This window comes from Pteronotus mesoamericanus, unplaced genomic scaffold (assembly GCF_021234165.1).
Source record: "Pteronotus mesoamericanus isolate MK-2021 breed Mesoamerican mustached bat unplaced genomic scaffold, CSHL_Meso_final contig_22, whole genome shotgun sequence".
NCBI classification, from domain to species: Eukaryota; Metazoa; Chordata; class Mammalia; order Chiroptera; family Mormoopidae; genus Pteronotus; species Pteronotus mesoamericanus.
In genome coordinates, this window is record NW_026555090.1 from 5,903,668 (window position 1) to 5,975,756 (window position 72,089).

Sequence of the window (72,089 nt, forward strand, 5' to 3'; positions counted from 1 at the left end):
TGATGGATCTTAACTAGACTTACTTTGGTGATCATTTTGATGTATATATATATATATATATAGTCATTGTATTGTACATCTGAAACTAATATATGTTATATAGTAATTATACCTCACAACAAATTTAAATAAAATGAAAAATATCCTGAAAAAATGATTCAGACAATTGATTCAAGAAGTAGAGCACCCATTAAAAATTAAATCTCAGTTAAATAGACTTGTGAGAAAACATGCGTAATGAAAATTGACTCAAGAAAATGTCGAAAACTTAGCCAGACCACAAACACAGATATAGAACATATATGTGGGTGTTGTGTGCGACTGGGTCGGCTCCACTTCCTGGCAGCTCTGTGGATGAGTGACGTCCACAGTGTCCTGGCCTCCCCAGCCCTGCTGAGCTCCTGCAGACTCATGCCTAAGGCGTCTTTATGGAGTCAACACCTCTCATGTTTGGTCTTTCTCTTTTCCAGCTGCCTCCTGTTTCCCTACCATTACTGTCTTTTCCAAAGAACCCTACCTTCTCCTGATGGGCCAGAAGTAGGACAGCTTCAGTTTTGCCATTTTTGCCTCCAGTGATGTTTCCGGCTTAATTCTCTTTATGGCCTACTCATTGGTCTTACTGACTGGCAGAATGTATACACGCCACAGGAATATATACATGTATGTATTCATCAGGAGGGAAGGGGAGAGATTTTTTGTATCATTGAAATTTTGTATCATTTCTCATTTTACCAGTGCATTTCTGATTACTAATGGATATGAAAACTATTGAGATGACCACGCAGCTTTTCTTTCTGGACATTAAGCCAATGCATTCCCAAGTTGTTACAGTGTTTTTGTCTTTAAAATTCTTTCATGTTGTTCCATGTATCAGCAGTTCATTTATTTTTGATGGCTAAGTGATATTAAATTCTATGAGTACAATTTAATTCCATTACAATTCAATTCTATTGTAGAAAATTCAGTTCTAGAGTTTGTTTATCCATTCCACAGTAAATAGACATTGGTGGAACCCCTCTCCCAGTTTTTAGTTTATACAAATAAAGCTACTATAAACACTCTGTACAAGGACTTCTCAGAGTTGTCACCCCTTATCCCAGGTTAGGTTCCCTAGAAGCAGAGCCTGATATGTGGATTCTGGTGGAGGTAATTTATTTCAGGAGCGCTCTCAGGAGAAACCTGTAAAGAGAGGGAGGAAGTAGAGCAAGGATAAGGTCTCAGGTCAAGTCTTGGATTACACTTGATGCAAGGGAGCTGGTCTTCTGTACTTTGTACTAGTCATCGGTAGTGTTGATCCCTTCTGAGGGTGGAGGTATAACTTATTGAATGAGGTGACACCTATAAGCTGAGGACCATGCTCATGAAAGGGAACAGCTGGGACCCATCAGCCTCCAACAATAACAGCAGGTGAAGGAAGAGTTCCTTGACCTGGTAAAGACTTTGCGGATGTGTGTTTTGACATCTCTTGGGTAAATATCTTGGAGTCAAATTGTGGGGTCACAGGGTAAATGTGTGATTACCTTGAAAAGGAACTTCAAATGTATTTTCTGAATTAATTTTTCTATTTTACACCCCAGCCAGTAGGTATCAGAGCTTCAGCTGCTTCACATCTTTACAATCATCTGAATGATGCTAGACTCCTACTATAACTTGTGCAGTAATCTCTATATTTTTTAAAGAGTTTATGTAAGATTGCTAGTAGCTTTTTCCTAAACGTTGGATACATTGAAATTTCTTTTTGGGAGTGTATTTGGTTATGAATTAAATATCTTTAATAGAATTAAAAACTATCTAGACTTTCTGTTTGTTCCCGGATTGGTCTTGGTGAGTCGTATGTTTAAAGGAATATGTCTCTTTTAATTGTCATCCTATTAATCATCATAAAGTTGTTTATGATTTCCATATATTATCCTAATAACTGTAGGATCCCTAACTCTATCGCCTCCATTATTCCTGATATTGATTGTGTCTTTTGTCCTTTTTTCTAATTAGTCTTCCTAGGGGCTGTATCAATTTTATTTAATCTTTTCTCTTTTTCTAGTTTAAAAAAAAATCTTTTCTAAGAACTAAGTAGTATTAACTTTGTTGATTTTATCTATTTCTTTCTATTTTATTGACTTCAGTTTTATCTTTATTATTTTATTCTTACTGCTTTTGTAGGGTGTAATTTGTCTTCTTTTTCATAAATCCTTACTATGGAACTAAATACATGTTTTTAAACATGACTTTTCTTCTATTATAAGCATTTCAGCCTATAAATTTCCCTTGGATACTACTTTAGCTGTATCCCACAAACTTTAATGTTACTTGTAATACAATTTACTTTGAAAAAGTTTCTAATTTCTCTTGATATTTCTTCTTTAACCCGTGGATTACCTGAAAGTACATGTGTAATTTCTAAATATTTTGAAAATTTTCTTGGTACCTAATTATTGCTGATTCCAATTTAATTCTACTTGAATCATAAAATTTTATTGGAAATATTATAATCTTCTATACTTTACTGAGATTTATTTCATGGCTTATCTTCATAATCACCCCTATACCTTTGAAAAGAGTGCGTTTTCAACCGTTGTTGCATATAGTGCTTTTAAATTGTCAATTAGAACAAGTTTGTTAACAATACTCTTCCAATTTTCTTCATATTTGCTAATTTTTTGTCAAATTATTCTATTTATTGCTGATAGAGGAGATATTAAAATTTCTAACTTTAATTGCGTATTTGTCTATTTTTCTTTTAATTTTATTAGTTTCTTTTTCATATATTTTAACATTTTTACTGAGCTATAATCCACATTAAAACTCTGTTATTAGACTTATGTGCCCTTGAAATTAGAAAGTCAACCTGATTATCATCATGATAAAATGTCCCTACGTATCTCTAGTAGAACTCCTTATCTGAAGTCCACGAAGTCCACTTTGATATTAATATGGCCACTCCAGCTCTCCTGTGCTTTACATTTGCATTATATATGTATATAATACATGGGTACATATATATTATATGTACATGTAATAAATATATATAAATATATTTCCATCCTTTCATTTACTCTATCTGTACCTTGATAGTTAAAATGCATCTCTTGCCATCAGAACTTAATTGAGTCTCACTTTTCATCTAGACTGATGATTTCTATTAGTCGGACTGCTTTGGCCATTTGCATTTATTGTTGGCATTGATATGATTGGGTGTAACCTGAATCTCATCACTAAATCTTTTTCTTTCTGTTTTTTCCATCTGGTTTGTTGTTTTTGTTTGTTTGCTTGCTTCTATGTTCCTTTTATCCTTATTTAGTCTTATTTAGGGGTCAAGTGAATATTTTAATTATTTCTCTTTATTTTTTAGCTATACTTCTTTATTGTTGCTAGCATTATTTTGTAAGTATTCTTAATTGATCACAATCTATTTAAAATTAATTTTATACCACTTTACAAACTGTAAAAACCTTAAGAAAGTATAATTCCATTTTCTCCCTTCTCCTTTGTTCTGTTGACATATATTTTAATTCAATGTACTTATAATCAGTTTTCTTTTATTTTCCTACATACTTACTATTTCTGTAAATTCAATTTTTACCATCCTGTAAATTCAATTTAGCATCTGCTATCATTTCCCTTCAGCCAGAAGAGTATACATAATTTATTATGCCTTCTAGTTTAGGTAACAAATTCCCTTAGTTTTTATTTACCTGAAACATCTTTCTTTTACCCTCATGTTTAAAAGATATTTTTTTAACACATATAGAATTCTGAGGAGATTTTTCTTTAGCCCTTTAAAGATGTCAATTACCTCGTGACATTAACAAAATAATAATACACAGTTCTTCTTGATGAGCAGTCACTTATCATCGGTTTTATTTTAACCTGTTGTTTTTTATAGATACAGTTTTAGCAGGAAGTCAGCATCTTTTTGTCTGTTCAGTGTCCCTACCTGGAGATTGTCCTCACTCCACCTTTGTCTGTCCACCTTTGTGGCCACCAGGCACTGCTCTGCTTGTCTGCAAAGTAGGTGTCACATCCTCTGCGAATTCTGGCCGCGATACAGAACTTTCTTTAAGACACTGGTTTGGTCATTTTCATTGGGAACTAAGCCCAATGGGAAGTTCTCACTGAAAAACAAATTTTTTTCTTTGCCTACAATTCTTTTCATGTACTTAAACTTTTAATATTTTTCTGAAGTCTCTGTTTCTAAATATTAATACTGTGATTCCTGGTTTCTTTTAGCCTGCATTTTCCAAATAGGGGTTCATATCCTTTGTATGTAAACTTTTCTATGTCCCTTTGTTTTCAACATGCCCTTGTACACAGAATACAGTTAAGTTCTGTTTTCTACACAAGCACACACTCTGTCTTTTTATGTTTAGCAGTTTCCAGTTCACATTTATTGTCCACATTGTCACCTCGCTTCGTTCTTTCTTTCATATGCTTGCACATTGGTTTTCTTTTCCTATCTTTTGTTATTATGGGCTATGTATATTTCTTTATTTTCTCTAGGGAATTATAAGATTTAAATCCTATTTTCAATTCAGTTAAAATTTAATTTTAATTTTTTTAAAAACTATATCCTTTAGCTCTTTAATTATCCACCTCCAGTAAGAAATAGTATCTACGGTTTTCTTCAGTTTGAAGAAGAAAATTTATTCTCTTTCCACTTTCTAGTTTTTATATAATATGAGATTTTAGAAGCTATTTATTATTATTTTTTATCAGGAGGACTTTTAATCTTTAAAAGTTAATATGGAATTTTTATAGTGCTTTATGACTTTAAATTCATTAACTTAATGATATATCTAAACAATTTCAAGTTTTATTTTTAGCCCTATATCTTACTTTCTCATTACTGAACTTGAGTTTTAAAAATTGTTGCAGTTGCTTATTACATTTGAGTTTGGCTTTGGGAAACATTTTTCTGGACAGCAATGTGGGTTGCATACTTTGAGTATTTGCATATCTGGAAACTCTTTCCATTATCTTCACACATGAATAAGATTTTGTCTAGGAATTTGGAGGTTACTAAATTTTCCTCTCAAAACTTGATGGATGTCTCCTGTGTCTTCAAGCATTTAATTTATAAAAGAGAGGTCTCAGCTCTGCCTGGTCCTTGTTAGCTCTGTAAAAGAATTTACCAGAATCGGTCGCTTTATATAATGGGTCTTCCCACCTTCCTTATGAACTTTAAAATATAAATTTTAATTGTAAAAGCTTAACCTAGATATTAGGTTGGTCCTGATAACTTACAAAAATTGTGACAAACCTGTGTAGGGAGCATTTCCCAAGGTATAGAGTAAGACTGTGATGGAAATTGTAGCATATTTTTGGAGAGCAAGCTTTCTGCCGTCGCTGAGAGTAAACAGGGGAGTGCAGGGGAAGGCGGGGGCAGCTGGGATAAAGGCGGAGGACATACGGTGGCGCTGACAGGCTGCAGTTGGTTGACCTGTGCTGCATCGGTTTCATGAGTTTAATTTTATTTAGAGTGCTGAAATTAAGATCACAATACAATTTCAAAACATTTTTTTTCCTATGGTCTAGCTATGTTTCTGAATATGTAATATGTGTGTTTTTCTGTTTGGTGAAATTTACCCCTCATATTACAATCTATGTCTATAGACTTCATGTGTTTTAGAATAACACCTGTATGCTATTTAAACTGTATTTGTTTATTGGATTAATAATATCACATGCCAAGTATGTTGTTATGCTAGTGAATATCAGGTATATTTATGTTAAGTAAATATATTATTATATATCTACAGATCCAGAATAATACTATTATCATGGCCCAAAGCATATTGTATGCTATAGAACTAAACCTTTAAAGATAAATATAAATGATGCTCTTTTATGAACTCATCCACCCTCTCCCCACCAAAAACAAAACACAGAGTGGAAGAAATAATCTTTCTATATGGTATGACTTCTGTACAATTTCTAGAATTCCACTGAGTTGAATTCCCACTGGGATATTTCCTCTGAGCTGACTGATTTCAGAAAGACATAAAATGGAAGAGTTCCTGATAAGCCTGCATGTTGTGTGCTGAAGGTCTCCAAACCACCCTTGCTCAAGTCTGTTCTCGCCACATTCTGCGGGGAGAAAAGGAGTGAAGAGAAGCGAAGTGTCACAATCTGTGCCCAGCTGGTCTGGATTATCCAACCTCTGAGGTGTATCCGCCGGCTGCCTCTGCATCCCATTATAAATCATCCCCTTATTGAACATCGGGCCAGACTGGGGTCTGATTCATTGGCTGAAGGCTGCTACCTGGCTCCAGGAGAAGCCTGTGTCTCAGTCCTGTAATAGTCATCATGCTTTCAGAAGCCTTCACATTTTTGAACAGTTACATAGTGTCCTCAGCTGAAGAAAGAGGAAGTCTGGAGTCCATTTCCGGCAACTCGCAGGGAGCTGTTTTCCTCTCCTTGACATTAGCAAGGTTTGTCAGCTTGTTAATCTTTAAGGGGATTTGGGGTTGAAATTTGGGGGGGTGGGGTTTGGGGTGGATAATATAGTCAAAGCTCTTCAAAATGGTTTGAGGGAATAAAATAGATGCTCGTGTTTTTTATGGCTATAATTCCCACTTGGCCTTGGGTTTCAACTCCCAAGTTTATGTGAAAGGAAAACCACAAACTATTGGATACTGTAAGCACCATAATAATAGGCTCTACCTTTTTTCTTGATGATTTCCAAGTCTGTTTCCATAATTCTGAGGTAGCAGAAGCAATCAATAACTGTAATTTAAATTACATGTGGATTGCGTATTCAAGCATTTCGGAGTCTGGGTCTCCAGAAGGCCAATGCTAACTGACAAGTTTGGCCAGGACACATTTTCCTTCTTTTTCATTATTTCTCTGCCTGATACCCAATAGCCAACTGAGACAGTTTGGTGAGAAAGACAGAATTAGGGCATAACTGAACGAACCCCCTTTCCTGAGATGGCTTTATTCTGATAAACTCCCCTAACTCACAAATACCACATTTGAGATGAGATAAAACAGAGGGGAGGGAAATTCTCTCCCACAGAGACCTGACTCGAACAGTCATACTTATTAATTATTCTCTGACAAATATATATTTGCTTTAGACAAAATGGTAGAGATGTGCTACATCTGGCAAACATCACACGAGGCTTCTGTATGACTGGAACAATAATACCATTGTTTCTAGTATAGAAGGAGGCAATCGAGTCAGAATGATGTCAGAATGATGTCTGCCTCTATAGATATTGTGTTCAACTTCCCTCCTCCTCAGGAGAAAGAGAGAAATCTTCTAGGAACTATCCTCCATGGATTTCTCTAGATAAATTCTTTGCTCCAAACACCATGCCCTTTCCATAACAGTGGTATTTAAATTGTCCTCCGTAAACCATTACGGGTGTTGCAATGTTTTAAGGTCCCCAGTAGAAGAGAGGAGAGGAAAAATTTAGATTTCTAACTTGCATTAAGCTAGAGCCATGCTGCATAAGATGTAGTGCAAAGAAACAGGTCTACTGCTTTAAAGGGCAGGGGGCAGGGGATGGATTTGAAAATAAGATCTGTGAGGTGACATTTTGCTTTGCAGGTTTTTGTTTCATGCCACTGGGGGCAGTGGTAATCAACCCCAACCTACACGTGGCATGGGATGGATGTCCAGCAGAGACCTCTGGTGACTCTGCTTTGAAAGTTGTACAAGGTTTGAAATGTAGCAAAGAAAAATGCCAGTGCTCCTGACTATGAAAATCACCAACTACTGTAAGTAGATAAGTAATAAGACTTTAATGGGCGTTTTTCTCCACCCGGTTTTGGCATCACAGCATGCTCCTGAGGAATCGAAGGGTGTCGGAAAGACCTAACAAGAGTAACACATACACATCCTGTTTTTCTCTTTTCTTTTGTGAAGGGTTAAAATCCGGAGAAATTTCTCTCAATGTTTATTCTTGTAGTCTGCCTTTGCCGAACTTTAAAGGAGAGGCAGGGAGGTGCAATAGAATATACAGTGCCCTTGTAATCACAGCTAGGTTTGGATCTCAATCCTGATATTATTTCCATGTTTTGGGATAGGTTGTCTTGCCTTTTGACAATCCAATGTATTCATCTGTGAAATAAAAATATGTCTGCAGCCTACTTTCCTACTTTCTAGAACTGTTAAATGGGAAAAAACACAGGACTGGTTTACGGCACAGTCTCTTGTTTGTTTGTTTGTTTGTTTATTTTTATTAAATTTATTGGGGTGAGCATGGTTAATAGGGTCCTATAGGTTTCAAGCACAGTCTTTTAAGCTGAGGTCTACATTCATGTTTTTATTCATTTTTAATTTGAATTTTTTTTTGTACAGATGTTTAGTAAAATGGTCTTGTAGCTCTGTGATCTATTCAAAGTACAATTGGTTATCATTTGAATACCTGTGATAGCTGAGTGGCATGGAATGATGAAAGGATGCAGGCATCCATCAAGTTCAAAGGTATTTAGAAAATACACTTACATAACTTATAAAATCCAAGGAAATAGAAAATGTAATGGGTTAATCAACCCAGGTTCAAGTAACAGATGTCTATGAGTAGAAAAAATTAGGTAATCTATGAGGCATGAGTTCAGAGGCCTTGTGTCATGTGAAGTTCTCCTGAGTTAAGGAATCGTGGACATAATGATTATCAATATGGTAGCATGTGCCACCCCCTGATGAGACGGCAGTCAGCGTCCTGACAGAAAATGTTCTGTTTGCAACCCCAGACCTGCTGAGAAAGCAACCCCACATCATGCATGGGCTAGTAAAATAGTGTCTAATGTGCAGAAACAACACCCTGAAAGCCGGCAACTTCATCTTTCAAGCCTATCAGAAATCTCTTGTAAAAATTTGAGTCCATTACTCGAAAGGGTAAATATCTTCCTTACTGGTACGCATCTTATAACCCCCAGAAGGATTAGAATTCAGCATTTAAATGTGAGAGAAAAAGAACAGCATGGTTTTAATATTTGGTATTTAAGAAATTATTATGTTCACAGAAATTAGACTTACCAGAGTGACAGCCCAATAACTACAAATTAAAATGTGAATTAAGTATTTAATTTAATTTAGACTTGTGAATTTAATTGTAAATCTTTCCAAGTTTATGTATGCTATTGGAACATTTAAGAGAATTTAAAGGTCATTATACTTATGTTTGTTTATTAGATTTATAAGGAATGGTTTGTTAAGTTAGACAGTTAAAGCACTTAAGAAAATCAACTGTATCAAATTTAAATGTGTGCACTAATATATTTGAAGAAATTAAATTATTTACATTTATAATTGGGACAAAGCATTCATTAAAAGAATTTTAAGAGTAAATGTTAAAATTTGCTAAGGGAATAAATTTAACTAAGCAAAATTTAAAAGCATAAGAAAAAAAACTGGGGTTTAAGTTTTGTAACTGTGCTGCAACTAAAATTAATTTTAGAAACTAAATAAGTTTCTGAGTGGCCTCTCTGTACACAGAAACTTCCAAGTTTATTTTTAGAAAAGACAAACAACTTTAAATCAACAACAACAACTCAAGTATTGTGTCATTTGAGTGAGCTGCACTCAATGGCGCATAGGCTGAAGTCAACCTTATTCTTTTTTACCACTTCCCGTTAAACTTACTCTGTGCAAAAGTTTACTCCTAGCTCTCATCACATGTGGGCTCCACAGCTCTCTCTGTCACTAATAAAATAAAGAACCCAGTCCTGTTTTAATGAACACATAGCTCCAATACAGAGTTATTTTAAAACCTGAAATTCCATTCAAGTTTAAAACATTTCCCCTCCCCCAGGTAAGCCTGTCCCGGAAGCCCAGACCAGAGGATGGGGCAGTTTCATCCCTGTGTCCAAGCTCCACCCCTGCTCCCGTTGCTTAGCAGCAGCTCCTGGCTCCTGCAACCCTGGACCAGGAGGAGGGGAGGAGAAGGGAAGAAATGGACTTCGATGGCACAAACATAATGTGAGCTCAGACCCTCGGGCTGTGGCAGCTTCCATAGCCTGATTCTCCTGATGTGGCATCGTTTGCTGCCTTCCACAGATCCTTCTCTGGGGTCTCCCAGCTGTGGTTCCTATGGCTCAGGCAGGGTATGGCAGCCTGGCTTTCAGGTAGCCCTATTGTTTGCTGTTCCCTCTCCACCAGACGTCCTCTGGAACAGGAACTCCGAAAGCTGGCGCTAGGGTGGCTCCCTTCCATTGCATGCATACCTAATCCCAAGGAAAACCCGCATGTTTTTGCCTCCGCCACTGGGGGAATGCGACCCCTTCCCTGTGCTTTCACCTCTCTCGTTTTCGGTCGGCTCTGTCTTATGATACCCATTCACACGCTAGACTCTGCGTCTCTGGGGTCAGAGAACGTGTATCCAGGTCTTTCAGCGTTTGCACTGCGTCAAGGAGCATCTGGGCGTCCACCTGTCCACCCTGGGGAAGGAGAAGGACGGGCGGTATCTGACACCGCTCTTGCACAGTTCTTTACACAGCTATTTCTCCACCACTTTCTCCCGTGTCAACTCTTTCATACCTCAAGTTAGGAGAAATGCAAGCAGAACCGAATTTGCCATCTTTCAGTGGTCCCTGTGCCTTGTTTGAGATTGAGGATACTTGGGATTTATTGTATATTTATTAGCTTTTGGTATCTAATGTTAGGAGTTCTGTTTTATATGCTATTATATAATTACTATGAATGAACATTTTGCACTGATATGATAACTCATAGTTGAAAGATATTTTCATAGAATAAAACTTTAGCAGCATTAAGTAATTATATCTCAAGCTGAGAAATGCATAGCCATGCAGGTCCATTGGCATATCCTTGGTACAGGTGTAAATGTTCTATTTCTTTTACCACAGGTTGTACACAAACGCTGTCAGGAGAAATTCAAAAACCACAAATAAAAGACAAATAAAAACAGTAACCTTAATAGTACAACCCTAAGAGGGCCACCGTTAACATTTTGTTATGTTCGTGAAAAATAGTATATAATTATATATTATATAATATTGTCTATACTAGTTCTTTTGTAACCTATTATCTAATCTAAATAGATTTTACAAATTATTTGTATGTATTTCTTTGATATTTAAAAATTAATTATGCATAAAATAAAAATCTAATTATATAAATGGCTGGTATCAAAAAAGCATGAAGTTTCTCACTCCAATCTTTCCCAACCCACATCCTCCACTTTTCAAAGTTTCTTTTTTAAATATTTCTGGTGGATCTTTCAACCTTTAAATCAGAGATTCACATTTATGGCTTCACATGAAAAATGACCTAAGAGCTTTCTAAAGTTCCCCATATTAGACCCTCTCTAATATTAATTGATCTGGGTCTCTGGAGTGGGAATCAGGCACTGGTAATATTTTTAATGCCAGTAGGTAATTTTGATACATCTTCAGAGTTAAGAACTTCTGAGTTTTATAAAATGCTTACACTACAATCACTTGATTTATCCATTTTAGAAACCATTAATTTTCTGTTATGAGAACTGAAGATTTGTCTTACACAACTCCCATCTTACCTTTTCCTCATGATTTACACTGTGAGTAGTTATATAGTTATTGATGGTTTTCCATTGGCTGCATTTGTAATTTAAAATACATGCTGCACTTCAATGTCTGGTTTATCACATATAAACACTATGTCCTTATTACCCATTCCGCACCGTGAGCATATTGCCCTCCTTACCCCAACTTCCATCCTCCCACCACCCAGCCTATTGACTGCAGTTAACCGTGTATGCATTTGCACACTGTGAAGTTCTGTTCCAGAACATGATTCCATGCTTTATCTGTAAGTTGATTCTAAATATCATAAACCAGAAATATTGTTACATATGTAAATATATTTTATACGATGATATTTAAAAGTCATACTCCACCCCACTTAGTACCTTTGTGATCTTGCCCAAATCACTTCTTCTTTCTGCCTTAGTTCTTCATCTTTAATATATATATGTGTATATATACATACGTGTGTACACACACGTGCGCACACACACACATTCACATGAAGGTCTGTCCAGAAAAAGTCCAGCCATTGTTGATGTAATCAGAACAGTTTGTGCGGTATCAATGGGTTTAACCTGGCAGCCAAGGAGAGTGGACAGGAATGTGCATACGTGAACAATGACAACTTCACTGTACTCGTTGGTGAAGGCGGTAGGCACCCTTGAGTGGGCATGTGCACTGTGTGGCCGTCGCATTCAAAATGACTGAGCAAGTAAAGCAACGAATGTCCATCAAATTTTGCATTAAGTTTGAATATTCCTCCACGGAAACTATTTGGATGATTTAGAAGGCATCAACTATAGGCATCTGGTAATTGGCAGCTTCATCACAACAACACACCCACTCGTACATCATGTCTCATGCAGAGGTTTTTGGTGAAACATCGAATCACCCAGATGACTCAGCCTCCCGGCAGCCCAGATTTCATGCCCTGCAACTTCCAACTTTTTCCGAAGTTAAAATCACCTTTGAAGGGGAAGAGATTTCAGATTGTTGATGAGACTCAGGAAAATACAACTGGGGCAGCTGATGACAATTGTGAGAACTGTGTGGGCTCCCAAGGTGCCTAATTTGAGTGAGGCATCATTGTCCTATGGACAACGTTTCTTATATCTTGTATCTCCCTCAATAACTGTCTCAATTTTTCATACTACATGGCTCATGGCTGGATACTTTCTGGACAGGCTAAAAAATAAATAATATAGATTATTTTCTGTAACTGGGATTTATGTAACTAACCCATGATGGCACATAGTACAGATGCATATGTTAGCCCTGGCTGCTCATTTGGTTACAGCATCATCACAATATGCCAAGTTTGCAGATTTGATCCCTTGACCCTGCTCAGGGTGCATACAAGAATCAGCCAATGAATATATAAGGGAAACAACAAATCAATCTCCCTCTCTTTCTCCAATCAATCAATTTAAAAAAAAAAGAAAGATTTGTAAAGACAAACGTTAGTTATTCTTCACTCCTTAGCCCCATCACGTGCAAGTACTTCTTCCCCTACTGCTATAATATGATAAGCCTGGAACTTATGAAGTAGAATCCTTCTTGAAACAACGTTCAATGAATTGCTTTTTCTTATCCTCTAACAATAGCCCTTAAAAATGCCATTTTCAAATTGTATTTTATATTCTAACCACAAATTTCCTGTATAGTTGCCCCCTTACCTTGCCAGAAGCCTCTAAATACCTTTCTTTTTCCTTGTTTTCAAAAATATAATGTGTCCTCAATATATCTTCAAAATATTTCAACCTCCATTATGTGGCCTACTACTGCATGGAATTCACTTTCTTCCTGGGACATTCACCTGCCCCAACCTCTCGTTACAATACAGACCAGACACTTCCTGGGCTCCATGGACACCCCTGAGGTCTCTCAGTGTTCCTGCATTCTGCCACTTCCTCTTTGATCTCTCTCCGTGTTTGCTGGTGTAAGTCCTGAAATAATTTCCTCAGAATGGTACTTGAAAGGTACATTTTCTTCATCTTTGCATATCTGGAAACATTATTGCTGTCATGAAATCACAATCAAACTCCTAGCGATATTTTTTTAATTGACAAGTTCATTCTAAAACCCACAGAAAACGCAAAAGAGCTAGCATTGCCTAAACAACTTTGAAAAAGGAAAACAAACATGGAAAGCTAATTCTACTGAACTTAGATACTTCCTTCAAAGCTGTTCAAGAAAATGTGATACTGGCATAAAGATAAACAAACGCTCAACGCCTGTGGTGTCTTCCAAATCTCAACCACCCTAACCTGTCCATTGTTTTTCCATTTGGAGATCACAAGGCAGACTTGATCAACTGAGAACTGAGCATTGCTATCCTCAAAAATGAATCTCTAGTAATACATGTATTCTTGACCTCAGCAGCCGCATCAGTTAGTATGGGCCCAGCCTCTGGAGAGGAATCTTCTTGCAGTGAGGATGCTGTTAACTTCTGGCAGTGTTAGTGAACACCTTGGACCCTGTCTCCGCCTATTCATCACTGCTGCTGCTACACCAAGGTTCAGACATCCATCTTCTGGTCTAGGGTTGGATGCCAGCCTCCCATTGGCATTCCTGCTTGTGCTTCTATATTCTTCCATCCATTCTGCACACTGACTCAGAGTGCTTTGTCTGAAATGCAAGTGTAACAAATTCACTTCTTTATGTATCCCTGCCAACACCTCACCCCCCCCAGATTCTTCGCACGCCCTAATATGACCTACATGACACAGCTTCCTCTTTTCTCCTCTCCGATGAGCCATGCCCGACCTCACGTTCAGGTGGATGCACAAGCCTTCTCTGTGCCTGGAAAGTTCTTGTTTTCTCTGACTCTTTCCTCTTTCCTCTACTTTAAGCTCCAGTTTAGATTGCACTTACTCTAGCAAGCCATCCCTGACTCCCTCAGAACTGGATGAGATGCTTCTCCATGACAGCTTTCCAGTCACCCCTCTGTTAGCGACGCTTCCTTCTGTGGATGCCACTAGACGGTAAGCCCTCTGTGGGTGGGGGTGCAGGCCACCCTGCTCATGGTTTCTGGTAGCTGGCAGACAACCATTAAATATTCATCAAAATATCAAAAGAAAGAGAAAAATATAAAAAGGGATCGTTGTCTTAAATCCACACTTATCCTCTTCTGCAGGCTTTTGTTAGGGAGTATTTGGCATTATTTTAAAGTACTTCCAATGCCACTGGGCTGGTTTAAATTATTCTTTCATGAGGGTTAAAACAGGAAACCAGGCTGTTGGCTGAATTGTCTAGATATGCTGTCAACGATGATCTCTCTCTAATGATTGCCACCTCCTTGCCATTTGGATCACCGAGCGGGGAAGTCTGCTATCTGGGGCCTCCGGCCTTCACAGGAGCTGCTCGCATCCAGCCTCTGGGACAACAACGTGCTGCGGCTGCCGCCAGGCCAGCTCCTGGCCACGGGAGAGCCGAGGGCCTGCCCATTGCAGGGCGCCTGTGTGAGACTCTGTGCGATTATGTTGGCTGTGTGTGTTGGGAGAGGAGGGTAAAACCAGGAGGCCTCTCCATGCATTTGTAACTGATATTCACAGTGGAGAAAAGATTTGAGAGTCCAATAGCGAGTTGGCCCTTGTCAGAGAATTTTTGAAAAACTCTCACTCCTTCTCAAGCCACACTGCATTCCTACTGAATGGGTCTTTTTGATTTTCCTTGTGAACATGCATAAAATCAACAGCCAAAGAAAATGAATTTTGGAAATGGCTGTGTATCAGGATAGAGGTTTATTTTATTCAAAGATAATGAGATAGGTTTTTTCTCCCCAATTTATGTAGGCAATGACTCCGATGGATTTTATCATGTGTACCAGATGTTAAGAGCATACATTAGTTCAGGGATCTTGAACGTTGGTCCCTTGGGAAGCTTGGCCTTATAGAAACCATGCTTCTCCTGCTCATATCCTTTCTGGAACCTTTTGTGGGCATGGCCCTGAGCCTGTGACACATTCTTTTGGAAAGAGTAAAGAAATCACTTGGAGCTGTAATAGTGAACGGAGTGGGCAATTAAAAGGCATACTTCTCTTTTAGCTTAAAGAAGGAAAAGAAAGATGGAAAAAAGTGAGAGCCAGTGTGAGGTATAGCTACAATGCCATGAGATGAGTTTAGTGTGTGGGTGTGATTTAGGTTTTCTGCAGAAGATTGAGGTTGGTTCTTAAGCTACAAATTAGCTTAATGCAAAGTAGGTGCGTTGGACTAGGGGCCAGTTGAAACTCATTCATCATCAGTCAGGGTTCACTAAGTCATAGCAAACCTCAAATGTTACCCTTTAAAAAAATCTAAAGCAAAGAATAGCACTAAATCCTTATACTTACTTGTCTTTTCATTAACACACAGATCCAATAATCTCAAGGAAGCTCAGGGGCACCCAGCCCCACCTCTCTGTCTCTCTGTGAATGACCAGAACAAAAGCAGCCACAGGCACACATTTAGGTAAATCCATGATGATGTAAGTGCAGGTGGAGGCCATACACCTGCCTACCCATCCATGCACAGGACGGCCCATGAAGGGCACCTTCTGCTTCTGACAAAGCAAACACATACAGTGTGTATGTCTACAGAGTGGTTGAGTTTTCTGACTTCTTACTCTGCTCCAGGCGTTCTTCTAAGCACTTTACATAGATCATCTCATTTAATCCTTTCCACCCCACCCCCCCCCCCACCATGCTATTACTAACATAAGAAGTTCCTATCTTACAAGCAAGACAGAAAAATTAAGTTACTTCTCCCAGGCCACAGATCCACCACACTCAGAAAGATTCCAGAGTTGGGGGTCTTATTTAGGAATGTGTACTTTGTACTTTAAAGGGAAGAACAGAATGTCTGTCTTCTTTACTCCTCATAGTTTCCTTTGTGGGGTTAGAAATAGTTATCTGCATTTCATAACTAGGGAGCTGGATGGAAGCAAAAATAAATAACTGGTCAAATACAACCCATGGCAAACATTAATCGACTTCGATGGTTAATTGGACATAGAGTATGAGGAGCTGGAAAGATTGAAATATGATTCTCACATTTCAAGCATGTGTGGTTTTATTGAAATGAAGTGAAGAGGATGGTATGAAGGAAAAAAATCACTTCTGTTTTAAACATATGGAGTTTGAAGTAGGATGGAATATCCAAGTGGGAAGGCTTCTTGGAGACTGGAACTCCTGCTATAGAGAATGCTCTAGCATCACACTGTCAACAGCAAAGCAGAGGCTAGGTCTGGACAACGCCCAGCCAGGGAGCAGGAGGGGGAAAGGAACAAAGGGGAGTTATTGAAGGTTATTTTATTTGAGGTTTCCTAGTGTTCATCAATCAAATTGTAGCTTTCCTTATTCATGTTTCAGGAGAAGAAACCACGGCAATGACCGAAAGGGTAAAACTTTGTAATGCTACTCCGAAATGTGAGATATATATATATATAGTGCAGAATATATATATATATAACACAGACTATATATGTGTGTGTATATATATAGACACATACACACAGGGTTGGGAAAAAGTAGGTTTATAGTTGTTCATATGAAAAATAATACAATAATAAATAATAATACAAGAGTAAACTGTGTTTCACATACTCTCAACTATAAACCTACTTTTTCTTCACCCTGCACATGTGTGATATTGAAAGAAATAAAGATGTAGAAGCAGAAACAGAAGTAGAATTAGATGATGTAGATATATAGATATGTGGATATTGATATAGACAGCGGGACCAAGAAAAGTGTTTTGCTAAGAGGTGAAGTTAGAATACAAAAGTATAGCCCTTGTTTATTAAGCCAAAACTTCATTGATGTATACTTACAACTTAATAAATTTGGCCCTAAAATTTACGTGAAAACAGAACCTGTGACATATCATCTTATTCCAGTTTATGTACCACTTACTTGGACATTTTAGGTCGTATAATTTAGTATTTTAGCTCAATCATCTCTCATCATCTGAATTGAAAATAACTTGCGATCAAGATGTATGTCTTCTATTCCTTCCACGCTGTCACCGCACAGCAGCGGGTTGAGAGTAGAAGCATAGTCATTCGTTCAAATAACCTTTATTTACTGAGAACATGTTTTGTTCTGTGCACAGAGATAAATGTCATACATAAAATGGTATTACAGCCAGTCACAAAGGCCACATATTGGATGCTTCTATTTATATGAAATGTCCAGAGTGGGCAAATCTGTAAGGATAGAAAGTAGGCCAGCAATTGTCTAGGGCTTGGGGAGGAATGGCATGGATTTTGGTGACAGCTCAAGGGTACAGGGGTTCCTTTTGGGGGTGATAAAGGTGTTCAAAATTGATTATGTTGATGGTTGCACAACTTTGTAGATAGAACAAAAACTACTTACCTGTATGCTTTAATGGATGGATTGTATGGTGTGTCAATTACATCTCAACACAACTGTTACCAGAAATGCTCTCTTGAGGACAACATTATATTCAAGCACAATGTAAAGCGGAAAGTGCAGTGTGGCAGGTGTGTGTGAAGAACTTCAGATGCAAAGGACAAGAGGACATCATTTTGTCTAAGAGCATTTTGGGAAACCTCAATAACCATTGGTTAATTGATTAACTGATCAAGGAATGGCTAGCTGTGCCTAGTCTTAATAGTCCTTGGCTTTCTCAAGGTGGGATATTAACTCATGAAATCAAGACCTGGTCCCATGGGGAAGGAGAATGCCCTCTAGCTGCCTGGAACTTCCTGAAGCATTTGCTCTACATTCAGACTGAAACCCAGAACAACAGGAAATGAGGCTCTGACACGTGGGCATTTGGTCCAGCGGCCAGAGCTTTCTTTCCTTCGAAGATTAATGAAGCACAAAGTTGCCAGCTCTTTCCTTTCAACTTCCCACAATAATCAGCTCTCAGCAGCCTGCCAGTTTAATATCGCTCCACTTCAGTGCTCAGGAAGAGTCCCAACTGGAAAAGGCCAGGAAAACTCGGTCCAAGAGTTTTTATAAAGAACAGCTTACAAACCCCTCTAGAACATTCCATAAGCAATATTACAAGCTTTCCTTTCTTTTAGGGATGGGGAAAAGAGTAGGGGGAGGGCATTGTAATCATGAGTCGAATTTCAAAGTCCATAAGTTGAACCTCTGCAAAGCCCTGGATATTTTCTAAATTAATTGACCATCAAATTCTTACCCTCTACATCTGCATTACATTAGAGATCATAAAACTATTTGGGGTTTTTTGCTACTTAAAGGAAAGATTGTGTGGGCATAGTGCTTTGAGAGGGCCTGTTCCTTTTCAAAAATTATTTTGAATTCATAAAAAGAAACAAGATTATCTTTTGTGTTTATGCATTGCTATTCCTCTCTAAGAAGCTCAAAGGACTTTGCACAGTCTTGTCAGTCTTGATAAGGGTAAATGGAGACAGACTTCCCTGTTAGCAGCTGACTCTAAAGGAAAAATTGGTTATCTTGCTAAGCCTTTCAGCATTCACTAACTGTTTCTCTAGGTAAATTATGTAAGAGAAGTACATTCCTCTAGCCCATTTATTAACCTATTTATTCGTTCAACAAATCCTTAGCCTTGCGCCAGATGCTACATAGATGCTGAGGTAAAGAGAAGAGAAAGGTGAGCCTCTGCCGTCAGAGGCTTATAGGTTGGTGAGAGGATCAAGCGATCTAGACGTCAATAAATAAAATCACTGAAGGAGGAATACACCAAATGCTACGAAAGAAGATTAAACAGGGGTTAAAGCTATCTGCCTTATCTAGAGCAAGCCCCAGAAACTTCCTGAGGAAGGTGGCAATTGAGCTGAAATAGGAAGAAAGAGCAGAAGCCAGCCACACAGGGGAAGAGTCAGAGAAATGTACCCCAGGCAGGGAAATGTTTTCCCCAGGCAGGGAAAACAGTGAGTGCAAATGCCCTGAGGCAGGGAAGGGTTTAGCTGTTTTAGGAACAGACAGGCCAGTGTGGCTAGATGAAGTTAGTCAGGGGAAGAGCGGCAAAATAGGAATATGAATAGTTCCTTGTGTGTAGTGGGTGCTCTGCTATCAGCTAACAAGAACAATGTTGGTTAAATTTCATATCGAACATTTACTATGTAACTGCACACGAGGCTAAACTACCTGTATGCTTTACCTCCCTCCAAACTTTTAAGCTGGGCATTGTTATCATCACCTACATTTTACAAATGATTGAAGAGAGGGAAAAATGGACTCAACCGCCTAACACACACAGCTAATAGCGTAGGTTAGGGAACACAGATTTGAGTCTAGGCATTTTGATCCAGGTGCTTTGATAGTCTTACTCCGGGTGGCTGTGCTGCCCCCTGGTTGTTCTGTGGCTTGCGGCAAGAGGAGGGAAGCCATAGGAACAAACGAGAAGTAAGAGTCTAAAATGTGGGCTCCAGGAAATCAAGGGGTGCTGGCAGAGCACCTGAACAAGGTGAAAGGGCCAGCGGTGGCTTGCTGGGGGGATTAACAAGGGGGAGAGGGGGCCGGGGGGAGGGCAAGGGGGAGGCCGGTGTTCCAAGAGAGACCCGAGACTTTTAAAGCACCTACATTGCTCAGAGGACCCAAGCAAGATGCTGGGTCAAGGCAGGTTCAAAGCCATAAAGAATGACTGTCCTTGATGAGTTCTATCCCACATCACCTCAAGTATTGTCATCCATGTTAAAGGCAAAAAGTAACACATTTTTCTTTATGTTTCGAGAGAAGCCAAAGGAAATCAGTGAAGGAAAATTGCAGAATGATGTGTTGCGCGGCTGCATCAATGCTTTAGGATGCCGTACTTTTAGGCCTTGCTCACGTTTGGGAAGCCGCCTGCCCATTCTGCTGAGTCGGGCAGAAGCTATTCCCAGGGATGCAACCAGGATGAAAAGCCCCACGCAGCACTTTCCCTAAACTTTCCTTCCTGAGTTCGAGGACCTGCAGTGTGAGTTCCTGGGAAAACCGCCTTTTTCTAAAGATAGTGCTAAATCTAGCTCTGGACCAGCGTTTGTGAAGGAAAGTGAGAAGCTAAAAGGTCAAGAAAGGAAATGTCAAGTAGGAAACGCCCTGGAAAGTCTTGAAGTCATGCTCTCTCTTCACTGGGATACAAGCCTTGGCTGTTTTCCCTTCTTTCTCCATTGTGCTGTTGGTCCCAGGAGCACGCCCTTTGGAGACAGGCTGGGCCGGCCACCGGCGTCTTACAATGGCGTCCCCTGTGTGAGGCATCCAAACTGAGCGGCCAGCGAACCCCAGGCCCAAGGCCTTCAGTGAGAGTCACCAAAGTCCTGCTTCCCCTCAAATTCAAGCATCTTGAGAAAACTAGACAGAGCAAAAGAGAATTAGGTAGCCATGCATCCTATTGTTTATAGTTCTACTTTTTACAACTTTTTTATTCATTCTAAAAGTAAAATCTGTTTATTGCTGAAAATTTGGAAAATACAAAAATATAAAAAAATAAATAAAAATTATCCATGGTCCTATTATACCTTTTATAATTTGAGGTAAATATCTTTTGCTATTTTTATTGAACTATACATTAATTTTTAATAGAAATACAATTTTTATAAAAACACATCTAAGTATATATAATATACATTCATATAAAATATGTTATTCCAAAAAAAGTATATAATATAAAGTGGACCACATTGTATATACAGTGTCTGTTTCCTATTTTGCTAATGTATTTTATTAATTATTTATGAGTCCTTTATCTATTAAAAGATTTAATCATTTGTCAGTTTTTTGTCAGTTAAATATGTTGTAACATTTTCCCAATTTTTAACTACCCTCATTGGTTAATCCTTCTTCTCATGCAAATGTTTTTAATATTTATGTGGTTAAATCCACTATATTTTCCTTTATGATTGATGCTAATGATATTGTTCTCAGAAAACTCTTCATTTACCCAATGATTATGTGAACAATCACCTGTCTTTCATATTAAACTTAAATAGTTTTCTTTCTACATCAAAATCATTAACACCTCTAGACTGGAGGTTGGTAAAATGTATGAAGGAAGAATCTGGTTTTGTATTTTTCAAACTGGTGAGCCAATCCCTTCAATATCCCTTATTGGCAAACCTATGTCTTCTTCATTGAACTAAAATGCCATCTTTATGATGTAATACTTTTTATGTGCTCATAATCTGTTTCTGGACTTCATATGCTGTCCTATCCATCAGTCTGTCTGCACCACACTGTATCTCATTATTTTAATGTATATCTTTTTAACAGACAGGGAAAGGTGCTCTTCATTACTCATTTTTTAGTTATTTCTGAGTGTTTATTGTTTCAACTTAACTTAAGGATTATGTTGGAAATTCCAATAAAATCCCCCTGAGATTGTTCTGGAAATGAGTGGAGTCCAAGACGGAGGCAGACACAGCTCTGGGACTCTGTTCTCTCTCTCTCTCCGTCTTTCTCTGTCTCTCTTTCTCTCATCTTTCTTCACTATCTCTGTGCATTCCTCTTCCCATCTTGCTAAGTAACAAGTCCTCATGGCTGTTCTGGTCTCGTGACATCTGTGTTCTCATTGCAGACCTGACTGTCAACATTTCAGTTGTCTTTTCCAAAACCTGGCTCATCTATTAGCAGTAGATCATAGGTCACTGGCCAGATGCTGGACTGTCTCTCTCTGTATCCAGTGCGTCCCCACTTTTAATCAGTGGTGGGTGAGGGGTCAAGAGTGGTTATGTACGTAGCAGGGGCTATGGGATAGATTTTCTTAGATAGGAGTTTGTGCAAGGCTGACATGTGGACACTTGTCTGGACTAGACCATAAATGCAAACAGAATAAGTAGTATATAGAACAATTATTTTCAGAATAACTCTTAAGTTTTAAGTATATAAATTTCTAATTTTATCTATATATGTATAATCACCTTTATTTAGTCATTTTAGTCAGCTAGGCACAGTGCTTCCCAACACCATTACCTTATTAAATTTTTGTCGTTCACAAGGTAAAGATTATTCTTATCCTTTTAAAGCTAGGAAAACAAACTCATAGAATTTAAAAAGAAAAATTACCTCAAACTCACAAAGTCAGTGTCAAAGCCAGACATTGAACCAAGCTCATTCTGTGTTCAAAGACCAGACTTTTCAATTTTATACTCACATGCTTTCTGAAGGATGTGCAGAAGGGCACCAAATCCTAACAGGCTTTACCTGTGTTAACACAAATAAGAACGGCAGGCTTTTCCCAGGACAGAGGCATACCCAGCCTTCGGACTCTGCCCTGCAATATTTAAATCCTGAACTGCTGTTTACTTGATGCATGTCCTTGGGTGAATCGCCTAACCTCTCCAAGATTGACTTCTTCGGCGATAAAACAGAAACTTAGAAAATATGCCATGAACTAGTTGTAAGAATTAAATGAGATAATCCATATAGGAGCCATAGTGCACTATCACACAGCAAATTTAATGAAGAGCAACTGTGATTCTTTTATTTTTTTAGTATTTTCCAAATTTCTCAATTAACATATATTTCACCTCTGCCTAAATGGAGGGTGAGGGTACAAGCTAGTAGCAATATTGAATTACATTAAGCCTTTTTCCAGTTTCTCTAATAATTAAGGATGTGCATGTTTAAGAAACCTAATAAGATTTTTGTAACTGAAAGTCCAAAAGGTCAACAGCAGACCTTTTTTTTTCTGGGCCAAGTTCACAGGGCCAGATGTAAACTGTGTCCTCTAGTACTGTTCTGTCACTAGTTCTGCTGCCCAGGTAACCCACAAATGCTGACTCCAGGTCTTCGTTCCGTAACTGCCCTTTATGATGGCATTTGTCACAGAGGAATATCGAACTGCCACAGTTAGTGTCTTTTGCCGGTTAAGCGTCTAAATGCCAGTGCCTGAGGCCCAGTTGTTACCTACTGAATCAGAATCTCAGGGGGAGGTGTTCCAGAAACCTTTTTTTGTTTTTAAACTAATGCCACTGGTGACTCTATGCACAATGATATTTGATAATCACAGATGTAAGAGAGACTGAACAGAGCCTAGGAAATAATCAGTAAGTATGAAGACATGTCTGTTCAAACACCTTTAACTGGAACAGGAAGGAAAGAAAAGAATAAAAATAGAGATCATCTGAAAACTGTGGAACAACTTCAAAAACTATAAATATGTGTGATTAGAATACCAGAAGGAGAAAAAGAATGAAACAGAAAACTATTAAAGTATTAATGGTCAGATTTCTTTTCTGAAATGTTGACAGTCACCAAGTCACAGGTCTAGAATGTTCAGAAAATATTAAAGAACACAAATAGTAAAATATTGACACCTATGCACATTATATTCAAACTGCACAAAAACAAAGATAAATTGAATCTCTTGAAACAAGTTATGGGGATGAAGCTCTTTGTCTATAGAGAAACAAGGATAAGAATTATAATGGATTTATCATAAACTGTATCCGCAGGAAGATAATGGAGTGAAATAGTTAAAGAGTTGCAAGGAAACATAAATAAAAATAACAGCCTGAAAATTCCAAATCCAGCAAAATCATTCTTTAAAAATGAAGAGGAAATCAAGACCTTCTCTGACAAACAAAAGCTGCGGAAATTGATCACCACTAGGTTAGCCCTACAAGAAATGCACTTGAGGAAGAAGGAAAACAGCTTGGGTCAGAAACGCAGATCTACAGAAAGAAAGGAGAAGCATCAGAGAAGGATTATATGAAAGAAAATAAAATATTTTATTTTTCTTATTTTAATTGACCTAATGCCTTTGGTTATTGTAACCATGGATAAGTGAAAGGAATAACAATAAAATAAAAAAAAAAATACAGAGAGGAACTGGGAATACTCTGCCATGGGGTACCTGTAGGGCAACCACTAAATTTTTTTTTGAAATAAGTTTGGTTTCTATGCCAAGAAAGGAGATAAGACAGCATCACATCAAATGTTCAGTTAAAAGAAGAAAAGGCAAAAACAAACCAAAACAAAAGACAAAAACTGAGGGGTAAAGTAAAACAAAAGAGAAAATGTAATGAATAGAAAACATTCACAGACATAGTAAGTATTAATCAAACTATACCAATAAACACCTTAAAGGTGAATAGTCTAAATACACGATAGAAAATACAGATAATGTGGGTTAAAAATAGAGTGGATAAAAAACAATACCCAACTGTATGTCATTTTACAAGAAGCTCACTTTAAATTAAACATACATATAAGTTAAAAGAAAGGGGATGGAGAAAGATATGTCATGCTAACACTCATCAAAATAAAGTTGAAGTAGCTATATCAATTTTAGACAAAGCAGATTTCAAAGCAAGAATTATCTGCATGAAAATAGACATTATGTAGTGATGCAGGAGCCAGTTCTCCAAGAAGACATATCAATCCTAAACATGTACACACCTAACAACAAAACATTGCAATATGTGAGGGAAAACTGCAAGGAAAATACACAATCACTATTATAATTAGAGATTTCAATCATTGTTCTAGCTGGAGACCTGAATCACTATTACAGTTGATAGATCAATCAGGAAGAAAATCAGTAAGGTTAGAGCTGACCTGAAAGCAGTATCAATCAAATTGTTCTAACTGACATTTATACAACATCCTATCCAGCAACAGCAGAATGCACATTCTGTTCTAGCTCACATGGAACTTTCGCCAAAATAGACCAGTTTCTGGCATGTAAAACACACCTTCACAAAGTTAAAAGAATAGAAATCATGGAAAGTATGCTCTCAGATCATGAAGAAATTAAGCCAGAAACCATTAACAGAGAGTGGGAAAATCCTCAAACTTTTGGAAATTAAACCACACTCTTTTAAATAACACAAGGATCAAAGAAGAAGTCTGAAAATAATTTTCAAAAAATATTTAAACCAAATGGAAATACAGCTTATCAAAACTTGTGTGACACAGTGCAAAAGCAATGCTTTGAGGGAGATTTATAGCATTGAAAGACAATATTAGAAAGAAAGAAATATTCAAATTCAATCATCAAAACTTCCACTTCAGGAAACTAGAAAAAAATCCAGCAATTCAGAGCTAATACAAGCAGAAGGAAAGAGATGTTAAAAATGGGACCATCACTGGCCAGTGGGCTTAGTTGGTTGGATTGTTATCTGGTAACTGAAGGATTGCAGGTTTGATTCCCAGTCAGGGTACATGCCTGGGTTGAGGGTTTGATCCCCATCAATGCGATCCTTGGTCCAGGCACAGAAGGTAATCGATCAATGATTCTCTCTCATGCTGATGTTAGTATCTCCCTTCCTCTCTCTGTGAGCATAGAGGGAAATGTCCTCAGGTGATAATAATAATAATAATAATAATAATACCAATAATCAACAAAATTGAAAACTGGAGAATAAAGAAAATCAATGAAACCAAAAACTCGTTCTTTGAAAATATTCATAAAATTGATAAACCTCTAGCCATGATAACCAAAGATAAAAGAAAGAATACACAAGTCACCAATACCAGAAATGAATGAGGGATCATCATTACTGATCAAGAGGTGACTCAACTGTATGTAACGAATGGCTTGACCTATTATATGAAGAATGAGCCTGTGTAGCTATCAGGATGTTCATATTATTAACAGATGAATTGCTTTGGATGACAGCACAGGGTAGTTTCTAGAAGAGCATGTCGCATTTCATTAGAGTGAGCAAGTACCGTAGAACCATCAGTACAGGGATGCAGGAGAAGGGAAGAAGGCAGATAAAGAGTCAGGACTGGGGAAAGCCATCAACTGTAGTTTCCTCTCCACGGGGGTGTTCCACAGCCCCCTGCAGAGGAAAGTGGCTGATATTTCAGTTCCTTGATAGCAGGTCTTCTGTCAAATTACTTGCTATCTGTGCATAGTTTTAAGGAAAAGCTCCTAGGCAAGCCCTTTTCAAAGAAAAGATTGACCTTAAGGCACTCCTGTATAGAAGTCCTGAAGGGACCGCTGTGGCAGATGGCATCAGGTCTAATGAGGAACTAATTTCATAGTGAAAGGAGCCCTCTGTGACACTGGACCATAGCTGCCGAAGTGTGTCTAGCGTAACAGGCACCAAGGTAGACAGGTAACCTCATCATGGCTCCAGCTGAACGAAGGCCCCATCACCTCCCCCGGATAGCGAAGACAGTCCGGGATCCCAGCAGGGGCTGGGTGGAGAAGCTGCTGGCACTCTGCCACACTCAGAACCAGGCTGCATGAGGGGACTCAAGGTACGGAGAGGAAGGCTAAAAACCCCTGCAGTGTGGCCACGACAGACAAAAAAATAAAGTGAAGGGAGACTCAGATACCTCCACATGCCTAAAGTAAGAAGTGTGTTTCAGACCCCAGCTTCAAGTAATGCAGTTATTATTCTATTGTTCATTTTAATGGTGAGAAAACAAGTCAGAGCAATTGTTTAACATAACTAATAAAGTCATGGAGCTATGAAGTGCCAGAGCTGGTACCTGGGTTAAGATTCTCTGCCTCCATCAACATATGGACTTCCTCCTACTGTTAACTCACTGTGCCCTGTCACCTCCGTCAGGGCTCTCTGCCCGGCACCGCGGTCCTTCCACCAATGAACTCGAATTTACACAAACTCTGGATCATCCCCGAGCAGACGCCTATTAACTTCTCTACGGTGTCTTCCTCAAGTAGGAATAATAATAGTAACATCAACATCAGCAGTTGTTAGGAAGGTGATTCATAAGTCATTAGGCTAATTGTAAGTGAAATTGTAAGTGTATTTTCCAAAATCTAAAAAGTTATATGCGTATTTAAAAGATATTCTAAAGATATATATCTTGTTGGCATAAGAAATATATGAATATACATGTCCTGGCCAGTGTGGCTCAGTTGGTTGGAGCATCGTCCTGTACACCAAAAGGTCATGGGTTCGATTCCCGATCAGGGCATGTATCCAGGTTGTGGGTTTGATCCCTGGTCAAGATGCATAGGAGAAGGCAACCAATATGTGTCTTTCTCTTTCTTTCTCTCTCTCTCTTTCTCTCTCTCTGTCTCTCTCCATTTCTCTCTCTCTAAAAGCAATGAAACAATGTCATCAGGTGAGGATTACCAAAAAAAATATATATATATATGAATATACAATGGAATATTATTTATTGACAAAAAGAAGGAAATCCTGCCATTTGTGACAACCGTGACGGACCATGAGGGCATGATGCTTAGTGAAATCAGATACACAGAGAAAGAGAAATAGTATACGATCTCACTTATATCTGGGATTAAAAACAATGAACTCGTAGACACAAAGAACAGATCAGTGGTTGCCAAAGGCAAGGTGGTGAAGGGTGAGCAAAATGAGTGAAGGTGGTCAAAGGCAAAAAATTCCAGCTACGTGATTAGTTAGTAAATCTGAGAGGGAGAGAAAGAAGGAGAAGGATATGGAATAACAAGGGCCATAAATATCTGAATTCCCCATTGGAGAAAATTTAGAGTGTGTAGCATAGAGAAAATATAAAAAAGTAAGGAAGTCACTGAGTTAGAGGATGGGAAAATCTGCAGGGGAAAAAAATCTGCAGCGTCACAGAATCCAAGGACCACAAAGTCTCAAGGAAGCTGGGAAAGTCCATGTTGCTCAAAAGACCCAGAAAGTTCAATGAAAGGAAAGTAGCTGAGAGTGGCTAGAAAGAGACCACTGGTCATCTCTGCGAGAGCACCGTCAAGGATGTGGTTGGAAACGGCACAGCCCTGCGTGAGTCCCGATTGGCTTGAGCAGGCGGCCTAGGTGATGCAAAGCTGAAGACAGGGACCACACACTGTCTGCTCTGGCATTGGGCAATGAAAGGAAGAAACAGCAGTAGCTAAGCAAGTAACAGTCTCCTTTACAGCCGGTGAGATCCGTGCGGGAGAAGAGGAGAGGTGTGAAAACCAGATGGCCCGGCATGGAAGCAAAGCTCCCGGGCGCTGAGACGAGTGGGGCCGGGAGCACAGCGGCAGGCCGGAGACACAGAGTCCCTGACACACGGGGCTGCGCCCAGGCGGAGGATGGGATGGGGGAAGTTTCGGAGACGGTTTCTCTTATTAGACGAAACTTCAAGTCGGATCTTCCACTGGGTAAATATTGTAGGAGTGAGTGGTATACCACAGATCTCAAACTCACACACCTTCTAGAACCAGGAAGGCAAGAGCTTGAGTGACCTCACGTGATACACGATTACTTAAGAACCTTGCGTTTCTGCAAAATGACGTGCTCTTTCACGTTTTTCTCGAAGCACGAGGCCCTCCCAGTTTAATCTTTCACTTTTTCAATTTTGATAGAGAAGGGTTTCCCGTTAGTGACAAAGCGAAACCCCATGTGTGCTTATCAAGCAACGGGACCCCCTGGTGCCGGGGGGAGGTGACAACGTGGAGTGACGAAGTCTGCGTGGAGCTGGAGTTCACGTCATGAAGGGAGAGGTCACTCCTCAGTTCCTACTCATTGTTGTCATGTGAGTGAGGGGGTCAGGAACTGTCACATAACGCGATATTTTAAGAAAAGCCAGAACACTCGATGTTTATGTGAAATATCCTGATTGTTGTATGTTGGCTCCATTGAAAAAAACAAGACTGGATGGGCCATCTGGGCACCAGACCTGCCCGCGCATCAGGCTGCGTCCCCGGTTGTACACACTCAATTCAACCTGTCACAGACCTGGGAGACGGCTTTTGATACCTGAGAGTTAAAGCTCCTTGTGGTTTCCTTTGGTTGCACTGATTAAAGGGAAAGGGGAAAAAAGCCCTTCAAAGCCAAATGAGCAATTAAAATTAACAGTTTACCAGGACAATTGACAATGGGAAATCGGAGCAAGAGGCTTAAGCTAGATGGGTTCTGTGGTAGTTGAGTTGTTTGCCTTTGATAACAGGAGGTCCTTAGATCAGGCTAAGTTTAGGGTTTTCTTTACCTATGATGGTGGAACTACATATATGTGGTAATCCCACAATGAGGGTACTGGCAATTTAAGTCATGTTGAAATGTTATGCAGACATTAAAAACATAACAATTTAGAAGAATCTCTATTTGGGGATTGTCTCACTTTGTGTTGGTACTCTTTCAAATAGTATCATTATTTTTTACAGTTTTATAGCAGATTAAAATATTATATATAACATGATCCCATGACTATAATTATTTTATATTAGTATTTTTTTTTTCTGAAACAAAAACCTCTTTTTCCAGAAGTTGCATTGTTTAGGTTCTGGAATAACATAAATTAAGGCTGCAAAAGGCTGTTTCTCGGGTGGCAGAATGTTAGGAGATTTTTAGTTGTTTCCTGACCACTCATGCCAATGAAACCAAGAACAATCTCCATCTGTACTTATTTCAGAGGTTTCACAAGGATGTCCCTGAACCCAAAATTATAATACCAGTTCATATCTCCTCCCTCCAGTTCTATCTCCCCCTCTTTGGGGTGGAGGCTGTTGTTTGTCTACTGGTATCCCTTTCTTTCATGACAGTAGATTTTAGCTGGACACCAGGTTCCTCAGAGTAAGGCAAAACTTCTGGTCTTCCTTGGTAGCTCTGTGTAGCCGATGACTCAGTTGGGCCAATGATAGAAGAGGAAGGCCACTTTCAGGAACGTCCTTTTGTTCAGTTGGTCTAAACCTCTGCCCTTTTTCTCTTCTTAGTCTCTTCCTGCATCTTACTGCTTCATATGTAGGTGTCACCTTCTTGAATCAAAAGAATGAGGGCTCCAGTCTAGGGAAGACAAAGTGTGGTCTGGAATAAGAAATCTGACACTGTTTTGTAGCAGAGCTTCCTTCCTCTCTGGGCTCCATGCTCACAGCAGAATTGCACCCTAAATAATCCCTACCTAACGCTAAAACTAGATGCATCTAACATTTATGTTGGAATCGGGCAACTAATAAATTGCAGCCCTGCCTCCACCCTTTGTTTTAAGAAGTCTAATCTCATCTTTTACTGACCTAAACAATCCATGACCAGACTCCTTGATAGCCCATTTAAATTTCTGAGCTAAATTGGTAGACTTGGTAAACAAAAACATCTATCCTCTACCCTTTTCATCAAAAATTTGCTTATAGTTTTAAGACTGAAATTAATAATGCAAGTGGAAATGTGGCAATTGTCCTTCCTAACCTCATTTGGATCAATTTTTAAATAAAATGTTGGTTTTTCTTAAGACTTTATTCCATCAAGTAAAACATTAAAAATCAATCTGTTAAGTGTCTCCAAAACCCATGCTGATTTTTTTATTGATATTTCATTAAATTTATTCTAATTCAAAGAGAATCCATCACTGCTCTACAGTAAACAGTGAAAAAAAAATGTTTCTTCCAAGGAAGTATTTCCATGTACTTATATTCAAGTTTTCTTCTCTGCTGGCAGTCACAAAGCCCACACATTTCTCCTTAAGTTAATCCCTGGATATTTTTATAAATTTTGTTACTATTGAAATGCCAATTTATTAGTTGGTACTTTGATCTCAACACATCATAATACTGAACATTTAAAGCAAAAAGAAGATTGATTAGATTATAAACATTTTTTTGATTATTACTACTATCAGAAATGAAAAGTGTACTGTGAACTTTCCAGTAATTTTGTGTATGACAAAATTTTTATGTCATAGTTTTATTTACTATGTGTTTTTGAAGGCTTTGTCCCATTTTGATAGTATGTTCTTTAATAACTTCTTTACATAAATTACTCATCTAAAACCTTAGCATTTTCATTCCTCTTTTATAAAATCACAAGACTCATGTGATAAAAAGAGCGCTCATGAGTATTTACTTCGTCTCTCCCATTTTATGCACTATGAAGTAGGCTAAGAAAGGTAATATGCCTTGGCTAAAATCAGCCAGTTATTTTTTTTTTTTAATGGCCAAATCAACCAGGCACAATAAGAGTGGACGTGAAAGAGAGGTAGTTTATCATCCACAAAGCGTAAGTTTGCATCCTGGCTGCCCCCATAGAACCCAAATAATTGCTTCTGCAACTCAGTAGCCTGATCTGTAAAAGCTGTGGACCATAACAGCCAAGGACCATAAGTACATTAAAAATCGATCACCACTGAGCACAACCTGAGGATCAAATAACAAAGTGCATTAAAAATTGATCACCACTGAGCACTTGACACTGTGCTTCAAAAGTGACCTGTCCCATCTATACCTGGGTACATGAGGGCTTCCGCCAACAGACACAAAAGGGAACTCTCCATGAAGCAAAAGCGATTACATGATTCCAAACCACTACAGTGAAAATCATCTTTAGTCCAAGAATCATGGCAATAAGATTTTGAGGTTGCCTTAATTATAGCAGAAGGTACTTGAACCTGACGCCCTAATGCTGGTTAGTGACATGTACGCTGGCACTGGTGTGGAGATTGCCCTTGAGTTTGGAGCTTGTTTCCACCTGAGGGATTGCAGGGGGCCTCTGAACATGTGTAGTCTTCATTAATGACTTGAGTTTGGAGCCATATTTAATAACCTAGGATCAGAATTTTTGCCTCGCTATTTTTTTAGGCCAGGCGCTGAAAAGCATATGATTTACTTCTGACTTGTATTTATAGAGGGCCCCGTAGCTGATCAGTGTTCTTGCTACCCCAGATACCACCCCATGCAAAATCTGCTCCAGGAATCCCAGGTTTCTTTCCAGGCGTCCAGGCCTGGAAGGACACAGGAGACCAGCACATGCTACATGAAGCAGAGTGTCCTGGGAGGCAGTGACTCAGACACACGCCAGGTCCACGAAAGCACAGCATCCGGTGGACTCTGAAGTAATCAATTCTGACAATTGCAGATGGAGCAGAATTTACCCACAGGAAATGTCAATCAGAGAATGTCTCTGTGTAATGTCAGGAAGGTTCCCTTTGCTACCCAGGAACTTCAAGTGTCACTTGTTAGGAGCAGCTGATTATGTTTATGTTTGTTGTTTGTCAACCTGATAATTTCCCTGCTCTTTATGTTGTGTTCAGTTCAGATTATTCTGAGAGTAATCTCATTTTGCTGGTCATCTATATACTAAAAGGAATATGCTACTCAAATCAAGAGTGTGCAAAACAGTTCTCCAGGAAATATTTTCTTATGTTTGACATGAATCCAGAAATAAATAATCATCATAGTAAACATGGCTTTGGAGTTTATGTAACTGGAACTGTCTCAGGGCCTAAAAGGGAGGAACTAGGTAAGTAGCTACACTCATGGAAGGCTGCCTCACCCCAAACCAAAAAAAATCACATTTGTTCAAAATGCAGGTCATTTTTAAAAATTTCTTCCCACATTAAGTATTACCTTCTCTTATAATTTTGCTTCCTATTTCATTTAAGAACATTGAAGCTCTACAGTATGTGTTGTTTTAATAAACTCCCTCTCCATCTGAAAACAGCTTTTAACCTTCATTCATGCATCTAATTATAGTTAGTAGGAAATCATCAGGGGAAAAAATTGATACATAACTTCCCAAAAAGTTAATATTTCTGTGTCCAAAACACCACAAGAAAACGTACATGTAAAATATAACCTGGAACAAAATAAAGGCTAACATCCTTTGTGAATGCACATCTGTTACAATACAAGTGAAAACTATTATCCCAAAAGAAAAATGGACAAAGAATATAAATGGGAAATTTACAAATGAAGAAATAGAATTGGCCAGTAAGCATAACAAATGTTGTTTATGTTCAACGTTAGCTGAAAAATGGACAGTGAGGCAGCGGTGAATTCAGACAATGACAGATTAAAACACAATTTTTTATCACAGTCATCAGATCGCTGAAGTCAGTGTAAGAACGCCGGGAGACGGGTTGTGCCGTACTTCATTGGCGGGAGTATAACGTATCATGACTAATGTGGAGTGTGTTTTGTCGGTAGTTTTTAAAATCAAAAGGCGCATAGCTTATCACCCAAGGATTTTACTTTCAGTAACCGTCCTCTAACGGTATTTGCACACAAACATGGAAAGACGTGTACAGGGCGGCTACAAGCATTGCCTGTAAGAGTCAAACCTTAGAAACATGGTAGAATATGATGTGGCAGTTATAAGGTTTTCAATACACATAGATGCATGTGTGGCCTATTAGAGAGGACATAAAAGAAACTTTTAAAAGAATGTATATTTTTTACAAATATATAATGAAAAGATCTGAAAAGCATACCGTTGAGTAAAAAAAGCAAATGGCAGAATATGGGTACAGCATTTTACAATTTGTATAAATTTATAATACACACATGAATAATATACTACTTAGTTATTTAAATCATGGTTACTATGATTATAAAGCATACTTTTATCTGTGTGTTTTGTTTCTTCTATTAAAAACAGAGAAAATACTCTAAAATGTTACCATGATTTCTATGCCTGGGGATGGTATTTATTAGTCTTTTTATTTTAAGAAAGTGAAAGGAAATATTATTATGAAAAGTTAAGAAAGATACATTGACCAAGAATATAAATAGGCAATCAACAGAAGGGAAGTACAAGTACAAATAGTATCAGCCTCGCTTTAGCCCAAGTGTTGCGCACTAAAGCCGCCCCCGTCATCCATTTTTGCTAAAGCGGGTAGTGCCGAGTGGGCGTGCTGCCCAAGGAAGCCCGGCTCAGGCCAGGCAAGGCCCCTCTCCTGGCTCTCCCCCGACCCCCGCCCCACCATGGGGAAGCCGGGGGCGGGGGGGCGGGGGAGGGTGTTGAGAAGAGGAAGGCAGGTTAACAGAACAAAGAGAAATGGAATAGAATACACCCTTTCCTTCGGCTGGTCCCCTGGGCCACAAGTCAGGCCTGCTATCAGGCAAAGGGAAAGTTTTGAATTACATGAGAAGTTTTAAACTTGACTTTAGGACTTTTCTCCACATGAACATGTGACTTAAGAACATGAATACGAATATTATTACAACGAAATGTGACAGATCCAAGATGACGTCACGGGACTTGGATAGGAGATTCAGTTCCTTATAGTTGAAGACAATGATAGAAAAGTTGAAATAAAACACCATCTACCAACAACCTAGATAAGCCAAAGACCAGAAATTTGAAAGATGAGTCCCATTCTGATAGCGTAACCATCTGTCTGGCTTGCCTGGGCCAGTTGGTCATTAAGCTTGTCCTTTCCAGAATAATCGTTAGCAGCGCTCCCTTTCCTTTTCAGAAGTGCCCCAGCTTGGATGATAACAAAACTCATGAGGATTAAGCCATTTGTTCAAGGACAAACAGCTAAATAGTGGCAGCACTGGAATTCAAACCAGGCCTGTCTGGCTCCAAACTCTGTGTTCTTTCCACTGCTATTAAATATTACTAATCTGGACGAGCAGCCTGAATCAGTAAAGTTTTGCAAATGAAGTTTAAGAAAAATGAATTACAACTATTACTTTCAAGACTATACCATACTTCATACTTAAGCCAATAATGGTTGGCACATAAAAACCCTTGGGGATTGGTCTTAACGAATAAATAAGTAAGATGTGCATACAATGTAAGCATCTGGTTTTAAAGAGATTGAAATATGTATTTTCTTAAGTATATCAAACACTTAGGGTTTACATTTTCCATTTGCCTACATGTTTTCCCCATTAGCCAAACAAAGGTAAAAGTCTATGTTTAAATGGTCATAAATTTCAAGTTAGTAGAGTTCAGATTAAATTGTTTTTATGTGTATTAATAAAATTAATGAAATGGGATCACTGTTCATAAAAGCTTAAAATATCAAGCAATAATTTTAATACCATGTAAAACAGTGTAAACTGTAAAAATTATGTATCACTTCCTTTTAAATATCAAATTACAAAATTGTGGCCCTTTATAAAGAGAGAGAAACTTGAGTGTGTATTTGCAAAGAATTCTTCCTTCGGGACATATTTTGAAATATTAAAAATGTCTCTGAAAACCACACACACCTCATTGTGAGAGCTGCGCTTGCACACGCCTGTATGTGCCTGATTGCTGGCAGAGTTGATCTTACAACCTATCTGTAAACATACTATTATTTTCTTCGAGATTAAAAAGAGATAGTGCCCAAACTAGGAAACAGTTCTTCCGTTTCTGTCTCTAACCATGCCCGGGAGGGCAGTGGCCACGGGCTCTGCACTGAGGCAAAAGGGCAGAGAGGGCAGAAGTCCTCTGATCCCACCCCCCCCCCCCCCCCCCCCCCCGTCCCCTGCTCCACGGTGTGGCCTTGGGGAAGCTGTTCAACCTCCCTGGGTCTCAATTCCCTTTTCTGTAAAACTGGAATGCTACTCTGACAACTTCTGATTAGGCTGAAAATGCCAAGGGAGCGAACAGTTGTGTAACAGTGTCTTCCAAAGTACCTTTAGAGTCAGTCGTCTTCCTTTGTCAAAGGACTGTACACATTCAGAGTACTGTTATTATTATTATTGGAATAAGGTTCTTTCCAATAAACACGGACTTGAAGCAGCAAGGAATACTTCCGAACGAGGGGCTCTCAGAATTCCAAACGAGGAGGGAAGAAAAAGAGGAGGAGAGGCCAGGAGCGGTGGGAGGTAGAATTAGAAGGCCCCACGGAGGAATGAATCAACTCTCAGCAGATCGCTGCTTTTCAAAATGTGCACGTGTTGGGGTGGATAAGTCCTGCGGAAAGCTCACAGTCTGACAAGTTCAACCGCAGTTGCCAATCTCTGCAGAGCTGCTAACCAAGCCCTCTTGAGCTTCGGGAGGGAACTCCCGCCTTGGCCCGTCTCAGCGAACTCTGCAACTGATCTTCCCCGAGCCCCGTAATGAAGGCTGACACTTGGCAGGGGCGGGGAGCAGAGGCACAGGCTCGTAATGAGCTCTCATTCCTGAGAGGCTTTGGCACAGAAGGAGCGTACCTCCAGCCATGCGCTTCCTCGTGTTATCTGCCCCGCTCTCGGGGCACGGGAGACCGCAGTGAGTTACAGGCAGAGATGCCACATCAGGCCACCTCTGGCTGGGGACCCTGGGGATCAGCATTCATGGCCAGAGTTCAGCTGGCGGGGAGAGCAGGCGAGGCTCAGCACAAACCAAGTCCAGGGGTCCTTCCTAGCCTGAGTCCTCTGCGCCTCTTCCGGATGGGCAGGCAACGAGGCACCCTTGATCGTCACCAGATCACATGTCACATCCAGCCTCCTGTGTCCTGCCCTGAACATTGCTTTCATTGGCTCAAGAAGAGAGCATTCCTTTGCTCCAAACCTCTCAACAAATGGCTGCCTGGGTGGCTGTTGCTCCAGAGCTTAGATGGGTTTGCAAATTCACCCGTTCAGCAAATGAGGATTCGTACCCTGCACCGCCAGGCACCCTCCTGCCTTCTTTGAAGGCTGCGGCCGTCGTGGGGGCTGGAAGCAGGTCTTGCCCTTACAGAGCCTGCATTCTGCCGGCGGACAGTTAACAAGCCGTTCCATTAACAACAGCTGCACAGAGCGTGCTCAAGGCCTGAAGAAAACAGGGGTGCCGTGACAGAGTAACGGGGTCTGGGCACTGTGAAGCGCACTGTCAGGAGGGTGGTCAGGCAGAGCCTTTTGGGCAGCGGCCTCTGGGCGGAGCTGTGCTGGATGACCCGGCGTGGCCACGGCGAGCGCTAAGGTCGGCGCTCGTGGGAGCAAGACGCCTCGGCGCAAGGAGGGAGGAGCCTCCGCGAGCGGGAAGCTGGCCGGGCAGGTGCTTCATATACCACAAGGCATAGCGTGGGCACGCGTTATCTGTGCTATTATCTTTATTTGAATGGTCCTTATCCTGTGCTCTTCTGACCAAGTTTTCTCCAGCAGGAAGCTGGCTGGGGAATCACTCTGCCCCACTCCCCCGGCCCTGCCCTGCCCAGTCCCCGCGCCGGTGACCATGTGGATGGCGACCTTTGTTTATCATGCAGTGCTGTTGCTGCCATAGTGAATTTTTAGGTGGAGCAATTTTGCATAAGATGGGCATCTTAAAAATATTTGCCCAATATATGATCGAAGGAGGCAAAGCGGTAGCGTAAGAGAATCCGCTTTCAAGGTTGCCCAGGAGGGAGAGTGACTGAAATTCTTTCCTTTCCCCAGTTTTATTGAGAGGTAATTGAGCACCAACGCTGGGAAAGTGTAAGGTATAGAGCAGGACTTGTAAAATTCTTGTTGCACACTTCCCAGGGGAGGGAGTCAGGCCCAAGCGCACCTGTCACCGGATGTACATCCCTGAGGCGCCCACGTTCGTTCCATCTACTTCTCTAGGCCTCGATTCAATGAGCGGATGGCACTTCCTCAGTTACTCTTTTTTTTTTTTCCATTTGGAAGGAAGGATCCATTTTCTTTATGTAGGCAGAATTCAATCTCTAGTAGTTATAATAGCGAGTGTAATGAGATACATGCTAAGCAGAAATAAAAAGGAAAAGGAAGAATGGAAAAAAAGTAAAGCAGAGAAAATGTAAGAGAGGAGTCTAAAAGCCGTAGTCCTTAGATGCTAATATCCTTTTTACAAAGGCCAAGCACTCATACCTCGATTTCATGAATGAGACTCCCAAGAACAAGGCTAAAATGCAGGTTGTATCTAAGTTTGGATTTCATATGGCAGTTACCTTATATTATTTGAAATGCCAATTGATTATTAAAAACACATTTATGTAGCTTTGACTACCATGTAATAGACAGGTAACTATTATATCGTTGTTAAACCTCAGTAAATACTGCTTATTGGAAACACATTTCCTTCGACTCAACAATATGATTATGTATGTATCTATTACAGAAATCCTGAAACTCTATCAATTTGTGCCAAGAACACATCTCTTTTCTCTTGAATTCATAAGGCTCAAGATACTGTCTCAGACCAAGCGCTGGTAAACCCGCGGCGAGCAGCTCAGCAACGCGCGACGACTGCTGCAGCGGGGCCTCGGCGGTTTGTTTAATCGCTCAGAATAGGAGCGGGAAACAAGAGCACTCCGCACATTAGAAGCAGATTTGTTCAAAGCTTGTTGGCCACTTGGTGTCTAGACTGCACTACTGCTGGCTCAAATGTTCTGGACAAAAATTTGTAGCAGCAAAACCCTTTCAGGGGCAAATGAGTCACTCCGTGGGTTGGGCGCGTTTTGCTACCCAGCGGGTCCGGATCCGTGGCTGCATTCCTACCTTCTTGGATTTGGGCTCAGCCCTGGAGCCCTGGGCTCCAGCTCGGGAGGGAGGGGTGTGATTGCAGAAGAAGCCGAAGTAGAGTTGAAAGAGATGAAAAATCTAAACCGTCACCTCGTCTAATATACTCGTGCTAGATAGATGAGCAAACCGCGGTGACTGGTTAGTTCAGGGCCGTTTACTCACATTCTGGGCCATTTACCCTCTTGGATGAATGTAATAGAGACACAAAATCTAAACACAGTTCAACATTACATTCTTTCCTCTAAAGGAAAAGAGGCTTTAATCCCTCTGGAACTAGGCAGAGTGTGAAAGACATTTGCTGTTTTGTACTTGTATTTATTTTCTGCTTCATGTTGGTTTAGAAGAGTAGCAAAGAACATGATTCACGTAGTCTTTGTGAAGCCCGTCTGACATCCAGCTTGCCAGTGGGTAAAACGTTGAAAATATTTTTTCTACAGGTTGATACCTAGATGCTTCCCAGGGTGGCTGAAGAGTCCCCACCGCTACCCTGGCAGGGAGGCCCCACCTCCCCAAACCTTCCCACAACCTGGCATCTACAAAGCTGACGTTTTAGAGCAGTGTCTGTCACGTAGGACTGGTCAGTGCTGATGCATTGCACATTATCACACATTTTGAATCTCTGTCCTGGATGTGATAGTAGACTTTGCTAGAGACTGATTCTGTCCCAAGAAAATGAGAGATGGTCTCTCATATAATCTACATAAGCATAATTAATACAATGGTCATAGATACTAAGTATGACAATCTATTTTTCTTATAATAATAATAGCTTTTAAGTGCTTATTATGTTATAAGCTCTCTTCAATGTTCTTGATATGCATTAACTTATTTAATCTTCCTATCAGCACATCAGTCCTATGAAGTTGGAGAGGTTTTTTTTTGTTGTTGTTGTTTTTCCTTTGGCAGATAGAAGAACAGAGAGGTGAATTCATTTGCCCCAAATCAAGCATCTAGGAAGTGGTGAAGATTTGGCAAGATTGTAGCCAAAGCCTTTGACTCCAGAACCTGAGCTCCTGATCGCATAGTCAAAGTCTCTTGGGAGTAGAATGTGGATGATGACTGTAGATTCGGGTTTGTTGTACCTTCTAGGTCATAATAAACCAGAATAACGAAGACTACAGTGTAGGGAGAGTTTGAACAAATTATTATCAGGATTTAATTTCCTAAGTAAATGCTGCAGACAGGCATCCTTGTTTATCTAGCTTGGACATTTTAGAAATAAACCCACTTTTTTGTTCTGCCAGTGATTTAGATCAATGATTAAGTTGTTGAATTGAAATTAGAAGTGAGTTGAGGATAAAAGGCCACATAGTGTATGGCCCCCTTTATATTTACCATCCAGATGAGGCGAATCTATAGAGGCAGAAACATGTTGGTGGTTTCCAGGGGCTGAAAAGGGGGAGACTTGGGAATGATGGCTAAAGGATTAGGAGGTTTCTTTTTGAGGAGGTAAAAATGTTCTCAGATTAGCTTGTAGAGACAGTTGCAATGCAAGGGTGCATTTTAGAGTTTATAAATTATATCTTAACATCAAAATAGAATTAATAAAAAAGAATTGAGTGAAGGGTCTCTGTCAGGAGGCTGGTTACTCTGAGGTGACTTTGGTCAGAGGAGGTACTTTGACCTTCAGCTATTTGAGAATAAAATATATCTACAAAGAAAAAGAGAACTTGTGCCACACTAAAGACAGGGAGTAATTTTTTGACTGAGAGAAATGTCTAGAAAACATTTCAACTAAACGTGGTGAAGGATTGCTGAGTCAGCACCACGTGCAAGGCGCAATACTGGGCCGTGGCTGACTCTGGAGCCACGAGAGTTCTGCGAGACAGCTGCTAAATTAGAAGACGTGACAGGCCCAGCTCATGGAGAGGTTGGGGGACACCTTCAGGGCGGGCTCCGGTGCCTCCCCGGTGCTGTGCCTCTGTGGCCAGAGGCTGCCTGGAATCACATTCTCCACCTACCAGGTCCGGATGCTGGCTTTGGTTGGAATATCTAGAAAAGATTGTCCCGTTGCTTCAGTGATGCCCAGTGATGTCGCATGGCACTGGCAAATCATTCAGAGTGACACAGCAATAATGGGAGGACGTGTCCCCCTGCTCAGGTTTCTCTCCAGCCCATGATTCTGTGCGCCCATCAAGTGCTGACCAAAAAAGGCTGAGTTGCCACAGAATAGACTAAAGGAAAGTGAACAATCTAAAAATATGTAGAGAACATTTAGAGCTGGGCTGTGGTGACTCCCAATAAAGTGGCCTTCACCCACACTCACACATGCCTCCCTGGGGATGGAGGTGCTCGAAGTGCTCCTGCCCTCACTCCCTCAGTCACCGTCAGTCACAAGACATCCTCCGGCCACCGGACATACACTCAGAGATAAGAACTCTGTCCCAGCCAATCACAATCAAAACTTCATCCTCATGGTTAATGTCACTGAACTGTGTGTTCGCAAATGGTTAAAATTGTAAATATGTCATATATCTTTTATTGCAAAAGTTCTTTTTTAATAAAAAGAAAAAAAAACTTTTTATTTTATAAAAAGAAAAACAAAACAAAAGACCAAATAAACAAATTTCAGTCTCACCCCCAATACGGTTCTCCCGCTTCCTTCTTCACAGGGCCGACCGTGCCCTATGCGTGGCCTTGGGGAGGGGCTGCTTTTCCCCTGTCCCTCCTCCGTGCCCTCCTCCTCCTCCTTCCCCACCTCCCTCTACTGCTTCCCGATCTCCCTTAAAGGCAGAAGGAAAGGGCTAGAGCCTTGTAACCAGATACGTGCTCTTTACCTTCCCGTTTGACCGTGAGTGTCCTCTGGGCGCAGGTACCCAGGTGAAGGCCTAGCTGGGGGTATGGAGAGGGGCCCTGCAAGAGTCCACGCGTAAGCTTTCCCTCATTCTGTGCCATTGGGGTAGATATGCTCCCACGTATTTTTTTCCAGTGCTGTATTAATCATGCCTTTTTATTTTCCGTAGTTCTGATCCTCTGACATCGTGGGGCCTTGCAGGCTCTGGAGGGACCCCCCTCCCAGGGTTAGCCAGCTCCTAGAGGTAGTGTAGGATTCACCCAGAGGTGTGCCTTTCATATGCAAACTGGGCAATAGAAGTCCTCAGACCCTCCCACTCTTCTCGTACTCAGGGGCAGTATTCCTAAGGCCTAATTACCCCAAGGCAGGTACAGATAACTACAACAGCCCCTACACCCCAGGGCACACTAAAAGCTTACTCAAACAAGCCAGTGATAAGCCCGCTTACCCTAGCTCACCCATTTCTTCCTGAGGACACCACAACAAAGGCCCTTGCCCACAGCCCGCCCACCTCTGGAAGGATCCTGGGGCTTCCCTGTGTCGTCCCCATGGCAGGGTGGGTCCCCATTGTGAACCGTGAGTAACAAACCCTCTTTTCAGTGGAAGTTGTCTCGGTCCACGGGCCTCACCATAATAAAAACCCCTTCACTTAGCTGGGAAAGGGACATCTGCACAGCGTTCGTGTGGTAGGCGCTTAGACAGACCTGTGCAGAGCGGAACACTGGATGGGCCGGGGACAGAAGGTCACCAGGGTGGAAGGGCAAAACTGGGGAAACAAGGGCCTCGCCCCCTGGGAGACCTTTCCTCCTCCAGCATATCCCTGGTCATGCAGTTTAGACTCCCTAACCTCTCATATCGCTTGTCAGGTGATCTGGACTCCCCCTTGACCTTTCCTCTCCTGGCGTGTCACTGGTCTTGTGAGTTAGACCCTGTTAGAAGACCCCAAAGAAGAGGACCAGAGAAGAGCCCTTAAACATTAAGCCTCCGGACAATGAGGTTCTGACCCACCTCAAATGCACCCAGGCCTCAGTTGGGTAGCTGACCTCAGAACCAGCTGCAGTGACCAAGGACCTCCTGCCCTGGTGCTGACCGGTGAATGGAGACCATGACCCTGAAAAGACACACCTGGAAAATTGATGAATATTCTATTGAAATCCTCCCTTGGGACCTCCCCTAAACTCTCCACCCTTAAATGCCCTTAGGACAGAAGACCCGGCATGCTTGCCCTAATGGGAGTACCCCCCAACTTTCCCCACCCCTTCCACCTCCCCACCAAGCACATTACCTTTCCCCTCCTCCTTCCTTTGCTTCCAGGGCCTTTCTTTTGCCTCTGTAATTTGTTTCCTGAGCCCATTTCTTCTACCACTTACGTCCACCTCTGTGGTTTTCTAAGTAAACTTTCTCTTACAGTTTGAGCCTTGCCTCGGAATCCTTTCCTACCCAGAACTCAAGTACCAAGGTTGCTGAACCAAGGTCTGGTCTGACTCCACTGGTCTAACACCAGGTGCCGTTCTCACCGCCACCAACATTTCCACGCCCCTCCTCTGTCCCTTGCCATCATGGGCTGATCAGACAAGATTCTTACTGCATACTCCCTGGAAGAAGAATACCTCCACTGAAGATCTCGAATGCCCTGCATCTCTTGTTAGATTCCCCCAAGGAACCAGCCCCGGCACCCAGTTCTGGTGACAGCATGCCTACGAGCTCCTGAGCTCTGAGGCAAGGGGGCACAATGCCAGGCTCCCCTTCTTTCCGACCCTCAGTCTTGAGGGGTGATTGTCTGAGATCTCTCCTCACTACACTCCTCGGTAGGGGTGCAGCAGGAGGGCATTTGGGGCGGTAGGAAGCTCTGCCATCCGTTGACAGTCACTGCTTACTCTCATCTATTCTCCAGTTTCTAGTCTTCTTCACATAGGCTGGTGGGGTCACAGTTGCAGGACAAATTCATTTACCTCTTGGTGAGTTTTGCAAGCGTGGGCCTGGCAGCGAATGTTGGGACTTCCCTCGGGAATGTAAGGATACTTACTTCTCAAAACCACCATAAGCCCTGGGGCTCCAGACTCACTTTTGAAAAACAGGGATTCCTTTAAGGATGAAAACCTCAGCCATGTCAGTCTACTTTCTGGTTAAACACGCACACACACACAGACATGTGAAAAATACATGTAGGTACATATATACATACAAGTATATATGTAATTGTATCTGAACCTACTCTATGTTAACGTCTATGCTTTCCATATCATGACACACTATTCTCCAGCAGGATTTTGAATGGCCACATGGTATTCCTTTATGGGGTCCTATAATACTGTTACATATTCATTGTTTCTCATTTTAAACTGTTATAAATAACGTTTACATAAACAGTCTGTACATAAGTATTTTTAATCAGTTGATTTTTTTTCTTTATATGTTTTTATGGCTGACTCAAAGAATATGAATTTGAAACATTAAAAACTGATCCTCTAAATATATTTTACCAATTTAATCTACCATAAGCAACATAGAAGGGTTGTCATATCTTCATCAACAATAGTAATTACTATTTTTGTGAAAAAATAAATATGTAACTATATGAATTGTCTTATGGCCCTATTCTTTTACTACTATTAATAATTTTTTATGTTTATGTTATTTGTATTTCTTTCCTTCATGAATTACCTGTTTTTTCTTTAATTAACTTATTTTATCCTCTCTTGTCATAAATTTCACTTTGATAAAATTAAAAAGAAATCTAATGCATGCCTGTGTACAACTGATGATTATCATTTCAAATACTTGCATTGTCATTTTAAATATTTTTTAAACTACAGAAAAATTAAAGTTCCCTTGGCTGCCCTCTCCTGTCCATGCCTCCTACTCTATCTTCTCACCCTAAAACAGGTAACTCCTCTCATTAATTTAGCGGGCCTCTTTTCCATGGTTTTCCTTGTTTACTCTTATGTTCTCCCATTATGCAACTATGAAGCCTATGTATTATTTGTGGGCATATTTAAACATTTATTAGAATATTGTATCCATTATTCTGCCCTTTGCTTTTCCAATCAAGTATATGTTTTTAGATCTATCTATGTTGACATAATTGTAGATGTAGTTCAACTTCTTTCAGCTCCTATGTTAAAATTCATTATGCTTAAATATCAAGTTTTTTTAGGCACTCATCAGTTGAGTGTTTGAAGCATTTCCTTTCTCCTCCCCCACTCCAGGATTCTGCATTTAACTCCAATATGTAGGGTTTTTCCCACACCGAAAAGCTATGTTCTGACACCAGCTGAGCGTCCCACAGGTCAGCCCAACAGTGACACTAAGTGCCTGGAGATGGCATCCAGCCCCACGCTCCAGTCCTGCGTGACTGCCCACCAGCCCAGCAACACACACGCCTCAGACGCAGTGGGAAGCCCAGGTCGTCACTTAGGTTTCTGACTGAGTGGCCGTCAGTCCGAGCTTCCAGTCATCGCCTCCTGGGGTTTGATTAATTTGCTAGAGCAGCTCAAAGAACTCAAGAGAAACATCTTACTTACTAGAGTATCAATTTATTTTAACACAGAAACAGCCAGATGGGAGAGACGCTTAGGACAAAATATGAAGAAAGGACATGAAGATTTCATGCTCTGTGGGCATGCCGTTCTCCCAGAATTTCCATGTGCTCACCATGCTTTTGGGGTTTTATGCATGTTTCATTACATAGGTATGATTGACTAAATAATTGGCCATTGGTAATTGAACTCAGTCTCCAGACTCTCCCCTCCCCAGATGTCAGGGGATGGGACTGAAAGTTCCCACTCTCTAATTACATGGCTGGTTCCCCTGGTGACCAGCACTCCCCCCAACCCCATCTCAAAAGTCGCCCCATCTCAAAAGTCGCCTCACTCACTTGAGGTCGGAAGGGGCTTATTCTGAATAACAAGATCCCTATTTCACCTTTATGACTCTGAACCCACTTTAGAAGCTGAGGACAAAAGATCAAAGCTGCAAAAAAGATCCCATCTCCGCCCTCTTCTAGCTGTGCCACCTTGGCACGTACCTTAGCTTCTCCATGCTAAGGTTGCTTCTGTCAAGAAAAATGGGAACCATAACAGAAAGTACACCCTAGCATTATTATGAAAATTTAACAAATTATTTTTGTTAAAACACAAAACGGAGCCTCTCACATAGACATCATTAAATAAACATTATCTACAAGTTCTGTTAAAACTAAAACTATTTACCTACAATAGCTAAAAGAGCTTTACTATTTTGTTTTTTATATTTATGTATTATGAAATAAAGTATATATTTTATTTTATTTATTTATTGCTCAATTAGTTTACATGTCAAAGTTTCATGTTTTAGCTTAATGATTACTTTGCAATTGGAGTATTTAGAATGCTTTCTTCCATTGAAGGTGCCATCTTTCATTTAGACCCAGTGTTAAGAGATGCTTTGTGAGAGAACAAATGGATTTCTGGGGACTATTTCCCTACTAACTGATATTTTGGCCCCAGGAAAGTGTCAATGTAATAAAGATTGTTGTATAATTTTCCACATACTTGATCAGAACACCAAGAAAGCTTCCCCTAGAGCTACCAGTCATATCTGCTTATGAGAAACTCAGACCAGGAGCTTGGCTAGTGAGGAGAAACTCTAATAGGAACAAGAGAATGATGCTGAATAAACTCATACTGTATGTTAAGCATGTAGCGAACACTTAGGAGCTAGTTAAGGCAGACAAGCACAGATAGGTTTATCAGTGGGGTCTACAGCATAGGATATATGAATGAAAAACTCTATGAATATCTGTAGGAAAAAGACAAGATAAAACAACATGTCCCTGTGGTTTCCCCTGCATGGTATGTATGGCTGCAAAGAAGAGAATGTCCTACTGGGGGTGAAAAGAGCTCCAGCTGTTAGACCAGGAGCCAGACCAGACCTTGGGTTCAGCAACTTCAATACTGGAATTCTGGCTATGAAAGAATTCAGAGCCAAGACTGAAACTATAAGAGGAAGTTTATTTAGAAAGTCACAGCGGTAGCAGGAGGAAGCCATAGAAGAAATGGGCTCAGGAAGCAAGTTACAGAAGAAAGAGAAGAGCCCTTGGAGCTTAGAGAAAAGAGAGAGGCAAGGACAAAGTGCCTGGGGGCGGGGGGCGGGGGGCTGGTGGCGAGGAAAATGGTGGGCGTGCTGCATAGAGAGAGCTGTGCTGGGTCCTCGTCCTAAGGGCTTTTAAGGGTGGGGATTTCAGGGGAGGTCCCAGGGGAAGATCTCACTAGCATATGCATCAGCTGTCCAGGTGTGTCCTTTGTCATTGTCTCCACTGATTGGTCAGCACGAGAGGGAGGTCATTAGTCAATGCAGCTGGTCCTGAGGTCTGCTGCGGAGTCACTTGTCTGGTTTTGCTGCTATTCTGGTCCTGGAGGGAAACACAACTGAAGCCTAGATGTTATCCCCAGGGGTTAATGCTTAAGGGAGTGGCCGTGCCAGGGCCCCCTGGGAGTTGCATAAGGCCACTCTTCAGCCCCTTGATTCTCCTCCAAGGGGATCTCCTGTGTGACTAGCAACCTGCCAGGCCAGGAGAGTTCAGGGGGGTTAAATCCTCATGACCAGCCACATGCTAAGAAAGGGAAGGTCACCTGGAGGCGTGGTCCTTGTATCCCCAGTTTCACCCGTTGCCAGGCACCTGGGGCTTTCTGCCCTGGTGACCTTCCGTACCTGGCCCACCTTCCGTGCTCTGCTCTGGCCTAACTGCCCACCACACTACAGGCCAGCTCTGCCCCACGTTAATGCAAGAATTGCTGGAAGCAGCCGAATCACTACCCAGAGTCAGAGGACATGTATTTAAGCATCAGTGTGGGCATTTCTTACTGCTGCAGACTCAAATATGTCAAAAGACATCTATAATAATTTCTCTGCTTACTTCACAGAGTTGTAGAAAATAAAATAAGTGATAAAAAAATACATGGAAGAAGCAATGAGTTATTTAAATGCAGGTTATTTTTTGTACCCTTTGGGATCATTCTGTATATAAACAATCAAGTACAGGTAGATATGCTTGCTAGATAAAGGCATTTCTAACTTCCCCTCATTATAAAATTATATATTGCTGAAAACATTGAAAACAGAATAGTCCTGAGAAAGTGAAAAACAAAATGAAACCAAAAAAAGGATGCATTTTATCATTTTATCATAGAGCTTTATATATATACATATGTATAAACACACATTAACACACATACATGTGAGCTAATTCTTAAAAATAAATCAATCTCTCTGACATAGATGATAGAGAGAGAGAGGGTTTTGGTTGTTTTCCTAGGCCTGACTCTCTGGAGTGGCGGACCCTGGGGAATATAAAGGGGTCCCTGCGAGACAGACTCGGCTGAGGTATGGGACTCTCTGCATGTGACTGCCTGGTGAGGGGTTAGCCAGAGGGCACGGAGCGCTGTGCCCACCACTCCAACCCAAATGTCTGGCAAAGGGGCTGCCACAAAGATGCTTTGTATGCGCGGTGAGTCAGGGACCTTTATTTAAAAGTGGGAGGGTGCAGTGTCCTAGCTGGCTTGGGTGGAAAGGGTAGAGTCCATACCTGGACTAGTGAGTTCCGAGATGAGAAGCCAGGGGGAGCCTTGAAGACGCCATGAAAAGGAAAACCCCTAACATTCTCAGGAATTTTGGGAAAGTTTCAAACCGCTCACTGTGTGAGGGCTAATTTTCCATGTCCATTTGACCAGGCCATGAAACGCCCAAACATTTCCTTAGACTTTACTTCTGAGTGTGTCTGTGAGGGTGCTTCTGGGAGAGATTAGCATCTGAATCATTCAACTCAGAGAAGCAAACTGTTCTTTTTAACGATGTTAGGTAATATTCCATCCATCGAAAGCCTGAATAAAACCAAAAGGCAGAGCAAGGGAGAATTAGCTCTCTCTGCCTGACTGTTGAACTGAAACTCAGTCTTCTCCTGCCACCAGACTTGGATGAGGCCTTTCGCCATTGGCTCCCCTGGTTCTCAGGTCTCCAGACTGAGGCGTCTCTACACTGGCCTTCCTGAGGCTCCAGCGTGCAGGGTGCAGATCTTGGGACATCTCAGCCTCCATACTGAGCAAGCCAATTTCTTATAATAAACCTCCTTTTACATATACACATATGCACTCTCTGTTTCTCTGGAGAACCCTGACTATTACACACCAAATATTGTTTAGTAGTTTCAAGTCAATTTGAATATAAGAATAATACAGAAAGAAAATTTTGAAAAGGAAACAAAAGTGATGCAGTCAAGTCCATGGGCTCCATAAGCCACCATAGCATGAGTGTTAGTACTGCTGGGACTTCACTGGTGTCCTTGCACTCCTGAGGGTGGGAACATCCAGGTTTTATCAAAATGGAATTTCCCATGCATATTGCTTCTGTCACCCAGCAATAACCTGTGAACATTTGTTTAGCCCTTTGTCTCTTATATCTCTAATGAGTGCATATTAACATGATAAATATTTGCTGAATGACTAGATAAAAGAACTGTATGTACTTACTACAGTTTTTTTAAATCTCTCTACGACTTCTGAACATTTAAATCTGGCCTGAATCTTCATAGTAATGAGAAATAAAATGGTGATCATCCTTGCACAGATAGTTTTATACACATCTAATCAAGTCCTAAATGTGGCATTACTTGGTGACAAGATATGCACATTTTAATGTGTTTGAAATTCACTGCCAAATTCCCCTCTGGAAATGTTGTTCCCATTTGCATCCCCACCACTGGAATATGAGGATGTCCATTCCTATGCACCCTGCCCCACACTCGCATTGTGCGTCCGCTCACTCACTGCCAGTTTGAGACAAAAGCTGTATTTCATTGTTGTAACTAACCCTCATTTCCTTGGCTACTACTGTGGTTGAAAAAAATTTAAACTTCTTTATTTCTCATTTACATTTCTTCATTAGTGATTTGCCAGTTCACACACTTTCCCTTAATGTCTACTGTAGTAATTTATTTTTTATGGATTTGTGAGAGTTCAATATATTGAGGATAACAACATCTTTTCATTAATCTTTTAAAAAGTTTTTCTTGTCTATAACATATTATTTTTATATTGGGGGGAACAACTATTAGATAATCATATATGTGAATACTTTCCTTTTAATTCCCTAAAAATTATCTTTATCTTATCATTATGTAAGTGTTAAAATCAATACTTTTAGTTTCCTTATATTATTTATGTTTTACCATTTCTCTCTATATAACTGAATTTTATTTTGCAGTATAGTTCATGGTAGGATATTAATTATTTTTAAATATTAAACAAATATAATTTATTCAATAAATCTATTATTTATTCATCAATTTGAAGCACTATCTTATTAAATATTAATTTGTATGTATAATATTGTCACCAGAAAGGGATTGGGACCGAAGCAGGTCTGCCCCTGCACAGTCTGGAATGTGTGGGTTTTTCACTTGGTGCAGGAATGATTTTGCAACATGAGTCCAGGTGATTGTGAGAGTACGTTTATTAAAGCTGGGGACAGCGAAACAAAGGGAGGGCTTAAGCTAGAAGAGGCAAGAACACAGCAACAGAAGAGAACCCAGGCCAGCTGCCTCGGCCCTTTAGAAGGAAAGTCACAGAGGCAAGAGAAGTGAGCCAGCTAGGCTGTGTGGACTCAGGAGACAGGTTACAGAGGCAGAAGGAAGGCCTTGGAGACAGGTTCAGGGGGTTAGCCTGGGACAAGCTGCTGCTGCTCGCTGCTCCCCTGGTTACAAGTCTCCTGGGAACCCTTAGAGCTTAGGAGAAAGGAAGCAAAGATGCGTGCCTGAGGAAAGAAGTGGGGAAGGCATGGGTATGCTCAAGGGCGAGCGCACACTCGGTCCTTTGTCTTGAGAGTTTCTATCAGTTTTCTAAAGGTGGGCATCTAGGAGAGGTCTCAGGGGGATCTCAACAGAATATTCATCAGCTTTCCAGGTGTGTCTCTTCATAGGCTGATTTGTCAAAATGAGCATATCAGGGTCATTCTCTGGTTAGTTTCACTTTCAAAGAAATTACCAAAGAGGGACCAGATTGAGGTTGGTCTGCCCCAGCAAGGTCTGGAATGTAGAAACCTTTTCCTCCTAAATGTCTTGGTTAGGAAAGATAAGACCTTTTGATTTATTATCTGGCTGTAAATTGCTAGGCCATTTAACTATCTGTCTCAGTTTCCCCATTCCACTTTCCAAGGAATTTCCTAACTTCCTTCTATCCTACCTCAGTATCATATATAAGAATGAGTATTTAGTTAATAATTTAATACATTATATTGTATATATGAATTCTTATTATTCTCCTTGACTGAACAGTGCTATATTTATATTGTTACTTTAGGTTTATGATAAAATATAAGCAAACTGCTTAACAATGGAAGAAGAATGCTCCATTCTCATTTTCTTACTTTTTCCCCCTCATTGATTCTTAATATGAACTTAAGAAATATCTTGTGAAATTTGAAATGTAAATTCTGAAATCACATTTGACAGACTAGCATTAAAATTTTAAGTTAATAAAGGGGAAAATTAATAAATTTACAATATTTTTTTCCATCTTGGAAGAGAGTAATCTTTTCTTATTTAAATGTATTTTTATGCCATTCAGAAAAGTTTTGTAGTATTTACCATATGATCCTATGTGTTTCTTTTAAGCAACCTGCATATTGTTGTAAGTGGAATATATTTTTGTTTTAGTTTTATCTAATTAATAACTGCTAAATATAGGAAAGTTAATTTTGTAACTTTCATAACCTTTGTAAATGAATTTTAAAACTTCAGTGATTTTTGTAGAATTTCTTTATAACTGACCCATTTACAATACTTCTTTATTATAGCCTTTAATTTTTAGGTAGAAAGTAACATATTTCCACATACTGATGTTTGCATCTCTTCTTCTAAGTATAAAGCGTTTACTATTTTTTGACTTGCTACATTATCTAGAATGTCCAGAGGAAAAAATTATGATGGCAAGCATACTTTTTTTGTTCTTCATTTTAATAGAAATGCTTATGATATTTCACCATTAAATATACTTTGCTAGATATTTTTGAAGTGGTTTGAAGTAGTTATGCTAAGGAAGTGTTTTTTTAATCTAAGTTCTAAGTGTTTTTACTTCTATTGGATTCATACATAAATAACTTAATCCAAGATAAAGGAAACAGCATGAGTTCAAAGTCGAGTACAATGTCACTAAAACTAGAGTTGTCAGACATCCTGTACATAATGGATTATCCTATATTTCAAAAACAACTGTGTCAGGATGTATAATCATTCTACATTTGATCTAGATCTGACACTACTGATGACATCTGTTAGTCCATAATCTTCTCCTTGCCAGTAATAATACACCCACATTTCCTAAAATAAAATATGGCAGCCATAATAAAAAGCAAACACATAAACAAGATAGTCACCTAGAGGGCTGGGTTTGCGCAGATCAAGTTCCAGGTCTGCTGTGCCCTCTTTTTTGAATCTTATAATCATCTCAATTCAGGTGCAGTTTTGAACTGCAGTGTGAGAAATGAGTATCAATTTAGGTTGTTAGGTTTTGAAAAAATGACCCTGGGGAAGACCTGAGCATATCTACTGAGCCATCTAGTGGCTACAGAGTGCACCTCAAAAGTAATTGGTAACACTGATATGTTCTTCAATTTCAGAATAAAAATGAATGAATGAAGACAGTGTCACTTAACTGAACGCTGCCCCCCCGCCACCCCCGCAAATTAACACAGTCCAGGACTTAGTAAACAACAGGAGTACAATTATTTTGAGCTAAAGAGATTTGATCAATCCATAGAATAACCAGATTCATGTTCAAGTATATATTGTGCAACTCAGAGATTACCTGTATAAAAACAACTACCAGGTAAAGAAAGAAAATGTAGGCAAAGACAGTACCAGATTTAACTCAGGGGCCACCAACAAGATACAGAAAAAGATGAGTAAAGATGAGTAACTAGCAGGTTGGGTATATGCATAAACATGAACCATGACCGCTAAGAGGAAAAAATGCGTTTCTGATAAAGGCGATATTCATGCTTCTTAACATCACCCACCAAATTTTGACCGTGATATAATTATTGAAGCTATGTTCCATGTATTCCTTAAATTTTTGCTTCTGTCTATATAAAAACCAGGAAAAACAGCAGCAACAATAAAAGAGTTAGCCTCGATCATAGCTGAGAATGCTGAAGAACTAAGATAAAGCAAATTGATAGCTTTCAAATGTTAATAGGGTTTGTCACCTCCTAGAGTGTGTAAATTGAAGACATCTGTCTGGTCTAACATAAATTCCAAAAATCCCAAACTAATTGCTTCATATACTAAATGCAAAACCTCAGAATTCCATGTGAAAATAAACCTTCATTTAGAAAATAAACTTCATACAGTTATGATAAAAGAGGACCTGCCAATAAGCCAGTGCTTAATACAGAAGGATTATTTTGAAATAAACTCCCTCAGTGTTCATTAGAATTGGAAATAACTGTGAAATAGATCCCTCCACGCAGGTCTGCAGGTATGTGAAGGCGTGCGAAGGAGCTCAGCCGAAACTAATACAGGTTGACATCAGAAGTCTTTGTTGACTTTTTGGCAATTACACTCACTTATGACACCCACACACACAAAGGGAAATAATATGTTTTTCTTATGTGAGCTCTGAAAAAATAAATAGAAATACAGCAAAATCATTTCCAATGGAAAGGCCTGATGAATCCCATTGTAGTGGCTTGCATCTCTGAAGGACCATTTTTCTCTTGTCTTTTCTAGAAGGGAGTTACTATTGTTTGCAAAAAGGATGTGAAAGAAAGGGCTATTTTAAATTTTCTACAAATGAAAAAACATTGGCAAAATCTTTCCTAGGGAGTATCTTCATATATTAGGAGTCCCTTTATATGACATTGTGGAATCGAGAGGGAGAGAGTTTTATTGACTGCTCCTGGAATTTGGACACTCACAAGAGCACACTTCACGGTCAGAACTCTTAATTGCAAGCCAAAGAGACCACACTTACGTGAGCTTGGTTTTACAACGGTAGAACCAAGTCCAATGATTACTGATTTTTTTAGCAACTGTCTATTCACCTTGAAAGACACTACTAAGTGCAGTTCCAAAGATTTCCAGGAAAACTCTTACTGGCTTAGCTGAGTTTTCTGCTCCCTCCTCCCACCCTTGTGGTTCCTTCAAGGAGAAGCTAGCGCTCACTGTCCTGACCCAACGCTAGAGAAGGGTGAATGGATCAGGGCACTGACCCTGCAAAAGAAGGGGATGGCTACTCCCCAGAGAAGGGACAGCTGTTGGGCACTGAAGCCACCAGTTTCCAGCCTAAGCCCAGGGAAACAGCCCCAGAACAACAGCATGACAACAGAACAGAGGCCAGCTGACTCGCTGGTTTTCCCTTATGAAGAGGGCCCTGGCAAGGCGGGTGGGAACTGCCACCTGCGATCCGGGCAGAAGCGGTGTCACTTCTGCATTTAGGAAAAAAGGTCTGGGTGGGCCAGAAAATGCTCTCAGAACGCCTGGTTTCCAGTTCATTATTTTATTCCAAAATCCTAGTTTGGATTCCCAGAAACAGACTTCTTTCATTCTTGTCTGTGTTCTTGCAGAAATAATCCCCTATACCTCAACTCCACCTCCTAGTCAGATGGTTATCTTTGGAATTGGTTAAAGAGAAGGGTTTGTATGCAGAGGAGCACAAGAGGCATTATGATTTATCAGAACAGTTTCATCTGTGACATTCCATTCTCTCTTCCCAGTCAGCCCCCACAACCTCTGCATGTACCTCTGCCTAAGAGCACACCCTGCTCCATGATGGGAAAATCCAGGCCCCCAACTAGAATCTGTTGAGGCTTTATCCCCCAGGGTCTCGACATGGGTGGGATAAGTGGCTATCAGTGGGAAAATCTCATATCTCCTACAATAGAGTGTGCCTTCTTAGAACTAACCCCATGAGCCCACTTGGGAGGCTCAGCCATATGTGCAGCCCAAACTTCCCTTGCACCCGGATAAATCAGAAGCCAGCAGCTGTGCACTGAAAGCCTATAGCCAATACAGGCCGGCCTCAGCCTCATGTCCCTTGAGGAAACCCTCCCACCAGTCCCTGGTCCAATCCACTGTTTCAACCATCTGACTAATGTGCCGGGGAAGCCGGAGCTGGTCGAGCTCCTCAGGAGGTTGGCAAGAGCCTTCTCTGGCTTATCCAGATCTTTCAAGATGTCCTTTGACCTGGTCTTGCTAGTTGTGAGTTTCCTTTCAGGTCTAGTTATGGAATCCAAACTCTCCCCAAATGTCATCTAGCCACTGCAGTTTTGACCCCAGCTGATGTTAGAAACAGGCTTTTTACTCTTAGTCCTTCCAAAAATGCAGAGCCTGGGTGGGCGGAGGGGAGTATATAAATGAAAATCTCCCTCATCTCCTCCTGTTCCTTCCTTTGATGCCTCTCCTCTGTTTACCTCTGTATATCATCTCTCTCTTTCTGGGTCTTACCCTGGTCTCAATAAAACTTGCCTCTTTTAGTCTTTCTAGTTTATAATCAGTGTGTGATGCCAATTACAAGTTCCTCCCAATCCTGGTACTTCCCAGGCAGACTCTTTATGTAGGGGGAATCACAGGATGACTCAGGACAAAGAGGCATCCTTATTATCTCAAAGTGATCCAATCTTCCTCCCAAGATCTACACACGGGGCAACAAAAATTATGTGCTTTTCAAGTACGATTTTTTTCTTGTATTGAAGATGAAGAAAAGATAATGATGATGATGATGGGCTACCTTCTTTTTCATACTTCCATTGTGGAATTTGCTCTCATGGGTTCTCCTCACACCTACAGTCTCACCGTAACACTGATACAAACACATCGTTGGTTCCTGCAACAGGCGTGGAGTGCAGGACCCAGGGCATCCTATTCCTCTAATGTGAGTGAACAGGGAGAACTGAGGAGGCTCCCGGAGGTAAAACGAGACCCTCTTCTCAGGAAGAAAAAGGGCTTTGGCTAACAGTGAAGCAACTTCAAATATTATTTGATTTCATAGAAGTCACAGAATCATAAATCAGAGAGTGGAAGGACAATAGAACAATACGATTATCTTCATAATTGAACCAGAGACAAGTATTAGAAAGTAGAGTGGTGCAGTTATAGGAGTAGGTGAGGTAGTCAAGGAGTCTATACAGAGACAAGAGAGAGAGAAGAAAATCTTTAAAACACTGACACTTTAAATGCAACAAAAAAGAAAAAAAGGCTATGATGTAATGCTAGGATGTTAGTAGTGAAGGAGGCAGGAGGAGAACTGAGAAAGAATAGGGTCCTACACACCAAAGGAGAAGGGTAAGTCTAGAAAAGAGGTCTCTAAAGTGGCCAGTGTCATCAGATATAATGTCTAATGAGAACCAAAGATAGTCCATTAAATGTCACATACACGTTCAGAAGGCCATTGAAGGGATACTTTCCAAAGTATTTAGAGATCAGAAACAGTTTAAAGTGGTTTGAAATAAATGATATTGTTATATAAATTGTATACTGTACTTTTAGTACTCCGTAGTAGTTTCCATTGCTCTAATAAATCACTGCAAGCTGATTGGCTTAAAATATCATGAATGTTTATAATTCTAAAGGTCAGAAGTCTGAGACAGGCCTCACTGGCCTAAAATCAAGGTGCAGTCAGGCCTGTGCTCCCGCAGGCTCCAGAAGAGACTTCATTTCCTTGCTTCCCTGGCTCCCATGGGCGGCACGCTTTCCTCTGCCGGTGGCCCTCTCCACCATCCAAGTTGGCACCACAGCATCTTCAGATCTCTCCAACGCTAACACCCCTTCCTCTCTCTCTCACTTCTGCAGCGTTCTGTGGTTATATCAGGCCCACCCAGATAATCCTGGATTAACTTCTCATCTTCAAATGAGCTGATTAACAACCTGAATTCCATCTGCAGCCTGAATCCCCCCTTGCCCTGTAGCATGTTCACAGGTTCTAGGCAATAAGACGTGAACATTTACAAGGGGGAGGCATTCTGTCTGCCACGTTCTCCAGCTTGATATTTTACACTTAATTGTGTACCTTAGAGATCCACTCTGTGTGCTGCGAAGTGAGATGATATTCAAGATAATTAACAACTAGAATGCAGGAAACCAACAGATTAAAAGAGATACTGACAGTAGCGCTGGGAGCCTCCTCTGATTTGGGACTAACCCTCCTGGTCATCAGTAGCAGTATTATGAGGGCTTTACAGGAGCTTGGAGGTAGGGGCCTGAAAAGGGTGTGGGGTGCCTCACTTAAGGAGGCTATTTGGGTACCTAGGGCAGGAGCTCCATCAAATGGTATAGAAGGATATCAATGTTTCAATAACTGACAGAACCACACCATTGCCATGTCAGCTACATATCAGCACTAGTTTATTGTATATGAGCATGTACACATAAATCCATGTTTTAAAAAAAAGATCTGAAAGGAAATCCTCTAAATTGTTTATAGCATTTACTGTAAAGGAAGGTTTTCATATTGAAAAAGACTATCAAAGACACCTAGGATTTTCTCTTATCTTTTGCCTTTTTACAGAGAGAACCTATTCATATATTGTTTCTGTAATTAAATGTAAGACGGAAGAGGGTCTCAGAAATAAACATCAATAACAGTGATTTTCTCTGAGGAAGAGTTGGGGCAGGTAGATGTACATCAAAGAACAATGGAAGTATTAGCTTTATAATTTGAGTTTCTTGAGCTTTCAAATGCATAGGGTTTTTCGTGTAACTCAACAAGTAAGTTCTAAAATGTGCCAGTCAAAATGTACCCTTTCTAAAAGGCATACAGTACAAAATAGATTCAGCTTATATGAGAATAGTACAGGATAAAGGTGGCATTTTAGGTCACTGGGAAAAGTTTGGACTTTCCATTAAATGATTCTGAAATTACTGTATTTTTAAAAAATTGTGTGCTCTCACAGAAATAAATACAAGCACAGTTAAGGAACTAAATGTAAAAGCAAATCATATATAAGTATGAAAGTGCTTATTAATTTCTGTATAGGCATGGCCTTCTAAAACATGACCCAAAGAGAAATCATAAATGGAAATTCTATCCAGGTAAATGTGTAAAATTTATTTATATGAGAAAAGTATTGTAAAGAATGTTAAAAGGAAAGAAAGACTGTGAAAATACTTGAATGCATTTAAACAAAGAATTAATAACTATGTAAATATGGAAAATTTCCAATCATAAGAAGGCAAACCATTCAAAAGACAAAATAACAAAGGACACCAAAGAGAACATGCAAATGGCCAATCCATATATATATACACACACACACACACACACACACACACACACATATGCTCTATTTCTCTTGTATTAAGGAAATACAACTTAAAGAAGCATTGAATTTTCCCCCTTACATAAGAAGGGCCATTAATAGACAATATTGGTCGATGTGAAGCAATCAGTTATTATCAAGTTTTGTCATCGGTTTAGCCATTTTTGAAGACAATTGAGAAATTACAGAATGAAATAAAATTTCATCCTACTTATGTTAAAAGTAAAATAACATTTTATTTCTATAGGTACAAATATATGTGTAAAACTATGCAGGGATGGGTCCACAAGGAGCAGGTGTTAGTGAATCAAGAGAGTGCTTAGTTCCCTCAGTGTTTGGATTTTTAGAGTGAGAATAGAATCCACATGTTTCTTGTGACATAAAAAGAACAGAATTACTATTAAATTGAACATTCATGGTTACATGTTTACAGAGGGTTAAGAAGAAAGTCGTTGTCTAAATCCTCAGATCCTGGAGCTTGGATTCCAAGCCCCTGTCTGCAGCTTTGACTTCACAAGACCTTGGGAGAATCATTCAGCAATTTGAATGTTAATTTCCTCACCTGTAAAATGGAACTTCTCTAACTGCCATGTTATCCTTTACAGTTGTTTTGAGAACCAAATGCATTGTTATACGAAAGGGTTTTATAATCTGTATTGCACTATTCCAATTGAGTAAGAACCATAACAAATTACATGGATAATTTTCAATTAACATCTAGCTGTTGATGAATATTTAAAAAGCCATATTTCAAACTGAAATAAAATCTGCTTATAGTAGAGTATAATCTTATTGATTTTCCATCTAACTCTCCTTCCCCTCCCTCCTTTTCTTCATTCTTTCTTTCACTCTTTTTTCTTTTTACTGTCTTCTTTTAATTTTTTAATTAAGATTAAAACTAAAAGTTGTTAAATATTATTTTTAAAAGTGTTGCAAGGGGCGACACATTGCGAGGAGCGTGGGGCGCAGCCGCTCCTGGGTCTGAGGGTTACTGTCCAGGAGCCGGCTGGGGAGGGGGCGGGGCTCTGAGTCCCGCAGAGCCCGGCCCGGGGTTGTCACGGGATGGGAGGGAATAAACCCGAGTCATCGCAAATACTTCTCTGTTTGCCAGGAGAGGAGACGCGGCTTTTCCCTCTAGGGGAGAAAGCCCCAAACCCCCATGTCCAAAGGCTTTTATTGAGAACCAAATGCACAGGGGTATGGATGCAAAGCTCATCAATCAATGTCAAAAGGCTATATTTACAGAAAACACATAGAGATGATAGATAACAACTGGAGAAACACAAGAGCTCTGCCTCAGGTCAGGTCTTGAATAATGTAAATCTCCTTCCCAGTATGAGCCAGTTATCATAGCTTTTGAGGGAAGAACAAAGCATGCTGAAAGGAACTTACTTCTAGGCTTGATTGTCCCCAGGAACTGCCCGATCCAGTTTTGGTCTATACCTGCCTTTAGTATTATTTCAAGCCTGAGCCAGGCAGGCAGGGCAGAGCCGCCAAGAAATAAAGAGACTTCTTTCAGATAGAATGAGGACTCCGGCCATGTCCAAGCTGAGCCAAGGGGTGCGGGCCTTTTTGCTCTTTCTCTGTGTCCCCCAAGTCCATGTCTGCTGTCCATACTGGCCCATGTCTGGCTTAGGTTGTTCCTCCTCTTGAGAGAACTTACCCATCATGGATCACCGACCATCACAGGGCCAAGCAGGGTGATGTGAGGGAGGCAGGGCTGTGCCCCTGCCAGGGAGGTTTTGTCTCCTCAGTGGCCTGTTTTCCCAAGGCCTCCTCGATTATTTCCAGCCTTTGGGCCCTCTTGCCTCTTGGTGGGGCTACAGTCCCTGAAACTAGATGGGACATTTCCCAGCAAAAAAGTAAAGATTAATATAAAACACACCTTTGTTAATATCATCCAGACTTAACTGTTGGTATTTTTCTCTTTGTTGCTGTAAGAGAGAAAGCTATACTTCCTTTTCACTACCTCTAGCACCTTTTCTTTCTTTACTTTCCTAGTGTAACACTATCATGAACTGGGCCTATAAATCCTAGTACTGTTTCAAAAATATAATTTATGAACACAAGTATGTCTATTAATTCTCTAAGGCTGTCAGTATTATGCTGTGTGGATTTTTTAAAGTTGTATTTAATGATAAATTATCACCTTTGACTCTTTCTTTGGGTTGAATTTATCACTACAAAGACTGCAAAAGTCTGCAGTTCTCATGGTTTTGTACATCACTTTTTTGGTGAGAAGTTTTGGAAAGAATGAACAATTATTGATCCTCTATTATACAGCCACATATATATACACGTGTTATTTCAATCTTTAAGATACCCAAGTAAAAATTGTATCCCCTCATTGTATAGATTAAGACATTCCTAAAAATGAGAGGTTATTACAGAAGCTCCTTACCTCTCATGATGAACACCCTGACCCAGGTCACCGCCATTGTCCTGCGTGACTATGGCAGTCTAGTGGTGGGCTTGGTCCCTCCTGTTTCAGATGAAGGTCTCGTCACTGCTGCCTGAGGCCCTTTTGTAGCTGGTCGCCTTCTTTGGAGTTAAGAATCTTGCCGTGGCTGCAAAGGCCCTGCACCGTTTGGCCGCCGTTGCCCCTCTCCCCTGCCTCCTGCCCCCTCACTCCGTTGCTGCTCCACAGGCCTCCCTGCCTTACCAGGACACCCCAGGCGGGCTCCTGCCTGGAACCTGGCCACGCTGCCACCAGTCGTTTCTTCTGCCCGAACATCTTCCCTCAGATAGCCTCAAGTTACACCCTCCTTTCCCTCAAGTCTTTTCTCAAATCTGTCTTCTCAGGGAGGTTTACCATAACCAGCTGCTGACTTCTGGAACTCCATACACATCTTCTTAGTAAGCATCAGTTTAGGACACATTCTCTTACTTTGTCTCTCTCTCTTTACCCCAAGAAGATGTAAGTTTCATGAAGTCAGGAATATTTTTGTCTTACTAAAAAACTCGAGTAACTAGGACAGTGCCAGGCACAAAGTTGGTGCTTAGAAACTATGTATTGAATGAATACATGACTCTTCAAAGTCTATTTAATCAGAAGGGTGTGGATATAGAGTCCAAACAAATATCTAACACTGAACAGGGGATCATTTTATGTTAAACTGTCTCCAGGAGAAGTTCTAAAGGATTATGGTCCTTCGTGGGAACTGTTGCGGGCAACCTGGGAGAATGGCTGAGTCACATCTTCTTTAGCAGCAACAGTGAAGCGGGGAAGGGTTACATGCGTGTGGAACCCAGGAGTCCCACCCCGCTGGGGGACTGGGGAGGGAGTGTAAGTGTTGTCCATCCCCAGTGCCTGAGCCTGGAAGATTGAATCCGCAATTAGTCACCGACACCTGCCTCCCACACTGAGACAGCCAGATGGGGGCATTTCCATCCCAGTCCGAAAGACCTTATTTTTCTCCTGATTTAATTCAAACCTTCTTCTGCCTGGACATAAACTCAAATAGCCAGCTGTTAAAAGAGTACCTATGTATCAGGAAAAGACATCAAGGAAAGAAAACAAATAGCCAAATGTTTAGAAATACGTTTGATTCATACCAACTCTGAATGACCTAAGCGGTGACTAGTCACATAGCACAGAATTATATGGGAGTAGCATCCTTTCTTGTCTGCAGCCTCCTTTTCCCCCAAATCACGCACGCCCCGTATTTCCAGGGTCCCCGTGGCTGCCGCAGCGAGCCTCCTCTGACGGCCGCGGACGGAGCACCGTGGAGGCAGGTTGGCCGACCCGAGGGCCGCGTCGGACTCCGCCGGAAGCCCGCTCTGGTCTTCAGGAGGAAGCCTGGCTCATCAGCTCCAAGTCCTAAACACCAGCCTCTGAGTTATTCTCCAAGGCCATTCCACTCTTTCACATCTACCATCAAGCACCATATTTCACTTCTTTTGTTCCTTTTATATATCAAGTTGTGACAAATGCAAGTGGAAACTTTCCAGTAAAAATAAGTTTATCTGCACAAAACCCTATGGTACCCTATGGCAATTCATTATTTTTCAATTAAATTTACTGCTAGTTGGCAGTTGCCCTAGTTTAATTTTCTGCTGTTTACCGAACAGGGAAACACATAATACAAAGCATAATAAAAGTCAGATTGAGTTAATTAAATGTGGAACCAGGAAACTCTAACTCTGTCTTTTGAACAGTTTTCTCATTAGATCTCCTTGAAAAATATCATTTTTAGCTGAAATTTATTTTGACACTTGCCATACATTATTCATTCAGGTCACATTTTCTTTTCTACAGCCCCAGGAAGGGAGTTCACATTAATTCACACGAGTTCGTTGCGGGAAGGAGGGGTGACAGGTAGTGTTGGGACACCAAAACCTTTAAATCAGCTTGAGTTCTTTCTGGGACCCGGAGAGACGGTGCTGCCATTTTATCTCAGCAGGGCTGTGATGGCTATAATGACCAGGGCGCATCAAGACTAATTAGAGAATAGAGTCTGTAATTAGATGGCTTCATCTCATGACAAGACATCTTTAGAAACTCTTAAATGCCAGTCCTGTGATTACGATGATTTCTGTAGGCTGAATATCAGCATCTTGAAAGCAAGAACAAAATACAACCCTATAAGAGATTGCTTTTGGGGAATAAGGCAATGAATTTGGAAATTTATAAAAATTCAGAAGCATTCCTTGGGCTACATCTGTCATGTGAATATAAAATACATTTCAATCCATAACTTCAAAGGGCTTAGGGACTGATGATGGAAAGTTGAATAAACTTCTGAAGTTCATCTTAAGAGATTTAATCACATAATTTAATTAAAATATATATTATTTTCCAGGCCCATGGTTGGATTTTAATATGTGCTATGGTTATTTAGAGGTATAAGTCTCAAGGAGAACCTTCTGGGAAACTCTAAAAAAAATTCTCTCATAACATATAATAGTTTCTTTCAAAGACAAAGAAAAAGAAAAACTTTTTGCCTATTATTTTATTAAAGATAATAAGTTTTAAGATGTAAGAGACACTACTGTTTAATTTTGAATCAAATTTATAATTTTTATTCAACTATGAATATTGTTAATGTATTAAAATAATATTTGGAGATTCCTTGCTTAGTCTTTATTATCAATATTTTCCTGTCAATCTTTAAATATTTCTTATTCCCAAGTAATACACATTTAATACAAAATTTATAAATAAATAAAAGTACACATAAGAAAATTAAATTTCCTTCCAAGAGCCTAAAGATAATTATTATTTGCCCATGCTGGTATGGCTCCATGGATTGACTTCCAGCCTGCGAACCGAAAGGTTGCAGGTTCTATTCCCACTCAGGGCACATGCCTGCTTGCAGGCCAGGTCCAGGGGTGTGTGAGAGGCAACCAATCAATGTAGCTCTCACAAAATCTTTTTAAAAAACTGTATCAGTAAAGATTGTTTAAAAAGATAATTACTATTTACTTTTTTGCTATGATATCTGACAACAATTTTATATATTCATACATAAAATTTTATTTTAGTTATACCCACATCGTATTTAATTTATAGTAATTTGATTATACCCATATTAAATGTTCAAAATCTCAAATAAAATGAAGTTAATATTCTTGGATAATCCATCCCTTCCTCCCTCCCCCAACCCACCCCAAATTTAGCTTCATTTCCACAATTATCACCCAAAATAGCCAATAACATTCACTGAATGTGTACCTCTCCAGATGTTTTTACAGATAATTACAAACATATATGTATATATAGAAATACTTATGTTTTATCTTACTGATTTTTAAACATAATTAGAATAATAACATGTATTGGTACAATTATTTACTTTTTTTACATTACATTATAAATATTTTCTCATATCAGCACACAAAGTTCCAACAAGATTTTTAACAGCTGCATAATATTTCATTGCATATACTCATCAATTATTTAACTAGTCCTTATATTGATAGAAATTTAACGTGGTACCAACTTTTTCTTTGTAAATCCTTGGATTCAGCTATTTCAGACGAGTGTATTTCCCTGGGTAAAGACCAACATGAAGATTTGCTAAATAGAAACAAGGCAAGGGGGTGGGGGGCCGGAGCACAGAGGAGAAAACACTCATGGCAGTGGACAACGGTGTGGGGATTGCGGGGGGCAGAGGTACAAGGGCGATAATCGGGGGTGAAAAAACACAATAAAAATAAATGTAAAAAACATTAATTAGTTTAAAAATGCAACAAAACAAAAACACTTAGGTATCACTTAGGGTATCTACTTTGGTATCACAGAAAATTAAAAGTCACAGGAAGAGAAGAACTGGGAGCGCTCATCATAACCCTGAGGAAGTCCCATTTATTGCTTTAAAAACAAGCCTTCTTAAGTTTTTAGAAAGCTTTTGTTGCTGTGTTATTTATGTTTAAACACCTTTGCAACTATGATTAATTTTCACATTAGACATAGTTTTAAGATTTTGCAATTAATGATCTTAACATTTTCAAACCTTAAAACTAATTTAAAGTGATGTCAATGAAAATGGCAGAGTCATGACCTCTGAAAATTCTCTCTCCCATAAAAGAAATGAGAACACTTGCAAAATTGCCAGAATTAACTTTTTCACAACATTGGAAATTAACCAGAGTTTTAGCAATCAAGGGAGTATTCATAAAAAAAAAAAAAAAATGTCGAATCTTGGTAAGAAAAGCAACCTTGTAGAGGTTCAGCTATTCATATTCCACCCCTCCTCTCCGGCTTTGCAGTAGCTCTGCAAAGCAGCAGATTCCAACTGCAGTGAAAACCAATAGCGTGGCAGCCTCTAACGAGGGCCAGTTAGGGTAAGAACCTGTTCAAAACCACATTCCCTGCCTGGTAATTCCCTGGAAGACCCAACTTAAAAGACTGTTTTGATCTGAGTTTGCTCAGAGCTCTCCCAGTATAAACAGCTCTTTTTTTTGCCCAGAGGAATTTGTTGAAAATAATCATAGACAATTGTTGAACATCATGTTTGCATAAGGTAGCAATACCAGTTGAGGCACATTACAGGTGAAACAAAAATCTTAAAAGGAAATCTGGGGAATAAAACATCCAGAGGGAACTCTGGAAATGTATTGCTAGCAGTCAGAAAGGCCAAGTGCACATGCGGGGTCGTGCGCACGCCCTGGGCTGCGAGCATTCTCAGGAGAGAATTCAGAAAGACCTCAACTCTCACTGACAGCTAACCGTGAGGCTCTGTTCAAGGAGGCAGTTAAGGCTAAGAAAGAGTTACAAACTGCTCCCGGCACCCAGAGAGATGTAGTGGTTACAGGCATTTCAGAAAATCTCTTCAATCATTAGCTGACTACTAAATGGATCAAGCTAGACCTCAGAGACCCACACGTGACAAGTACAAGTCATGCAGAATTACTTCAGAAAAATTATTAAACAAACAATAAGAAGAACAACAACAGACAAACAGCCACGGCAGCATACCAAGGGAGGCAGAGAAGGGGAATCTTATTTCCAATGGTACTATATTATACAAAGTCTGTCCAGAAGGTATCTGGCCATATAATACGAAAAATAGAGACATTTATTGAAGAGGCTACAAGTACAAGAAACATTGTACATAGGACAATGATGTCTCAGTCCCCTTCAAAGTAGGCACCTTGGGACCTCACACAGTTCTTCCAATTGCCATCAGCTGCCCTGTTGTAGTATCCTGAATCTTATCAATGGTCTGAAATCTCTTCCCTTTCAAAGGTGATTTTAGTTTTGAGAAAAGCCAGAAATCTCAGAATGCCAAATCTGAGCAGTAGCGGGGCTGAGTCGCCTGGGTGATTTGATGTTTCGCCAGAAACCTCTTCATGAGATGTGATGCATGAGTGTGTGCGTTGTCATGATGAAGTTGCCAATCACCAGTTGGCCATAACCACAGCCCTGGCTGAATCATCCGCATAGGTTCCGTGGAGGAATGTTCAAGCTTAACACAAAATTGGGTACAGACTCGTTGCTCAGAAGGTGCAGGGAAGTGGGGATGTTAGGACAAATTCATTGTATGAAGTCAGGAAACCCACCAAATGGCAATACCCTCCAGGAGTGTTCAGAGGACACTTCCATCTCCAGACTGAGGGGGAAACCTGCCATCTGCCCTTTGCAGATGAGAAAGACAGTAGGTCTTGCTCCTCTTGGTCAGAGGGGATGATAGGCTTCTGTAATGGCAGCACCCAGGAACTGGCTCTTAGTGATGAGACAAAAGGTAGAAGTTACCACTGCAAAGGGCAGTGAGGCAAGAGGACAATAAGAATGCTGACTTATGCCAGTTGAAAACAGACCATGATGTCCTGAGAGACAGGATCCATAGACTTCCAACGAGGATGTCCCTTACATTGTAAAAGGAAAAGGAAAATAAATGAGAGCTGTTGGAAAGAAGTTTGACATTAGTTGCAGTCTCTTATCCAGCTTGCAGATTTAAGTCATATCATGTACCCAGAATCATTCACTGCAGCATTTACCAGCCTCCTGAAGAACAGCTCTACAAGGTCACCAAGAGCATATTCAGTAAACATTCCCTAATACTTCTTCTAAATGGACTGCAGCCCTTCCCCAGGCTCCCTGTGCACTGAGGAAGGGGGAGGGCCAGACTTGCAAAGGATGGTTGGATAAAGAGTCTTAATTGACACTGACATTGACCTTCAGTGCCAATATGGCCCTCCAGTTGAAGTGTATTCCAGCACATTTGAACGTGTGGTATAAATGGAATTCTGCAATGATCCACAATGCATTTCTAAGCCCCAAGAGCATAGTGGGAATGAATATATTTAGCAACTAGCAGAAGTCCTACGTTGGTTCTCTGAGTTATACAGTAAGTCGTTATGATAAGAAAACTAGTAAAAACCCAGAAATTACCCATATCCAAGTAGCCCCAGCCAAGATTGTAAATTAGAGGAAAATGCTGCATTCTAGGAAGAATTGAACTGACTGCTACCAACATCAAAGACATTGAAAGAGGCAGGGCTGGTGGTCTCCTCCCATTCCCTTTTAATTAAACTGTCTGGTCTTAGCAAACACCAGATGAATCATGGTGAATGAAAGCACACTGCTATAAACCTGAAATCAGCCCCAGTTTCAGCTGCCATGCCAGATGAGAGGTCTTTACGGAACAGAGCAACAAACTGCTTCTGGCATTTGGTATGTGGTCATCAAGCTGGTGAATGTGTTCTTTTCAATATCCATCACTAGAGAAGGATTAAAATATGCTTTTATGAGAGAAAGGCAAAAGTACATGTTCACTGTCTTGCCCAGGACTGTGTTTATTCTCTTGCTCTCTGCCATAAAATAATATCAGGGACCTTGAGTATCTTGACGTTCCACAGAATAGCACATTGATCCATCATGCTGATATTATGCTAATCAGATAGGATGAGATCTAATCCTTAGAGGCATGTGGATATATTTCTTCTAAGGTAAAGGATGGGCTGTTGGAACTTGGACCCTCTCCCACTAAGGATGTGAAAGAAAATGGAAAAGAATGGAATAAAGTTGATGAGGTAGGTTGGGGTCAAATAATATAAAAATTAGAAGCCATGGTAAGGAGTTGAGAATGTATTCTAAGTACATCGGAAAGTTTGACACAAGCAATAGTAGCTGGCTTACTTCACAAGCTTACATGGTTGAATGGATCCTAAGAAGGAAAGGGGGGAAGAAGGAAGACCGGTAGGAGGCCATTGCTATCACCTAGGTGAACAACAGTGCCTTCGACCAGGAGGGTGACCAATATTGTTGGTTATGCCTTTGACCTGACTTTAACACGTTAGTGCTGAATATCCAACTTTGCCTAAAGTAAACCAGTGCTGTTTGACTGAAAGGAATTCTTCTTCTCATTTGTATGATACTATTTTGGCTTCTGAATTCTGGGATAACAGCTCTCGTCTGGGCTCAAGGGCATCTGGTTTGATTCAATGTCGAACATCTTACCCTGAGGTTGGAGTGTTAAGGTGTGAAGTATTAGAATGGCTTATTATGGGCTATGTCTCCCTTCTGATATAAAATTCATAGCTGCCTAACTTCTCCAGAAAAAAAAGAGAGAGAGCGCGCACTTATATTTTACAACCAATCCTTAACACATTGGTCGACAGTTTTAAAACACTTTGAAAAGGAGTCTCTTTGTGCATCAGCACAACGGATCAGTGTGATAAGCCACTTTAATTCTTTTAAAAAATGTATTTTCTAATGATTCTCTGTGCCCAGGACCCATGACAGCAGTAAGATTGTCCACTGGCCATGTCCGCCGAGCTGGAGTGCCTAGCTGAGGGTCTTCAGTAAGGAACCCGGAGATGAACCAGGTCTCAGGTGAGCTCCAAAGGGCAGGGTGATTTTCCATTACAGCCCAGATCCACGTCCAAAATATTTTCTTGATATTGCCTGTCTGAAAACAAATGTGCATTTCCCACTGACTACTTAGGTGGCAGCGTGATATCATTTTGACTACACTGTTAGATTATTTTTACTCATCTCAGTACATTTGGTGCTGTTTCTGCTTCCTCCTGTCCTGCTCTTTGTCAGATAGCACATTTGGTATTCAACCATAAACAAGGGTAAATAATCATAAACAAAGTTTCCTAATGAGAGTTTTATACCCAAATGGGACCTGATTCTCAGAACTCGAGGACTATAAAGCTTTCACAGGCTCAAGCAAAAAATTCTTTTAGACCGAAGTGGAGACGTGAGGAGCAGACTGGGACTGAGGGCAGCCACCAGAGGGGTTTTCTAGAAGTAGAGAAGGCACCCCGTGATGCGGGGAGTGCCCCGACGGCACTTGGGAACCTGCTGTTCTTGGTGGCCAAGGGATGTTTCAGAATCCCTGAAGGTCTTGCCACTTAGCAACCCTGGGCACCGTCCCAGCTCATGTCCTGTTACCACAACAAACAAAGGAAAGAGACTGTTTGTCCCTAAGGTGATATCCCACAGCCGGCTCCAGCTGTAGCTCCATCTCATCTCCCCGCCCACAGATGAAACTCTCATCTGGAAAAGTAAAGCTAGCAGACCTCTGGATTGCCCTACTGTCTTTGTCTGAACTTTCAACATTTGAAAAAAGACTTACGCCAATTTGTTGGATAAGTCCCTCTTAATTCTGAATGCAAGGCAAATATAAACTCTTGGAGGATGAGAAAAAAAAAGAATAGTATTAAAAATTAGGTGGTTCAAAAGATGGGTGCTCCTGAAGGAATTAATTTCTATCCCAACATCATATGTCTTCAGAGCACAAAGCTCCAAGAAGCCACCTCCAAGCATGACTTTCGGTTATGTTAAGACTAAAACACAAATTCAACAAAAAGAAATTCACCAGAGCTTGATCTAATATCCTATGTCTGGATCCAGGGGACTGATTTCACGAACGCAGGCTCATTCATGTGTGTCTTGGAAGCAGAACTGAAGTGGAAATTCTTGTTTTAGCCGACACTAAGTTTGCAAAGTCTCAACCACTTGATGAGATCTTTTCAAAACAGTTACTACAACAACCTTTGCTGGATATATAGAAGTGACAATAGGAAGGTGAAAACAGGATGTGTTTGAAGGAGGCATGATGTCAAGGCCCTGTGGAAATGTGCTGGGGTTAGCCTGGAGAGTGCATGATACCTATCTTTAATGATTTACAGGGTAGCCTTGTGGAAGGAAGATTGTACTTATTTTGTATGGCCCAATGTGTAGAACTAGGTCAAAATAATGAGATATTTCAGTCCATGTAAAGACTTTCTATTATAGCTATTCAAGATAAACTGGGGGCTGGAACTTGTATGTTTCCTATTACTGGAAGGATTTAGGAAGAGACGGGATGAATATTTGCTCAAACATTGTTTGGAGCTGAACTTAATGGCTATTGAGGTTGTTCCATTTGTATGATTGGATGAGTCTTGATTATAAGCCCTAAAGGCAAGTACTGTATTATGTGTTTTTATATTCTAAGAAGGCTTCCCAAGTTTAAACGTATAATCCAGTGCATTGGTATTTATGGCTAGATTGTTTTTTCTTCAATCCTTGGGAGCATTGAAGCTTTGTGAAGTTTTAAACGATTATTTCCAAAAGAGAGAGAGAGAAACTCTTAAAAGAAATATGAAGACGATTATATCGTTTATCAATCAAATAAGCAAAACCTTGACTAATCATCAAATAACATCATAACTTTAAAAGATAAACATCATGATGGGGGCAGAAAAGAACTTTTTTTGTTGCATTTTACTATGGAAGAGAAGCTTGTACTTCATTATCTTATAGTTTTCTGGTTTCTGTATGTTTAATTTCTAAATTATAGGATTTACTTTTGTGAAACGAATAATTTTATTAAAGGGCCTAAGTGAACAAAGAATATAATTTTTAATATATTTTTAAAACAAGGCATATCCCTTTGCTTATAATAATTCACCATGTATTGAAACTGTAATCTCCAATCTAAGAAGTAGTGACTTTGCTCAGTTCTCTGAGCTCCTGGTTTATTATAGAATCGCTTAAGAAGATTAGACTGATGGAAATAATTATCATTAATAATTGTATATATTTATAAGGAAAACCAAATATTTAACATTTGTTTCCCTAGGAAAACCAACAAAGAATAACTTACATCTATAGCAAAAAAAAAAAAAAAGTAGACTTGGTAAGAAAAATGATTCACATGTTCTTATTATGCTTTATTTTCACTTTGTAGGGGAGGGGAAAGCGAAAGTGATATGCAGAATCACAGCCAGATATGAACAGCCTGAATAAGCTTTGATATATAGTTTTAAAAATTCTCCCACTTTGGCAGTTATGAAATAGTCTTGGGATATAAAGTATAGCACGGGGAATATGGTCAGTACTATTGGGGTAACTGTATGGTGCCAGCTGGGGACTGGAAATATTGGGGGGAACACTTTGTATAGTATGTGACTGTCTAACCACTATACTGGACACCTGATACCAAAACAAAATATTGAATGTAAACTATAATCAAAAAATAAAAGTCAAAATGAAAAAAAGCTGGTATTTTTAGACATTTGAATTTAATGCCAACATCAGAAAACCAGGAGATCTGATCATTTAAAATCTGCATTTCTACTTCACTTGAAAAATCAAAAGATCTGGCTACACTGGGACCCCTGGCCTTGCAGCGGCACTGAGCAGTGGCTAACTCGTCCCCTCTTTAAAAAAGCTATGCTGTAGCCAGTTCCCCCAACTCTCCTTTTCCTCGTACTGCTGTGGACCTGGCCTGTCTCACCTGCACACACACATGTTAGCCTTGCGCCTGCAGTCATTGGCATTCTGACCATGAGCTCAACGACCTAACTCACACATGTATAACGTGTCTGGAGAGCATGTACTGCCTATTATTCCATTAGCCAACTCTGTACAAATCTCTCACTGCGGCCTCTAGACAGGGATGCGCATGCCCTCTGGAATGAAGGAGACCCTCCAGGCCCACCACGAGAGCCCTTCTAACTGGGGCTGCAGAAACGCCGCACTCCACGTTGGTAAGCAACACACTCGCCATCTGCCTATTTGAGAAGGCTTTAAAATTGACCCTTAGAGTGCAGATTAACTGCTGTCCTCAGACGCAGAGGGGAAGCTGTGTGTCCCGCCTCACAACTCTACCTGCACCTGTGACGATGGCAGGCATCGGATGGGCGAAGGATGAGAAGGGAGGACTGCAGGGAGGACGGCACCTACCCTGGCCTAACAGCTGCGGAGTTGTGAATCAGCTCTGCGGTTTGTCAGCGCCTCACGGTCAAGGCCAACGTAACCCCTCCGGCTGGAGAATGGGGCTCATTACTGCTTATGCAAGAAAGGGGCTATCTCAGTAAGAGGGCCTTCAAAAGAACCATTGCAAGGACTGAGCCTTGGTTGAGTGGTATGGGAAGTTGCCTTAGAGAGCAAAGGGGCTCCTTCGAGCTTAGATGCTGTTAGAGAGCAAGGCACTTCCCTCATCGGGGGTTTGGTGAGTGTCACAGTGAGCTTGCTTTGTACTGTACTAAGACAAAATTATGAAACACATGTGTTTTTTGTTTTCTGAGCTTTTTTTTTTTCCATCTTATCATGATCTCAGATTAGCCTTGTCTGAGGTTGGTACTGTGTGAAATTATGTGTTGCTAGGAAACAAAATGGACTGGTCGTGAGCATCAGATGAGCTTGTGAGCACACTGAGGTCCAGGTGTAAATGTTAGGTCAGTTCTAGATGTCAGGTGCTACATCTCCTCTCCACTCCTCATGTTCCAAGAACTCCAGAGAATTTCCAGCTCCAGTGAGAGCTGAGTCATTACTTTTCTGAATCATTCCTTTCAGTTAACAAAGCCAGGGTCTTACAAAGGGCTGATCCCTATGCACATACTCTGCTTTGCTGAAATTCTGGAACTGGCTTTGTCGATACCAAAATAGAATAAGAAAGAAACATTACTTTAGGATGGACGGAGGATTGAACCCAGCTATGGATGCAGGCGTTTGAAGGAGAGAGAAAAGGAATCATCCCCATCTCACTCTCGAGAAGTGCTTCAAAGTTTCCAAAATGATGTCATTTTGGATCATGTGATATGAATTGGTTCCATGGTAAAACAAACAAAAAAAAAAATCTACACATTACAATAGTTTCCTCATATCCAAAAGAGATATATTTCAAGATCCCAGTGGATGCCTGGGACCGAGGATA